Source organism: Cottoperca gobio, chromosome 14 (assembly GCF_900634415.1).
Source record: "Cottoperca gobio chromosome 14, fCotGob3.1, whole genome shotgun sequence".
In the NCBI taxonomy this organism is placed as follows: domain Eukaryota; kingdom Metazoa; phylum Chordata; class Actinopteri; order Perciformes; family Bovichtidae; genus Cottoperca; species Cottoperca gobio.
In genome coordinates this window covers 2,693,134-2,764,761 of record NC_041368.1, presented here as the reverse complement: position 1 = coordinate 2,764,761, position 71,628 = coordinate 2,693,134, and the positions used below count along the sequence as shown (strand labels likewise).

Below are 71,628 nucleotides of genomic sequence, written 5' to 3'. Positions count from 1 at the left end.
TTTGACAAAATTAGTTTTATGGTAATAGAAAAAAAACTTAGACTGCCATAGAATACACACTTTTTTTGTTATCAAATAAGAATAGTTTATAAAGAGGAGTTTCACTAAAACTACCTCCTCATAATATTAGTGTTTTACTTAATAAGTAGTATAATTCCTTAACATATTGCAGTCCTGATTTCTCTTGATTCCCAAGATCATTCCCCATAGTAACATGAACTGTGAGTCTGTCATGTATTATGTGCACAGTCCAGAACCCACCATTTTCATTACACAACATATACGGAATAACCGTGTATACAGTACTATATGACTAGTTCATGCAGACCATTTTTTTATAGACACAGGTTTCACTGCAAGAAAGAAAATAAACTTTGAAATAAGAATATTTCGTTTTATTAATGCACAGAGCAGTGTATAGCTTCTTGAAAGACAAAACTAAATTCCCTTTCACCTTTTATTTTGAAAATACCTTTAAAGTGAAATATAACAATAAAACAAATATCTAAATATCTATACCCCAACAATCACCATTAATGAAGGTTGCACACTAATAATGTTCATAAGAGCATTAAAATCAAGCCTAATAACTATTCTAAAACTTAATCTGGTTGGTCACCACTATGTTTGCATTAGACTTGTAAGTATTCAGCCTAGGAGCTGGTTTTGGTTGGTCTGACCATCACTGAGCTGCCGGTGAACAGCGTGGCATTGAACTCCATCATGAACTGGTTCTTTAGTCGGTGCTGGAAGTGGACATATCTCACCCCGGGCCCATAGCCAGAGAACACATGTGACACCTGCAGGCCAACACAGAGACATACAATGAAACATTTGATTAGAGGCAGATTATTTCCTGTCAGGGGACTCAGTCACTCACCTCCTTCCAGTTGTGTGAGTAAGTGCTGAGGTCCTCGCTGGGGTTGGCGATGTGCTCAGAGATCACTGTGCTTTTGTCTGCACCCAGTAACTTCACATGCAGCTGGTAGATGGACTCATGCAGCTGACTCTCCTCATACCTGACACAATGACAGATAGTTAATTCAAAGTCAACACACATACATATACATATATATATATATATATATATATATATATACATATACATATATATACACACATATATATATATATATATATATATATATATATATATATATATATATATATATATATATATATATATATATATATATATACATATACATATATATACACATATATATATATATATATATATATATATATACATATACATATATATACACATATATATATATATATATATATATATATATTTTCCAATAATAATTTCACAAGGTAAGGTAAATAAGGCTAATCATTTCCTTATTGGGTTTAAATTGAAGCCTTTTCTTGAAGGCAAATCCTATTCCTACTTAGAATTAGTACCAAATGGCAAAGCAAGTATAACATTTTTGGGAAATATTTAGACCTGTAAATAGCTGTAAATAATCCAAAACAGTGGATGGATATGGGTAATAATATATATAATTTATAATTAATTTATGAATAAAGTCAACTTTTCTATCATGGAAGAAAGATACCAAAGTTGTTAATTAGTCCTATTAGATTGTATACTATTTTGCTTTATTTATTATGAGCATTTGATTAATGTGTCAAAAGAGATTTGCACTTGAATGCAATGCTAAACTAGATAAATTAGTAAAAGCAATTCCAAATCATAACACTATTTTCTGCATATTATCCACACAAATACACAAGCTGAAAGCAAGACACGCCCAAACTATTCAGACATTTCATGAGGCAAACCTAAACGCCACATCATGTAGAATTGCACAGACTGTGAAACACACAGTACAGTGTCATCTACATGTGTACTAACCATGCTGATAAGAACACAGTGATAAGTAATCACATATAGGTGGGCGGTGGTGCTCATTAACCCACCAGTCTTGAATGACAATTTCAGGCTGAAAATCATCCAGCAGTTCTTCCCACAGTCCCTCTGCCTTCAGGTCCACAACCTGCTCCATGGAGAACCAGCTGAGGACATGAGAGCAGAAAAGAGTCACATTTACCACATGCTCTGTATTTGGGATAGACATTGTGTAAAGTTGTATCCTGATTTATATATATATATATATATATATATATATATATATATATATATATATATATATATATATATATATATATATATATATATATATGCCAGTTTTGTCTTTTGTAGGTGGACTATATGCTCACTGTTAATGGCTGTGATAACCAGCTGCATGGTTAACATGTGATATCCGGTAACACTCACCTGTATTGAGGCAGTGCACAGACCACAGCACCTGCTGGGATTCCACTTGTATCATAGGGGAGGACTTCCGTGCTCGTGGTCCAGCCACTGAAGTCGCCTATGCATTAAGGGAAACGTTTAGCTGATCCAAGACTTTACAAAACTTATTTCATTGCCTTTGTTTTCATTTGCAGCTACACATGCTGATCACTGTCTCTCACCATCAGGTTGAAATTGTGGAGGTCCACGTGTTGGCACTTCAGGCAGATCAGGTTCAGGTGGAGGGGTGTCCTTATTCAATCCTGTGTGGGAAATGGCTTTAATGGTACCACTCCTTCTGAAGCCAGTGTAATCCCACTGTAAATATGGCAAAGAATACATCTTTCTGACAGCCTAAGTCACTGGGTGTGACTGTGTGAAAAACACACACTTTACGTATTAGTCAGCAGCTCATAAAGCTCACGTCGGCATTCTGAGACACTTAAACTTCCAGTGTAGTTGTGTCTGATGTCACTGAAGAATCCAACTTTTCAACTTTTTTGTTTTACACAGGCGAACACAGTGGTCACTTGAGTTTACAAAAATTGACAATGTCCAATCCAATTACCTAGTTCCACTTATTCATTTAAATTATCTTTTGGTTTAATGTAATGTAAATGTGGTTAAACAGGTACAACAAATCTATTAAAAAAACAACTAAATAAATGTACAAAATAAAGCTATAATGAATGGTTTTTAGAATTGGTGAACATGCCTCCTAAAACATTATGTCATCACATCCTGGGCCACTTGCTTCTTATTTTGCTTCTCATGTAGACATTTTGAAATATTTGAAATATTTTCCATTTCCAAATATTTAAAAGACATTCTGAACATTCTGAAAAACGATGTCTTGTGATTTGGATAAATTGACCCTTTAAACTCAATTAACTCACCTTTTAAAAATTGAGGAACAGAGCTAACCAAACTTGAGTTAATACATTTATGACAACTCATTGTATAAATAAGCATGACTTCATGTTTTCAACTTTCTGACATTATTTGTTTCTATGGTTACCACTTTGACTCTCCATTTGTAAATAGATGTATTGTACTTATATTGATAATATCACAGACAGTTGGCTGATGTTTCCCTTTAGTGTGGGTATTTGAGAGCTACGGTTTCATTTAAGCTGACAAGGCATTTGAGGAAGTCTGCACTTTATTCCCTCAACTGTTATTAAAGATGAACAGTAGTCTGCCTGCTGACTACGAACAGCACTAATTACGTAATACATAATAATAATAAAACAGTGTGCATATTGAAATACACAGAAACCACTTCAGGATCAAACTTTGGAAACGATTGAAATGACTTTGAAACACCCACAGCCTGCTCCACTTACTGTCAGAAGGATGTACACTAACATCTGTAATACAGTTAGTAGCCTATTAACTATGATCCCTCGTCTGGATCAGTACTGTAAATAAAAACTCCCACAAAACAGCACGAGTCATGTTTGAACAGTGTTGTGGTACCGTGAGGCGCAGGGTTCTTCAGTAGGTTTCTCTCGAGCGGTTTGGCGTCACACACGGACTTCCAGTCCAGGCTGTCGGGCATCGGAGCGCCCTGCAGTCTCCACTCAGACTCACATCTCTTCTTCCATTCAGCGGCAGACATGGTGATCTTTCTCTGATTCATCCAGGAAGTGTGTGAGGAGCTTTATTTGAGTCTGTAGTCTACGCCACACCCCAGTGTTGCAATGTAAGCAAGGCAATGCACGCGGCTCCCTGGCCTCTTAAAGTCACAGTAGTTTAATGATTTATACACTGTTTCAATATTACTGAAGATCACACGGGCATTGATTGATTGGCACTTTACTCTTTTTACATATCTTTTTTTTTTTATTATAATAGTGTTATTAATCACTGTGTAAATGCTTTTAATTGCATCAATTAATGAATGAATAACCAAGTATTTCAGTTGCAGACTCCTCAGAACACACCTTTGAGCAATCCTTCACGTTTTACTGTAAACTTATCACTTATATACTACAGTGATATCAGTCAGCAGTGGCAGCCTGTCTGCTGCTCTTATTGTTTGGTTTCCAAGCACTCCATGGTGACAAGATTCTTGTGGAGGCACTATAGCTCTGACCTTTGCACTGCTTAGATGGATGTACTGTACGTTTACATTTAGGTGCACTCAAAATGCAAGCTTTATGTAATTAAATGTAAACGATTATTTTGATTCCTGGCAGGGAAGACATTTTAAACTTATTTTTTCCTGTTCTTTAGAAAGGTCAAAGGTCAAGGTAAATCTAAATTGATGTGAATTTTGTTATACATTTGAAATAGATATTACGTAATCAAAAGGTATGCATTATAAGAACTTGTGTTTTTATCTGAAACTAAAACAAGCAGACACTGATCAGGGTATACTTTAACACAGGATGATTCATCTCTGTTGTGTCTCATCAGTTACGTTAACTGTATTCATGTTCATGTTCATGTTTAGGTCAGGCTTTTGTTTAGTGTCATGTTAGTCTGTGATTGTCATGTGCACTTTGTGTAGTTAGATTCACTCATGTCTTGTCTCGTCGTGCACTTCCTGTTTTATTTTATACTTGCCTCTTGTCCCTCTTTCCAGATCCCTTTACTTCCTCACTTGGTGTGATTGTCTGCCTGTCCCTGAATGTTTCCACCTGTTCCCTCTCACCTCATGTTTAAATAAATTCACAAATGCAACAAATATATTCTAACTATATATAAAATTTATAAGCTGTGTTATCAAATACATTTTGCGGCTCCAGATACATTTTATTTGGTGGAAGAGGGGCAATATGGCTCTTTTGATAGTAAAGGTTGCCGACCCCTGGCCTAGAGAGTGATCTTTTGTTTAGTACTTTGTTTAATTCTTTGTTCTCCTCCTCGTGAGTGATTGTTTATTTTGATACTTTGATTGTTTATAAATCCTCCTTGTGAGCGCTATTGTTTAGTACTTTACTTTTCAGTAAAGTATTTTATGTTTTTACTTTACATCCGTCTCGGAGTCATGCTTTTGAGTTCACCAATCCTGTGACAGAGAGCTCTTTTCTATAGATTTCCACTAGGGGGGTGCATCCTGCATCCAGAATTATTGAATGTATGATGCATGCATTGTCCAGCTATGTCCTGTCCTCAGCTGGCGTGTTTGACATGTAGTTATTAAGGATGCTCTCCACCGCTGCTCAATAAAACCACAAAACCTACCCTGGAAATGTCACATTTTTCAATGACTTATTAGTACTGTAGCTGTAGAAAATCCTGCTACATATGTTTCTTTTAGGATTGTAAAGATAATGGACAGCCTCCATCAGCGTTTAACTGGTCTGACTGACTGTAAACGCTCTTACTAAGCCAGCCTTGTTTGGCATAACTTTCCAGTATAAAGAGCAGGGCCAACATACACATCAAATACTTTACAAATGTCTCCCCCTTGTGGATCCTAGCAGTATGTCTAACGGTGCAGTCAACTCAACGTCAAACTGCGGACAGTGCAGGTAGATGTATTGCCTGAGAAGGGTTAGAGGAGCAGAACAGATGGATGCATTAACTTGAAACACTAATGAATTTTGTATTTTCAGCATAAGAGCTTTTGTTGCAGCAGCTACGAATGAGACAAATGCAAGAATTACAACTACATTATAGTGTGTTATAAACAATTTATTAAATGTGTATATACTGCTTTTACATGCTACATGGAGGGACTTATACTAAAGTACCCCATCCAATACACTCTGATACTGCCAATGGGCTTTCTACACCTCAATACGAAGAGGGCCCGGCTCCCGCTCAACAAAGTCACGGCTGTTTGCTGTCGTGACTCTACAAGTTGGAACTAGCTCCTCACTGACATCAGTACAGACACTATATATACATCTTCCATCACAAACTGAAAACTGAGTTAAAAATAAATAAATAAACTCTGTCTCTTATTGTCTTTAAATGTAGCACTTAAAACAGTTTAGCATATTTGCTGATGTTTTATACTTGTTTGGGGTGTGTCCACAAGGTTGAATGTCCTTTCGCTTTGGATAAAAGTGTGAGGCATGATGTCTTAAAGGTTACATATAGTATATAAAAAATGTTGTTTCAACCCTGCAACAGCATTGAGAAATGTCCACTGCTGCCTCTCAAAGAATTATATAAATAAATAATATGAACTAAATAAATATAACGCCTGGCAATAAAAAAGTACTGTACATTTTAAAAATAAATGTATCAGCTACAGTCAGTGGCAGGTAAACAAATGACTGAAACACACCTGAGCTAACCTTTGTCCTTTTAATGATTTTTTTAATTGATGAAATATATTTTTTGAGCTTTGTTGTGAATAAAGAAATCAAAACAACTACCTACAGTTGACTTAATGGAGGTTGTGATGACACCTTCTATTAGTGTATGTTTTCCTAAGCTAACTCTGAAGCACATTTGACAGCTCAGAATGAATATATATATATATATATATATATATATATATATATATATATATACATATATATATATATATATATATATATATATATATATATATATATATATATATATATATATATATATATATATATATATATATAATATAAACCTATGTGGATTCTGTACATACTTTGACCACTGGTTCAAGGTCGTGCTTTATTGTCTTTATACAATAGAGGATTGCACAATGACCTGCAGCGGCAGCTCCCTCCACGCCCACAAAGAAAATGTATAAACAAATATTTTCTATTTAAAAAAAAAAAAATCAGAATACAATACAATTAAATAAGCAATAAAATAGAACCATAGAACACAACTTGTGTTTTCTTAAGTCTAGGGGGTTAATTTATAGTTCAGCTGCCGATGACAGAGAGGCAACAGGGGGCAGCAGACGCTGTGTCTGAAGAGTTGACTGCTGCAGGGCAACACACTCTACCATAGTAATATAGTTCCTGATTCATACATACTCTTAGAGTACAAAGCAGGGGTGTGTGTAATATATTTAAATGCAATGCCAAAATGTTGTCGTGAAAGTGTTTGTTCTTTGACTGAGGCCATAGGCTGTTCTGCAAAAGTAGGACAGCTCACTGTAAGATTATGTAACAGACATTCAGTAATATGATCGCATCTGCCAATTGTAAGACATCTGTTGCAATACGGACAAGTGTTTAAAAAAATTATAACGTGTTGATTTCCTAAACCCTCAGGATCAGTGGTAGCAGAGTCTGTTTTAATGTTTTTATTGCTCAAAGCCATTCAAATACAGGAATCAAGTAGCACCGTGTATAGAGACTGATCAATTTGTGTTTAAAATAACAACAACATAATAGCACCATTGCTTGGAAAAAAGTAACAGTTTGAGCTCTTCGGTGTAGACATGTAACTTCCCCACCTGCTTATGTCCGTATGCAGCTGACACACCCTTGAGTATTGTGTATTGTTGGTTTACTGACCACAGGACAGTGTTAGCAACAGCCTGTTAATTCTGCTGCCGCCTGCGATACAGGAGTATCCACGGTATTTAGTTGATGAAGAAGAATCCTAACAGTATTACTACTTTAACCATGGTTTAAAGGGACAGGCATTACCTCTTTAAGCTCTCCAAGCTTGTTTCCTTCAGTTAGAAAACTTGTTAGCTTAGCTTGGCTGCTTATGTCACCAAGTTCACACAGACAAATACATACGGAGTTCCTCAAGGCTCCATTATGGGCCAGAAATCTGGGTGTAGTCATGAACTCAGATGAAGACAATTACAAAGGCAGCCTAATATCACCTAAAGAACATGTCAAGGATTAAAGGACTTATGTCTCAGCAGGATTTGGAAAAACTTGTCCATGCATTTATCTTCAGTAGACTCGATTACTGTAACGGTGTTTTCACAGGTCTTACTAAAAAAATGATTTGACAGCTGCAGCTGATTCAGAACTCTGCTGCTCGAGTCCGCACTAACACCAAGAAGTGGACCACATCACTCCAGATCTAAAGTCTTTACACTGGTTTCCTGTCTGTCAAAGAATTGACTTCAAAATACTACTGCTGGTTTATAAAGCACTGAATGGTTTATTTCTGATCTTCTGCTACATTATGAACCATCCAGAACTCTCAGGTCGTCTGGGATGGGTCTGCTTTCTGTCCCCTGAGTCAAAACTAAACAAGGAGAAGCAGCGTTCAGCTTTTATGCTCCTTGTATCAACACAAACTCACAGAAAACTGCAGGTCCTCTGCAACTCTCAATTCTTTTCATTAAAGGCTGAAGACTTGTCTGTTTGCTTCCTTTTATTTAAATAATATTGCATAATTATTAATATCTTACACTGCACTGTAACTTATATTCTTGTATTTTATACCTGTCTTATTCTACTTTGGCTTGTTTTTATTTCCATTCTCTTGGCTTTTTAATGGCTGTTTTTAAAAGTAGGCTATTTAAATGTCATTTTATAGTTATGTCTAAATGGTTTTATTGCTTTTGTAAAGCAGTTTTTAAAATGTGCTATGTAAATATACTAGATTTGCCTTGGTTTGCCAAATAAAAAAAAGATTCTATTGAGTTGCATTATGGGAATTGTAGGATTCTGCTTTTTTGAAGTTTCACAAAAAATCAGGTGCCAGGACATATCGACCTCTGCTGCTTTGATTTTGACAATTTTTCTAAATGTGTCTTTCACAAGTCCCTGAACTTTATGAAAGTGCAAATCCAAAACTAATCCCTGGAATACCCCTTGAAATGTTAGGATACGTTAGGAAAAGTGCAAATATACAAACTTAAACCATCCAGTCAATTTCGCAATAAAAGTACAAAAGAATAAGTAAATGTGAAAGCAACCTTGTGTGGCACAAACTGAAGACAAACCTATAAAGGTGAAACCTATAGCCGACACTATATCCCCCCCCCCCAGGACTGTGGCACTGAGGCAGGTGTAGATGCACGTCACATTGCACAGTACAGTGCAATGACCCATGGTCACATACTGTACTCTGCCAGCCCTTTATTCAGTCAGATGCACTGACACATATTTTATACGCTTAAATAAATATTCTCCAACTAGAGCACATTGTGTTCGTGTGTTTGGGTCCATTTAATCCTATTGAAAGGGCCATACCTATTTACTTAGCAACAGCACATGACTCACTTGTTAATACAGTGTTGAAGGGACGCCACATCCCTCATCTCACTATACCAACTGCTTTAAAGAATAGACCAGTGTTTTTAATCTGATGCAAAGCTTTAACATGCATATTCATAATCATGATAAATAGTCTGGAAGTAAGGCAATTGTTCAACTTTTTTGTAAAAGAATAGTATAACATTTAGTTCTCCTGTTGTTTTTACTTATTAGACCACTGACTGAAATAATTTGTTGCAGCACAACAGCATTGCACTGACCACATTGGTTACATGTGCAGCTAGATTTTATAATATTTTTGCAAGGTATAATAAATGGGTTTCACTTTTGTGTAGCCAAAGCTAGGAGATGTCTGGTCAAATCTGAGATGGAGAGAACTGACTCGATGAAATTGAATCTGGGTACTGGGTGGGCGGAGACTCCTGTTTGACAGGGTGCAGATGGACCTGCAAGCCTGCTATAATTATAGCCTCCCCCTGGCCACACTAAGTACACGTGACGCTGGCGGCTTTAATTTCAATGGAGTGAGACCAACAAGCAACACTCCAACAGGACTGCAGCAAGCAAACCACACAAGCCTGCAAAACAAAGTTCAGCTTGCATAATATCCAATGCAGTCAATTTATATCTGCATAATCATCATTTAGATCTATTTCATAAAAAAATAAAATTGTGCCGTTAGCCAATGCTTTTAAGCTTTAGGCAGTCGATATAAGAAGTGTATTTTCTTATTTAAACTAAAACACATATATCTTCAAAATGAACGTTTAAGAACAAATATGTTCCCTTAAATGTGGTGGAACTGCATCTCCAGGCTAGGTGTTGAATGTGGGAGAGAAGCTTTAAATATAGTCTGCCATAAAGTTGTTATTTATAGAGCCTTACTTTGTAATTATATTTGGTTGCAAAGCACAAAATGTTACTTATCCAGTCATGTTTTATTACAATAGTTTCATAATGAGTTGACAAGTCTCACTACTCGTGGCTACTGAAATTATACATTTTCCCCATTTCTGACCAATGTGACATAATGTGCTCTCACCTAATACTCAGTGCAGCACTGGACACAGCTGCAGTTTGACACTGTGCTATTCTGACACAGGTCAGTGCAGTTGGTGTAGATTCCTTTCCAAATGTGAAGCTGTGCATGTTTCAAAGTGTACTGCAAGGCTACAAACTAACGCTTACTTCCAATGCCATACTCTGTGGGATAAAAAGAGAATAAGAAGAAATTGTTGAAATTCAACACTCTAAGGTTTCAGAAAATATAATGAAATGCACGCTGATTACAAATAATCCCTCAAAATAAAACAAAAACAAATCTAATGTAAAAAAAATCAAATAAAACTCCATCACCCACATCATGAAAGCACAATGGACCTGCCCTCAGTTGGAATGTGTTGAAGCTGTAATGAGTGAACATTTCAGTGGCCTGATGGAAGTTTCAGAGAACTTTCCAACATGAGCAGAAGGCACATCATCATGTCACTGTTGTAGACTGGCATTATTCAATTGCTCTGGGCGAAATGTCAGCAGCGAGCCCCTCTCTCTGGTGTCATATCTGCATGTGATACTACGTCTTTCTGGAGATAAAATGTTGGCGAAACCTATTCTGAGTCCTACTTACATTTGAGTAGATATAGACATTTGTTTTACATATTGACATTCCAATGCCAAATCCAGGCATCTCCGGTATGCTTCAACAATAAGCACCTGAGAAAAAAACAGTGTTGCGTGCTGTATGAGAACAAGGTGACAGATTGGTGCATGAAACCTGCACAGAGCAAGGTGACCTCCTTCCTGGAGGAGGACAGGCAGCAGACAGCTGTGTAACAGGAGACATGGTTTCAATTCAGGACAGTGCACCAGTGACCAGCCGTCACCTACACAGCTTACATCTCTAGACACAAGCGTAACAAAAGCAGAAGAAGAGGAAAGAGAAAATACAACAGGAGTAGGAGAGTATTAGAGAACATACATGTGTGAGGTCAGAAGGTCAGAAGTGTAGGCTTGAAGTATGTGGCAGGGTTGGGTTGGACGTTTGGGAAGGCGGGGCTGGTTGTAATGATACTGGGGACTGGAAGAAGCAGGTGTGAGCCAGTCAGCTGCCATCAGAGACGGGACATCCCACAGAAACACAGCTGCTGGTTGGGATGGCCTCCTTCTTGGACCAGTGCCTGTGAAAACGGCCCATTTTAATTGTTACTAAAGCTTAAGTATTTTAGCATTTTTCTTGTACTTGTAGTATGACAACAACAGTGATGTCATCACAAACTTTATCTCCAGTGTCAATAGATTTAGATTTGATGAGTTACTTTTACTTTGGGTGCAGGCCAACTAGAGTGGTGTTTCTGAAAAAGGTGGTTGAGGTTTAGCTTGTCTGGAAAATCTGGCAGATATGGATTCCCGTTTAACAAATCTGTTACTTTCTCTGGCTAAGACAGCCGGCTGTGGTGATTTTATTATAATAAGGCCAAGAGGTATACTTTTTAAACATACATATTTGAGTTGAATTCATTTGTAAAAGTGGAAAGTTAGTCTGAATGATGAAAAATAGGCATTTTGTTCTTTTATCGACTAATAGTAATTGAGGATTTTCTGTATTGTTAAGCACAATTAATGTTAAAACCTTTTTTTTTTGGATCAGGGATTGCCAGGCTTAGTTTGACTGGAAGCCATTAACCTAGACAAAAACAAAAAAGCCATGACAATACTGCAAACTCCATGAAATACAAATGTCTTTCAATACTTCATGACAAAACTGTGTTGAAGCAATTCATGAAGCAGCTGCTGAGTATAAGCATTGGTAACAGTGTGAGACATTTGACACAATATGGTATCAAAGAAGGAACGCTAATGAAGCTAATGTCAAAGACGGCATCATATTTCATCTTTAACATTCTATTCTACACTCAGTATTCCCTTCAGAGATTCAATGTCTGATAATTGCCATATTAATTAGAGCCGGACTGACTCAGTGGGGGTCAACATAGAGAGGGTGAACACAGCAACATTATCTGCACAATCTAATGCTATCCAATACAATAGCTGCACATTTTTTTATTTTGTTTTGATTCTGTGTACAAAAAGTCTATTCACATAACAGTATTGATTTCAAAATAACATTTGAAAGTTATTAAGAAACTTTAGCAGCAATCAAAATTACATTTCGATTTAGTCTGATCCTGAAAAGTCAAATTGCGCTCCCGAAAAGCAAGTGACAATTGTGACGACGCCTCGTGCTTCCCTTCTCTGCTCGCTCTCTTTTCTCCTCCCCTTTCAGGAAGAAACCAAGCAATGGAGTGGAGGTCGTCATTCCCTCTCTCTCTCCTTTCTTAGTTTTCAGAACATTGTTCACTTATCCATGCAACCACCAATTAATGATTTCACAGATTTTCCCATAATTTTAATTTATTTATGTCAATAGTTTCCATAAATAATCTTCCTCCTTTTTGTTTGAAACTGGAGCCAGTTCATTTGCCCAGACAAGCTGCTGCTGATGAATACAGTAGATCCATACTGTCCGTGGAGCAAAACTGACCATTCTTCCTTCAAAGGGTCATTACTCATCATCAAGGAAGAATCCATCAAATGGTAACCATTTAGGGTTGACACACTCTGTCAGTCCTCCGAACCAGATGTCAGTCAGCGTTAACTCTGACTCCCATCTGCTGGAGAAAATGTTTCTTGTTTCTCTGTTTCTACATGGCAGTCATTTGACTACAAAGTCTTTCCACCCGTCACGTCTCACACAAAGGCCCCTGATCTTCACGCCATGGTTGGCAAAAATTAAGCTCAGCTTTTTTCAGTTGCTTCAATTCCCCCCAACACCACCTCTCACCCACCCTTGTGACCCCCCCCTCCTCTCAGATACTCCCCCCGTCTGGTGTTATGTATTGGCCAAGGGTGGGTGAGGGAGGTGAGGGGGGAAAGGGGGGTGAGGGTACAGCTGCAGTGCCCATCTTGGATGTCTGAGATGTAAATGCGTCCCTTTCATAAACTGTTCAGTGCAGAGGATCTGGCCAATAAGGGCGCAGCAGGCACTAAAATGGACTAGCCAATGGCTGAGTCCCTGCCGGGTATATAAACAGGGAGTAAAGACCTCCAGCGTTGGGTGACCCTATTTTGGCTGTGTGAACAGAATCTGATCCCAAGGACTGTTACCTCTGTTCTTGTCTGCTGTGAAGGTAAATAAATATCTCCGAGATGATTTGTTTTTTAGAGTTAAAGAAGGAGGAGCAGATATTTGGAGACATGGCAATTTGGAGAACCAATCAAACAATCAGAAAGGAGGAAATAACTATTTTTTGGCTGCTTTTCTCTGTGATGAAGGGTTTTGGATTCAAAGTCAAAGAGGGTTGTTTGAATCCATATGATGCATTTTTGGAAAAAAGAGACCTACTGAGTATAAGAGGTCATTCAATTTGGTCAGTTTATTCTCAATGATGTTTTCAAATGAAAATACGTGTGAACATGATGTTTTTAACGTAGTGGGAGCTGCATCGCTGTGGTATTAACTTGTATCAATACATATATTTATGCACTCTGCAAATGGTTCCCTGGATGCTGATTTATGACGACAGGTGCTTCACAGATTAAGACATGCAACAGACTGAAGTCCAGTCATTCAAGTTTAGCCATTTAAGAGTAACATTTTGAGATGGCCTTTTGGGCTGCAACCTAGCAAGACAATTGTTTTTTAGCCAAGTGATAACTGCATCAAAAAAGTTTCAAAAAAAATTCAAATTTGGCTTATAACCAAAATGCTACAGATTGTATTTCATGTGATGTCACAAGTGCACCATTGCATGCGTCAGTCTGACAACAAATGACAAAAAGGTCACATGTATGGATAGTTAGAAGTAAATAGAGCATAGTGGAGTGGACTGAGGGGAAGCAGCTGCTCAGACTTCTGAGAGGAGTTCAGCATAGTGAGAACTTTCCGTGTTTGAATCGGCAGGTGCTACAAGTGTGATACAAAGAAGAGGTTTTCAAAAGCAAAGACTTCTTCATGTGTACTTATGTGTCAACATGTAAATTGGAGTACTGGGGTTGTGCATGTGCCAAGAGAATTAAAATACTTCTTGTACATGCTGAGTACATTTTTAAGAAATGGTATGCAGTCAGATGTGCTGATGCTAAAAATACCCAGCCAACACGCGCTCCTCCCCTCCTCTATTTCAATGGGAAATCTGAGCCGTCCAGAATTGAGTGACACTTGTTAGCAGGATTCCTCTGATTCAACCGAAACTCTGCAGCTGTCTTGAAGAATATTCCATACCTCCAAAGTTTTGCTTTTGTAGATGTTCAGATCACAGTGTCAGATTAGGATGAATTGACTTTTGATTATCCCAAGCCTCTAATCAAGTTCATTCATCCTGTGTCTCCCTATCTTTGCAGTGTTAGAAAGCAATCATGCCTTTCGGAAACACCCACAACAACTTCAAACTCAACTACAAAGTTGAGGATGAGTTCCCCGACCTGTCCAAGCACAACAACCACATGGCCAAGCTCCTGACCAAGGAAATGTATGGCAAGATAAGGGACAAGCAGACACCCAGTGGCTTCACCGTGGATGATGTCATCCAGACTGGTGTCGACAACCCCGGTGAGTCAAGACAGACCCTAACCCATTTAGACAAAGAACCATTTTTACAGACACATAACTCTTATAACTGAAACAAAACGGCATGCATGTTGAGCATTTCTATGTTTATCTGTGAATTACATAACCAAAATAAGTTCTCACACTTGTCTCACACTGTACAACATCTCTCATCTTCCCTCCCATCTTCTAACTACTGCTTTCCTATTCGCACCATGCCTTCAGGTCACCCCTTCATCATGACTGTTGGCTGCGTTGCTGGTGATGAGGAGTCCTACGAGGTCTTCAAGGATCTGTTTGACCCAGTCATCGCCGACCGTCATAATGGATACAAGCCCACTGACAAGCACAAGACCGACCTGAACTTTGAGAACCTGAAGGTGCAGTGCCTCAGTTTCAGCACTATAGTTCATTAAGTAAAGACTCTTAGAAACATAGAAATCACTAGAGCAAAATAAGACTCAATGGATAAGACTTTCAGATGATACACTGCATAGTTTCATTGATTTAAATAATTTCAACTAGACAAATAGGAACTAATCACCTGATGATGCCCAGTGCTTTGTGGCCTCCCTTTCACTTTGTAATCGGACGTGATCATTTTGTCATTAGGGTGGTGACGACCTGGACCCCAACTATGTTCTGTCCAGCCGTGTCCGTACTGGCCGCAGCATCAAGGGATTCACCCTTCCCCCCCACAACAGCCGTGGGGAGCGCAGAGGCATTGAGAAGCTGTCCGTTGAGGGTAAGTTATTATTAGTTTGAGTATGCAAAATATTGTCAGTAAGCTGTCAATAAGTACCCTTTCCCAAACAATGGGACACAGCAAAAGGAAAGTGCCATTTTAGGATAAGACAAGATACAGTGACCCAACAAGGGAAAACCCTCTTGTTCTGCTTGTTCATTTAATGCTAAATCAGTAAAACGTCATGTTAAGTGACAGAAGACACTCAACAAAAGCTCCCATAGCTTAGTATTTCCTGTCGAGATCGCTCGCAAAAGAACATTCAGTCTCCTAATTGTACATCTGTCTCTCCAGCTCTGACCAGCCTGGATGGCGAGTTCAAGGGAAAGTACTACCCCCTGAAGTCCATGACTGATGCCGAGCAGGAGCAGCTGATCAATGATCACTTCCTGTTTGACAAGCCCGTCTCTCCCCTGCTGACCTGCGCTGGCATGGCCCGTGACTGGCCCGACGGCAGAGGCATCATGTGAGTATGACCGATAGGCCAGCTGTGAAAACACTTTTCAAAACTCTCATTATGGATTAACGCTCATTATGTTTCTGCATCACCTGTGTGTTTTACTGTTTGCTGATCCTTTGCATCCATCTCCATGCAGGCACAACGACAACAAGACCTTCCTGGTCTGGGTGAACGAGGAGGATCACCTGCGTGTCATCTCCATGCAGAAGGGCGGCAACATGAGGGAGGTCTTCAAGCGTTTCTGTGTTGGCCTGCAGAAGGTAGAAACAAATAGAACAAGGTCAAAACAAGAGTGAAAGCAGAGTGGATCACTGCTGGATGTTCCTCTGACTCTTCCATTGTCTTATCTTCCAGATTGAGGAGATCTTCAAGAAGCACAACCACGGCTTCATGTGGAACGAGCATCTCGGCTACATCCTGACCTGCCCCTCCAACCTGGGTACTGGCCTGCGTGGAGGTGTCCACGTCAAGCTTGCCAAGCTGAGCACGCACGCCAAGTTTGATGAGATTCTCACCAGGCTGCGTCTGCAGAAGCGTGGCACAGGTACACATTTGATCCACTCTTTAGCTCGACATGCCCATTAAGATCTCCACTGAGATTTTTACAGCATTCTGAGTTGGAAGGTACGATGCGTAATCTCAATCTCATGTCTTGTCCTTTGTCCTCTTTAGGTGGTGTGGACACTGCCTCCGTGGGTGGTGTGTTCGACATCTCTAACGCCGATCGCCTGGGCTCCTCTGAGGTGTCACAGGTCCAGCTGGTGGTTGATGGTGTCAAGCTCATGGTTGAGATGGAGAAGAAGCTGGAAAAGGGAGAGGCCATTGACAGCATGATCCCTGCACAGAAGTAAACAGGGACAATCTGAAGTTTATCTCGTGACCATTCATGTGCAATCGAGCCAGCTGACAGGCGTGCAGAGGAAACAGCCGCTCACCAAGAGACTCTTGACTCTGCTCGCCTATTTCTTCCTTCCAGCTTTTTTTTTTTTTTCCTCAGCCCTTTGTCCTTTTTTCAAGTTCTTCTGTGTTGGTTGGTAACATCCTGGGATCAGCCTCCACTGAGCCGGGCTCGCCTGGCAGACGTGGTATCACCTACTTTTTCCTATAAAAAGTAATGATTATTGAAGCTGTTCATATTGCTCAATAAAAAAGTACCCCATGAAACAACTAAATGAATCATTTTGATATGTTGTGTTGCAGCATGAGAAACTGGAAATAACAATTAACAGAGTATAATCTTCACATATTAATACTCACTTTGTCAGATGATCAAAATCTATTACCAAATATTCAGATTGTGTCGCAACTATAACAAGATTCCAAAATGAAGAAAAGAAATGCCAACATCAGTGAATTTTATTAATCTTCAGCTCCATGTTCTCCTTATAAACCACAACCACTCAATCTAAGTTTACAGTTTGTTTCTGAAGGGAGGAATTAAACAGCAGAGCAGAGTAAAATTACTCATACAGGTCAAACTGTGTGTGTTCTTCAGTCTCTTTCTATTGCATATAACATTAACTGTTTCCAAAATCAGTTTTGAAATGACAGTGCATGTTAAATACTGAGCCCCCTGGGGTGTTAATACTGTACCATCCACCGTCTAAACCAGACCAGTGACACATTTTCTCTGAGCAGGTATACACATGTTTACTCAACAATCAGGTCAACAAAATCTTTTCAAGAATTTTTCACAGTAGATTCCACCTTAACACATTGTTTATCCATATTATACTAAGAGTTAGTTGTTTACACTAAGTTACTTGCTTTTTAGCCCGTCTCACTTCAATAATTTCCGCCGCGAGTCTTTGTAAAGAACCTGATTCATATTTGCGATCAGGAGACAGTGATGTGACATTTCTATGGCTTGAATGCAATTCAGGGCTTTCAACATTTTAGGGACTTAATGGGATCGGTGTAAATTCAAGTTAAAATAGAACCAAACTGCACAATTTATTCCCACTGTAAGCGTCCTTGCTGGATCTACAACTGAACATTTTTGTTTTTACATTGTACGTTGTGGTACATTTCAAGGCATGTCTAAATACTTGTAAGAACTCAGAAACCCATCTCGAGTGTACTGAACCTATCCTCTAGCAAACAAGGTGGAGTGTAACCACTGTATTTCACCAAAGCCTTCCTGTTTGTTTTTGTGAACGGGGGAAGGACCAGGCGCTACATTTAGCACCATTTTGTATTAATTCACGTCTAAAAACGATCGTGTCTGCATTTCACAAAGCTTTCAATCCTAGGTGTGCATGTTTATTTTTTTCCCCTAAAACCCGAACTCTGAAGTCATGCAGGATTGCAGGTTGGTTTTGTTCCCCATTGTCACTGACAGAATCTGTTTTAAACTAGAATTACTTCCCTTGCTCTAGCTATAAATAAACCTTGAGCTCTAAGATATATACTATATTCATATATTTTATATACAGCCATCAACTGACTGATATAAATCCTGTTTTTTTAAATGATATTATTCTAAAAAATAAATAAAGTACCTGTGCAAATATCCACAAATTGAAGTGTTTCACATTTAAGACATTGGCCCCCTCCAGTGGCTAGTTCTCTGTATTACCTGTACAGGTACACTGGAAGGAGCTGATTCAAGTCAAAGCAAAGTGCATTGAGGTCTATATTACCTAATGCTAATATACACCACAATGAGAAACGTCCAGGGAGAGGACAAGGACAGACTTCTGGTGTCCATATTGGTGTCTGCTTCTCACCCTGAGGAGGACCGGTCAACACCGTGTCCCCTGTTGGGCTTCATGAAACGGCACACTAACAGGACTGAGAAGATGTCATACATAGGTCTACAGTGTGAGATTGTGGATGATGGCCGAGTGTTTCCCCGCAAGAGAACGGGGTCTGAAACGAAGAGCTGAGGAAAGCCAAACGCTCAATGTGACGATAGAAAAAGGTCGGTGGTACATACGAAGGTGGTGGACAGCTAAGGTTGGTGTCCCAGTTAAATGTAGGGAGTTCAGGAGTTAATGATGGGTGGGAAATGGGGGTGGGGTAGGGGGTGTTTAGGGTCACCATGAGCAAAGCCACAACTGAGAGATAGTATTAACAGTAAATCAGCAGCCAAACAACATGATCTCTGTAGCCTACGTAAATATCACAGTACGTTATTCACTAAAAACAGGGAGGGAGGATAGAAAGTTCTCAGTTTTTCTGTCTCTCTTTTATTTTTTTTTACATTAAATATGCACTGTATGAAGGCGCTGAGAGTTGTTCACTTTAAAGGCAACTGGACTAACAAGAAGAAAATACTGCACTGCCTTCATCGTGCCTTTCCAGATTCAGAACACTCCCCCCCGATCCTCACAGCCCACAGACCAGTTTATAGACTGTGCCAGAAAAAGGAGAGGTTGGATATTTAGAAGTGCATGTTTCTCTGTGTGTGTAACGGTGAGTGTGTAATCTGAGAGGTTTCGCTGTTTGCTTTTGGTGTTTCCCATCAACATATTGAGAGGAGGACTGAGATGAGACCACATGGCACAGAATAGAACTAAAGAATTGCATTGCACTGAAAATAAACTAATCTTACAGTATCTCAGTTATTTTGTGGCGGGACAACTGACAGATTTGGCAAGGGCAAGTCCTGGACGACAAACCACATGTGTTTTAATCACCTTGAAAGATTGCAACAGTTGAGGATTCCTAGTTAGAAAGATATTCTCGAGTATGTCACGTCTTCAGTATTATGCTTTTCAAGAAAGGTAATGGGATGAAAAAGGGTGGGAGGTTGTAAAATCTAAATGCTTTGAACAACTCTAACTTGTTTTTAAACAAGTTTTGCTGACGATGACCAGCGCTGACAAACGATGAATCCAGCCAACCAGAGAGCAGCACGTGTGCATGTAGTCTTTGCATTCATTCTTTTAGAGCCAGCATAGAAAAAGTATTCTATGACAACGATGGCATGACAGTTAAAAAACGTATAATATTTAACCAGATCGGCTGTATTGAATTAATTTTGATATTGGTGAAGCAAGAATCTAACATGGAGAATGGCGTTAATGCACCAAAATATTCTCTTCTTGTATTCATAATCATTTTGCAAACCATGGGGTTTAGTTTCCTAATAAACATTATCTACATTTTTTTTATTTTTGCTAGTCCCATGCAGAGAAACTAATGTTTGAGAGGCAACAACTGAATCAGTTCATGAAGCGGAAAATGTCTCTGGCTTTTGCATTCCAAGTCAGCCTCTGATTGGCTGTTTTAAAGGCCTGTCAACCCCTCTCCCACTGACCTTAATCCAGTGCACTCGTCACTGCTGTATGTACACGAATCAAAGCACTGCAACCCTCTGTGGCTACTTGTGTGATCACTGAGTCGGACCATACCCACGTTTGTGCATGTTAGTGTCCCCAGGTGATGAGAAGTCAGCAGATAATCACGTCATTGGTAAGTGGAAAAAATGGTGCACGTAACTGTGACATATAAAAGAACAATTTAAAAAAAGGACTGGCTGGTCAATGACGTCCGGTACACAAGAGATGATGTTTTTCTGGAGTGGTGAAAGTGACAGTGGGTAAAAACAATGACCAGAGCAATAAATAACAAAATAAAGAGTCATTATGGCTAGAGTAGCAATAAAAAATATTCAACTAGATTCTGTCTGATCCAGGTCCAGTAGGAGCAATTGCTCAGTGAAGTTGGCTGAGCTGGGTGGGGTGACTGGGTGGAGGGGGGTGCCGCAGTCTTTGTGACTTTACAGGTCAGGTGTGCGTGTATCAGTGTGTGTGTGTGTGTGTGTGTGTGTGCAGGGGGGGTAGACATGACAGAGACAGAAGAAGAAGTCTTTTCTCTCGGGTCCAGCCCCTCGCCACTTCTCTGGTATTATTTTCTTCAATTATTTCCACCCCCCCCCCCTCCCTTTGCGCACACATCAACACTCACTCACACAAAAACACACACTCGTACTCAAACACATCCTCCGTTCAAAGTTCAAGGTCCTTAGAGATTTGGGTGGCAATGTCCCGAAAAGCTAGCGGTGTCCCCCAGAGTCGCGTGTAGCGCACCCCGTTAGAAGTCTCGGAGGTGCCCGTGGAAAGATGGCACACCTCGGCCTCGAAAGCAACGCGGCCCCCTGCCACGCCGTGGGTGCAGGAGAGCAGAAAGGGGCCGGCATGGTGGACCTGGCAGCCACATCCGAGTGCTGCCTCCCGCAGAGCCAGAACCACCTCCGCAGGGTCCCGCCGCCCACCGCCTCTCAGATCCCAGCCACGTCCGACGGCCCGGGGCTCGGACGCTTTTTGATACCCAGGTAGATGGCAACTAGGGAGAGGGGGAAGAATCAGAAACAGGTTTAGGCAGAGGACCGTGGCTGCTTCTATTAAAACGGAAATGAGCTATCACCTCTGTTCTAAGTGCTGTCAGTGCAGCTTGAACATGTGTACTGACCTTGTGACCGCAAATCTCCTGATTCCCTCAGATTCATTTGTGACCCTGTTGGACAAGCGGGCAGAGTAAGAGGTAAACCACCCGAGTACAATGAGCCTTCTGACCCCTAACTCTCAAATGAGATGGCATTCAGTAGTCGACATCATACAGTGAGAGCAAGCAAGCATCAACAAGCACATGATGTGCAGAATAATGTCTCCTCACCTTACAGGAATGCACTTTTCACTTTTCTCACAACTTTTATAGCATGCAGATATAAATGCAGTCCTTTCACTGTTAATCACTTCTGTTCATGGTACTACACATTCCCATCCATTCTTGCCAACAACACATGGAATAAATATTTAATGATTTTCAACCCATTAACCACAAATACAAAATGAAAACATAAAACACCATTTCTCAGGGCACATTTACACACAGGATCATAATGGATAGTTTAAGCCAGTCTTCGATGACAATGACACTGATCCAATTTTTTTTTAGTTAAAAACAAAGATCAACTTAATCTTCCTTGATTGCCATGCTTGTAACCATAGTGTGTGGGACCTTGACAGTATGAAGATGATTAACAAGTCATGCAGACAAGCAATAATTCATAGATAGAGGTATGAAGAAGTCAGGCAGACAGAGGGGGCAGCACAGGCAGATAAGAAAGAAGCCAGAGACATGGGAACTTACTAACTGTTTTTGATCCTTGTGGAAGAGTACAACCCGAGACTGATTTGTTTGAGCCCTGGCGCTTGGACGGGTCAAGGTTGACCCTGATGGCATGACAGGGGGAAAGCACAACAAGATAAAGATGGAGAGAAAGAGGGAAGACGGGGTAACAGCAGGGGGTGGGGTTGAAGGATAAGAGAGAATATAATTGAATCTCAGGGGAGCAAGTGGTGGAAAAGAGTGCAGCGCAGGAGCTGATTGGCAAGGATAAAGCTGAGGTTTGATAAGATTAGACATGTGTGATTATGACGACTGGGAGGGAGAGAGGAGCAGAGGATAATCCAGGGCCGCAGAAGGGATTTCCGAAAGGCCTGTGTGATTACAATGTTGTGATAAGCATGGATCCATATCCAGGCTGTGCTATAGCTGAAAGGAAGAACTTCATAACAACGCTACATGATTTCATAGCACATACATTTGATTTTCTTAGTTTGATTTAATGTGACTCTTGTAAGTCTCCTTACACTTTTCCCTATGACCATATAAGAACATTTGGAAACCATAAATAAAATAAAAGCTATGCAGAGTGGAGTGAGGAAGGAAGGATTGTAGCAACTGATGACAATAACTTCACAAATCTTGGTAGCTCTGCTATAATTCAAGCCATTACATCATATAATTTATGACATCTGCAGTTCTCTGAATAGTTTGACATTTAGGAAAATATACTTGTAGAGTTACATGAGAAGATTGATACCACTCTCAAATCTGTATGCTAAATATGAAGCTACAGCCAACAGACCATTAGCGTAGCTTAGCACAAAAACGTGAGACAAGCCAACCTGGCTTCGTCCAAAGATTTAAAGAATACACTAACCAACACTTTTCAATGTATCTTGTTTGTTTAATCAGTACAAAAACCAAAGTTAATTGTACATTTTTTATTTTCTTGTCAAACAAATAGATCTTTCGATATATATTGATTCTAAATATTTGAAACGGCTTCAATACTTGTTTTCAGCAGCACCGATACAGCGGCTTCTATGGGACAGCCAGGTGACAAACACAGCATATAAGAACAGACATTACCTCCGTTTGATTGCATGGTTTTGTTTTGTTTTTGTACTTGCACTTTATTGCCTTTTGAATTTGTGACAATCTCAGAGGCTTGTGAACATGTGCACTACCTAGTATTTAGTTTTCATGAAAGTAAAAAGGTTTGTTAATGTTTACTGCAGGCATTCTGCTGTTATCTGCTACTTGCCAAGGTATAGCCTTGGTATATTTATCTTTCAATAAAAACCTAAAATGTTGCATCAATATTTCCCTGTGGTATCGACAATGGTATTGAATAATGATATTTGTCAGTGATAAATTCCAGTATCGTGACAACACTACTTTAAGTATTGCAAGGCTTGCCTTTCCCCCAGGCTTCCAATGTTTATGCTAAGCTAAGCTAATAGTCTACTGGCTGTAGTTTCATATTTAATGCACAGACATGAGAGTTGTATCAATATTGTGATATGTTGCATGTGGGAGGCATCTACCTGCGAGTGAGTTTGGAGGTCAGCTTGGTGAAGAGGTTGGAGGTCGCCCTGGTGCGCGCGTGGGGCAGAGGGCTGGTGTCATGGTGGGACAAGGTGGGTGAAGTGGGTGGGGCTGAGTAGACCGGGGTCCCACGGTCCCTCAGCTGTCCCCCGTGAAAAGTGCTGCGAATGGTGGAGCCTCGGGTCAAACGGCATCGGTCCGAAGAGGAAGAGGAGGAGGCAGCTCCGGCGGCAGAAATGCTGAGAGTGGAGGGAGACGCTGCAGGCATGCGGTGGCCTAGGGTGCTGCAGAGAAGGAAAAGGACTAATTGTCTTAAGCTGGTACATTTAGCAATATATGGTTTTCAAAAATATATACATATACTTTGATTACATTTCTATACCTTTTGCTTATATGGTACAATTCATAATTTAATTGGAAAAAAGCCTGGTGAATAAAAGGCAGAACAGTTGTTCTTAGATTTCTTTTGGACTCTCCCCCGGTACTGGCTTCAGCAACAGAATCTGGCATATCTCCATACACCAATGTCTTTAAGCTATGTTAGCTTCTAGTGATTTACACCTCTGTCAGCTGAATGAAGGAAGAAATATGTTTAGTTTTGTTCTATTTCAGAGTTTTTCACACATCCTCCTAACAACAGAACAACTAAAGGTAACTGAGATCTCTTCACGTGAATATTGTTAGGCAAAACGAGTGGAGTTGCACCTATATTTTAAAGTTAATGTAGGATTTTAACCGTAATATTATTGCTTTATAGCAGATCTGTATGATGCTGGGTTGATAGTACATAGTTGCCTGCTTAATCTACCAATGAAATAAATGTATTGAAAAAGGGTTAAGCCTCCAACACAAAGGTGTACCTGTTGTCTTTGCCGTTCTGCAGGAGAGAGTGTCTGTCAGTGCCCGAGCGGTCAGTGCACACATATGTATTCCTGCGTGTCATGGCACTTCCAGGGATGTTATTCTACAGAGAGAGGAATAAGTTAAAAGGCGGATATTAAGATATTAAGAGTCACTTTGATATTCATTTGAACCATTTCCACTTCACAGTGTTACAGTATCACATTCAGTATACACAAGGACGATGTAAAGAAGGTGACACAAGCAGCAAACTGTCGACTCATTATTTGTGTTAAATTGTTATATATATAAATTAATTATATATAAATTATATATATACAAATTATATATATATTATATACATTATATATATATAAATATATATGTATATATAATGTATATATATATATATAATGTATATATATATATATTTACACACACGCACACACACACACACACACACACACACACACACACACACACACACACACACACATGTACTGTTAATGATGAATAATGGAAGTATGCATCTAAAGCAGTGGTCTTCACTATTTTTTACGTGAGAGCCACATTAATAGGACAAAGTCAATAGGAGAGTCACTTTTACCGCAAAGTATGAAAAGCTACATCCAGTCATAAAAAGCATGTCTGTTTACTAATCTGTCATCCCACCCAGAACATACAATATTCAATGCAGCCAACCAATACATTCAATAAAAGCAGGATTAGTTTAATACTGGGATGATGTTGTCAAACTCTGCAAACAATAATTCTGCTGAAGCCAAAAAGCAGTGTTTCACAATGTTTGAGTCTGAGAAGGTTTTTTTGCCCGAGCCAAAATCCATGCGATCTCAAAAGATGCCTCAGTTAATCGTTCAGATGTATTAGTTGTCCTGTGTATGAACCTTTGTTTTCCAGAAAGAGAAGAAGAAAGCTGCTCTATTTTTGTTTTACTAATTTCTCTTCCAGGTGCGTAAGTTTCGTAGAATTTTGGATTTTCCTCGTTTGTCACGCTTTGTTTCTGTCCAACTGGTGTGCAACTATTTTTTATAAGAAATCGATCCATTGTACGTCTGTAGAAACACGCACTAACTAGCATGAAATGGTGAAACGAGTCGACCGGAGCCAAGCTAACGCGAGTACGAAGTGCCAGGTTGGTCGTAGTATCCTCCAATTTAAATGTTCAAATTAAGCGATATAAATTATTTTTTTAGCAAATGTCCATATTCATAAGCATGCTTATGTTAACATATTTGTAATGAGTTTAAGTTTATTTATTTCTATACTAGCCCACCACGTATCTACCCGTCCAAGTGCACATTCGCCATTGTAGCGCTGATAGACCGCCAAAACTGGCAACTCCGCAGTGAGTCAGTGTTCAGCTGAGCAAGTTAAAATTTCTTGTTTCTAGTCTATATTTGCATCTTTTATCAATTATTATTATCACTTATTTGTATTATTTGTAGGCTAATAGAGCATACACTGTGTTTTAATGGGTTGTATGTAATAGCCCTGCTTGTTTTTAGTGTTTTTATGAAATCTGTGTTGACTCCATAATCATATCTATCACCCCTTTATTTAGCCCACTGCCACGCGAGCCACCAATTAAAGCTTGGTGAGCCGCAGGAGGCTCGCGAGCCGCGCAATGAGTAACACTGGTCTAATGGGACAAAGCCCAGATGAGTGTAAAGTTAGTCTGAAGTGTCTGTAACAGCCAACTGAGCCATATTGTATGATTTCAAAATGGAGGTTGTGCATACAATGGGAGGATGTCCAGATGAGTGTAAAGTGTCTATGAGAAGAAAATGAGAAAGCTTATAACAAACATCTGAAAAGCTCTGTGGGCCATTTGGATAGACTTTTGAGACGGTCCCTAACTTTAGTTCTTCAGTTTCCCATCTCCTGTCGAGTCATGCACAGTGCAGGTTTAAAACATCAGATTATGAGGTGAAAATAACAGCTGTATAACATCAGTCAAGATGTATTCAGAACCACACATCTAATATGGTGAAGACTGCTGACATTCATTTAAGGATGGACCTCACTGAATTTCTGAATAACAAAACGATCTACAGCTCTGTGTTTTTTGTTTACATTTGGACAACTCTGATGATGGAAAGTGCTGCTGCTTTGGCTACGTTGAGTTCCTGTTCACACTGTACTGACAACAATCAGATGGATTACATTGATACTGAATGCATGTCTACATGTGATGATTATGAGCCAAGATCAGAAATTAGAAGCACTGCCTTTTTCAATGATTTCTAAATGGATTTTTATCCTCTTCTTGAGGAGGAAATCTGTCACTTACCGTGGTGGCAGTCATGTCTTTGCGGCGGTCTGGGATATCAGACTTGTTGGGGTTGTTGGCACTGCTGACCATTGGGCTGGAGGGAGGGAGACTGTGGCTCCCCATCACGCTGCAACTGGCCTTACGTGAAGGCATTCGGCCCTCCCTCAGCTCACGGTCGCCCGTGCTGGTCGGGCTCCGTTTGGGGTGCATGACGGGCATGGAGGGCCCGCCTTTGTTGTGGAGGACAGCAGAGCACAGACACACAGAGACTCGTATAAGGAATATTCTGCATATGCATTGGGTATAAACCCGCCATACAGCTACTCACAGCCCTATTGGCCTTAGTTTAAACTCCATATTGCAAATGATCACTGGTTAAGTTTTTTATAACAACAAGAGAGAAAGTCTTTGAAATGTCTCTTTTCAGGTATGAAGACACAATCTGAATGTAGGGCCCAGATAGAGATCAATAATGAAGAAGTTAGAGAAGAGACTCACAGAAGTCGCTGTGTCGTCGCTGCCTGTGGTAGGTGGAGGCACTGCGCTGGGTCTTACTATGTGAAGAGGAGGTGGAGGAGGAAGAGGAGCCAGTGGCTGAAGAGTGCTTGTTGGTCCCGTTGGTGATGGGGCTGGGTCGTACTCTTGCCAGGGACAGGCTACTAGCTGTGCGAGCCTCACTGGCTTCCTATAACGTCACAGTAATATTGGATAGAAAGGTGTGAGAGAATGTCCCCCTGTATGGTGTGTGTATCACAGCGAGAAGGATGGAAGGGTGACTGAGTATACGGGATTGTAGTCTCCCCCAAAACAAAGTTTCAAATCGCACTTCCGATAAGAGGAAGGGTTTCAAGCCTCAATGCTTTTTGGGCACTGATTGAGATGTGACCGTCAATCATTGAATACTTCTTGTTTATTTATTCTTTAACCAGAAATTTGTTTTTTTTCCCTTTCATGATTTATCTTATCCTTGACCAACCCCCTCACCCAACCACCCTTCCATCCACCCCAAAGGTGAGTAAATGAATATATTAAAATAGATAATATATTACCAGAAATATAAATACTTTGTTTTCTCATGTACTCTCTACCCCAGCACCTCCCAAATGAGTGCATTGATCTAAACCTCTAAATCTTTATATGAACTGGAAGATTGACGGAGCCAAAGAGAAAGAGGGGTTTGCATTGAATTGCTTGCTACCTTTGGCTGTAGTACATCCAGATAGAAAGGTTAAGTTCAAGGTAAGAGATTCAATCACTTTAGAAATATGTCTGGACTGACATGACATGACATGAGATTCTGCTATCTGCATCAAGAACATATTAAATAATATCAATTATAGAAGTATTTTCTTCATTGCCAGTTGCTGTGGTTAGTATGTGAGCTACATATCTGATTAATAAATATGTGCTAGATCTATATGACTCACATCGCCTTTGCGGCCCAGTAGTAAGTAGGTAGCGGTGACTTCATTGTATTTCTGATTGAGCAGAGAGTCCTTGATTTCTTCTGAAGTGAAGCCCATCCCCACCATCACCTCTGAGGAACACACACACACACACACACACACACACACACACACACACACACACACACACACACACACACACACACACACACATTAAAGGTAAGAAAAGAGACATTGATACAAAACCTCTTGACTACATTGACCAGGTTTGTTCATGTGAACCAGCTGACCCACCTATGCGAGCCGGATCACTGTAATCTTCAACAGGTTCTATGTGGGGTTTCAGGTCATCCTCCTCATACCCTGAATTTATCCACTTGTCCTTCATGACTTGCTGTAGAAACAGAAACACAATTAGTTATGTCTAAATTGTACATGCGCTAAGTTACGCCTTATGTGCTGTGTGTTCTCACGTCTAGGGTGCAGCGTTTGGTGGGGTTGAGCACCAGGAATCGGCGAAGGATCCCCTCGCAGTCTGTGGACATATAGAAGGGCACGCGGTACTTTCCTCTCAGCACACGCTCCCTCAGCTCCTGTTGGCCACATCCATCACATGTTACACTTATAGCACATTTCAAATGTAAACCCAGCAGCCTTTAAGGTATTTATGACACAAATATGGTGAGAAGAGGCAACTTTTACATTGGGTATTGGACAGTAACAGCACGATGCATCACGACACACTTGGCATATTATTTGATGGAAGAGGAAATTCTGACTTCCCCACTCATTGTCACTACTTTATGTTTAGCTTGTAATTACAACATATCCAACACAATATCTCTGATAAGACGAGTCTGATGTCATGGTGTCTGGTCCCTCACTGCTGGCAGCATGCTGGGGTACGCTCACATGTGAGAGGGGTTAAACACACATTTGCCTCCATCCTCTGGGAGAGCTCTAGGGGGCCATTTATGGCCATCTGGGTACAACATTACAAGACAGTGGGGTAACTTAGGAATAGACATGAAATGGTTAAGTTATTCTGTACACATAAAATAATACTGTATGAAATCAGATGAGGAGAAAATACATTTTAAACACAACATTTAATTTGTTTTATCTTAAGGGTTTAGGGTAAAAAGTATTTTGAGGATGATGCCACATGAGTACAAGCGGGATCCTTGAGGTCATTTTCATCAGAACGTACTGTGACACACAAACACACACACACACACACACACACACACACACACACACACACACACACACACACACACACACACACACACACACACACACACACACACCAGTTGTTTCTGATCATGATAACTGGCTGGTTTTGACTTGAGCACATCACACAAGGGCCAACAGACATGACAATACTGCATCTCTTTTAACATACATCCCCACGAACATCACATCCTAACATCATCAGGGTATATTCAAAACACCAGACGCACATGAATGTCTTTAAAGAGCAATGTCTATGGAACACCTAACCTCCCAGTATGTGTACAGACAAACTGGACCAGATACATTATACAGTAGATTCAATGACATATACACTAAAATACTTCACAGATTCTGTATATATTCTCTGGTGACCAGCATTGCATTTGAATATATGTCTTGATACTAGTAATACCCTACAACTCAACTACCTTACACTCAGTCTGTGCAATCCATAACTTCTCCCTTTACATGGAAGTTTCACTCCAGCATTACATTATACTGTAGGTACGGCCCACAGGATGCTATCAATACCTTTCTTTTAGAAACTCTTTTACAGTAGCTCACTCTTTTGATTTTACTGTTTTGGTTCACGCTCTCATCAACTGCTGGTTTCCAGCCACATCAGGCAGCTGTTTTTAGTGAAAAGGCTCTGAAACTACACTACCTGCTCAGCAGCAGACAGCAGACAGACCGTTAGAGAGCAGCTGGTGAACACAGTGGAGCATTTAGCAGCTAAAGAGACAGAGATTTCCATCAGGTGTTAGAGATCAAAACAGAGCTAAAGGAGAATAACTGTAAATTAGTGTAAACTGAACTCATCACATGATCTTAGAGAACATTTAAAACAAAGCAAACCACTCAGTCCCAGATGATGCTTAACATAGTACACTTTAAACTACATGGGTTTCATGCAGTAGAATGGTTCCTCTGTTATAAAACACCTTATATTCATTGTGTATAAAGGAGAAGATATAGCAAAGCAGCAACACAGACTGGGATATCTGACATATTACAGTTTACAAACAGCAGCAGAGCGGTTACACGACTATTTTGTCTTATTGACACACACTGCAGGAAAGTCGGAATACTGAAAAGCCACAGTACAACCTTTACCACAAATTACTTCTGGGGTGCACTGACATTCAAGACAATAAAAACACATTACATCTTGACTAAATCAGATAACATTTCAATATATGTAATCTTGAGGAAACTCCTGGCCCTGCATGTACACAGACAGACAGACAGACAGACAGACAGACAGACAGACAGTCCCTCCTCACATCTACTTGCCTTCAGGTTCTGCCCGTCAAAGGGCAACGAGCCGCTGACCAGCGTGTAGAGGATGACTCCAAGACTCCAGACGTCCACCTCGGGGCCATCGTACTTCTTGCCTTGGAAAAGCTCAGGGGCAGCGTAGGGCGGCGAGCCACAGAACGTGTCCAACTTGTTGCCCAGCGTGAACTCGTTGCTGAAGCCAAAGTCGGCGATCTTGATGTTGGCGTCGGCATCCAGCAGAAGGTTCTCCGCCTGAGTCATACATGTATTAATGCAGAGGAGGAGGAGGAGGAGGAGGAGGAGGAGGAGGAGGCAAGGGTGGACAGCAGGAGGCAGAGAGGGCAGAAAAGGGACAGAGAACAACATGTTCGTGGAGGGAAGGGGGGGCAGGGAAGAAAAGAGTGGGATGGGGGAGAGGAATAAGAAAGTAGGATGACACAAGAATGGGAGAGCGTGAATGAGAGACAGATGGGGGGTTGTCCAACAACATAGCTACTGTACATGACTCATAGCGTACATATGTCACTGCGTGTGTTTAGGAATGTATATATTGTTAGAAGAAGAGCAGGCTCCGACTTCCTCCTACCTTTTCCAGATTCTGCACTCATCAGCGCTTTATTGTGTGACTAAAATGCTAGGCCCCTTTTCACAGACACAGATTAAGACTGGTGCCAGATTATAACTTTCTGTTCAGTGTAATCTGTCAATGGAATTTCTGAGCTTCTCACCTTCAAATCTCTGTGGACAATGTTCTTTGTGTGGCAGTAGTGGACAGCAGAAACAATCTGTGAACACGAAGAGACAGACAGAGTTGAAGTCCTGACAATTAAATGTGAGGATTGGTACAATGTGGACATCAATAGGCGATGATTTTGTACCTGTCGGAATTTAGCTCTGGCTTCAACCTCCTTCATTCTCCCATGAGACACGAGGTAGTCAAACACTTCACCTGTCAGCAGCAGAAACAGATCAGTCTGGTCGTAAAGCCAGAAGCATTATAGCCATACTATTATGTGATTACACTATATTGCTGATGTACGCAATCAATTTTAATCACATCAATTCAGTTATTATTATTTGAAAGGTACAAGTGCTGTCAAGGTGTCAACTTCAACATTATTTTCCTCAAGGTGAAATGTGTGTTGTAGCCACGGGAAACAGAGAATGCACACTAACTAAAGGAATCATTTAAGAAACACGCTTATTCACTGGCATGAGAAGATCTCAATTACTCTTACAACTTACCATTCACTGTGAAGCTGCAGCCAGTTAGTTTCGTTTAGCATAAAGACAGGAAACAGGGGGAAATAGCTGGCCTGGCTGTGTCTAAAGGTAATAAAATCCCCCAACAAGCACCTCTAAAGCTCTAATTAACACAAAGGTGGAAATGAAGGATTCGAATCAAATCGACTTTCTATTGTCACACAAACTTGGTCCATTCGGGGACTTGAACCGGCAACCCTATATCTTGTTTTATTTAAGTTAGGTAATGCATATTTGGAGGGAAGACATCACATTTTTCCTCTTAAAAATAAAAAGGTTGAATTTCATAAGCAATAAAGCGCACCCTTGCTCAACTCAATACACTCAGTGGATCTGCTGTTGCAGTTTTACTTGTTCTGGAACAATCACTATCTCATGTGTAGTATGGCTACAATGAGCTAATGTTAGCAAAGTCTAGGTGGATATTGCTGTGTAGCTGACATTACTATGTCTGTTTGCTGCCATGAGATTTACACAAGAGTGACATTTATTTTGAAATCAAAACCCAATGTGAGTGTGTGCATGAACTACTGTTACACCCTCATACAGTATATCATTAATCAGCGTATTCCAATTTGGCATCGGCCTTAGATTCACACCATCTTTTTCATTGTTGCCACATAAGCTTCCGCTCTGGACAGGAAATATTAGATAGAAATACATCTTTTCAATGAGTTAAAGCTTTCTGAATGAAGAAGATAATCGAAAGGACTGTACGAAGGTTACTGAGGTGGGGTGGGTAGAGTTGAATTATATATTTCACTTTGGACCCTACTGCAATATACTACCCACAATATCTCAAAACAATTTAATAAAAAACTAAAAAAGGTATTGAGAACTAAACAAAATGGTCTTAGTAACACTTTCTAATCTACAGAAGGTTTCTGGTTAAGTTTAGGCTTCTTTTATTTTATTTTTGCCCTCACTTTGAAATAACAAGACAAATTATTTAGTTTTTTTCAGAATATCTCACAAGGAAATGAAATAATGAAATAAAATATAAATGTGGGATGAGAAATAGATGAAAGGCCCTCCCCTCCTTTCCCTTTCAAAACAAAAAAGATATAACCAAACTCCTTGTCTGAGCACCCTCCCTCTCACTAGATGTTGTTTAAACACCACTATGTTTGAGTGGCTGCTGGATCAGGATCAACAGAGAGAACTGCTGTGTGATATCACGCCTAAATATACTGTATATGAAGATAGATAGATCATTTTGGTCTTCACACACATGCAGGCACCACTGCAGCTTGAAAGAAAGACACATTTGAAACTGCGTCTGTGACATTCTCCAAGGTCACAATGAGCAAACGATACGCTTTGTGCCAGAACACAGAACAACGGGATTGGTGACAAGAAACTGACACAAATAGAACATAAAAGAGACTAATAGAAGAAAAAATAAAAGGAGAGCAGCATTAGATGCAATGTGCGTCCATTACTCCTGACATTGTGTTTAAAGTCAGTTTAAACAGCATAGAGCTCGGTTATTTATGTTGTGGGTCCATACTACTATTAAGTTTGAATGTAGAACCGTACAACACAAAGAAATGCCTAGAATACGTGATGCCAAAACATAGCCATTATTCAAACAATTTGATGTATATATATATATATATATATATATATATATATCTTTTTCACACACAATGTTCACGCATCAACAGGAATTCCTAGTGCTCCACACAAGCCAAGATAGAGAGAGAGCCAGATCGTGGTGCTTTAGATTACGAATACAATTTACATTTAAATATACAGAACAACCTCAGAGCTGATTGAAAGGACATAATACTTTACTGGCATGAATTTAGCCCTCAGGAATAAATCATTAGGGCAATTCCCCATGACCCCCTCTCATAATAAAAAATACAGTTGACACAAAAAGTGACCTTCTTATATATATATATAAGAAGGTCACTTTTTGTGTCAACTGTATTTTTTATTATGAACAGTACAAGCCCTCAATTTTATTAATCCCCCAACTATAGAGGGAATAAAGCTGTAGATCTTAAAAGGAATACTGCAACATTTCTGATCTGTACTGTAAATATAGCCTGCTTTAGTTTTTTTGTTTTTGCTCTATCTTTACAATATATTTTGCATACAGACATAAGAGTGTTCTTCTCAACTAACTCTCTGCAAGAAAGCAAATAAGCGTATTTCCCAAACTTTTTTTCTGATATGGAGGAAAAAACCCTGATGTGTTTTTGCAATTTTACCCTTAGCCACTGTGTTTCTCCATGTATTTAAAAAGAGAAGCTAAATTGTAAAATGATCCAAATACTGATCACACACATAACAATTCCTGGTTGGGGCTGCATTTACAAAGTGCAGTTCCACCAAGTCTATAACCTTCTGCACCATTTGTACTTATTTCCTAGTATTACTAGTATTTCCTGGACGTGATGGTCGATGTACCCACCTCCACTGGCATACTCCATGATCAGGTAAAGGGTCTTATCAGTCTCAATCACCTCGAACAGCTGCACTGTAGCCCAAAACAGAATCAGATTCAAATCAAATATATATCAACACATCCTGCACACATTATAAATAATAGCACAGCAGCCTGTTTGTCTTAATACCAAGGAACCCGTTGCTAATGCTGTGGGGTCTCTGATCCATATGGCATTTCAGCTTTACAAAATCAAACCTCGTGACCTCTATATGAGGCCAGAGATGTCGCTCGCATCAGTTCGGTCAATGAATGCTCTGAAGCTTATTCAAAGCATTACACTTCCGTCTGGTCACACACATGGAAGCATTACACACGCATGGACGCACACTCAGACACACAAACATGAAGCCCATTGAGATGTAAGCATGTGCCTTACCTATGTTAGGGTGATTTAAGCCTTTCATTATTCGTACCTCCCGAAAGAGCTGAGAAGAAGAAACAGAATTTTAATGTCTTGATACTATTAGACATAAATAAATCTTGTGTTGCAGCCGCTGCCTTTGAGTGTTAACATTGCCGTAAAGTCTGTGCTTTAAAGTGTAGCAATGAGGGCATCATGTTCTTGGCAAGAAATACATTTACATTATAGAGAACCATGTATTTCCTAGGGGTTGAGGTGGAGTTACTCATGTTTTCTGCCTTGTGACTCTGTTTTTAGTTGCCATGGCATACTTTTGTATTTTATTTTCATTGTCTCAGTTTAAGTTGGTTGATCATTTTAACAGCTGAAATAGGAACCGTCACAACATTTGTAATGATTCATACCTAAGTTAAAACCAACCCACTGAATCCCAGATGTGGATCATCACCAAAATACCATAGCAAAAGAATCATCTGTCCAATAAATTTACCTGAAATAAGTTCATCATATTTATATTGTCAGAGGTACAGGAACTCCCCTGAAAACCTCCTCACCATTAAAAAACAAAACAAATGGCCCACACACAAATGTGATGAATCTGCAGCCAAAAATGGGGAACAGATATGTACACTTTGTTAGAGCCGAGGATTACATTTAAAAGTAGCTCCCCTTGTTTCATGTATATAACTCCTTCAACAAAAGGACAGGTCCTCAACTCCAGCTGGAAACAAAACGATGGTGTGACCAGCTTTTCTATCCTCTTTTCTCAATCATCCCCCTCTCCTGTTTTTCCGATGTGCCTCCATTCCCTCCTCCTTCATTCAATTCCTCTAGCAGTCTTCTCCTCTAGCTCCAACGTCACTGTTGCCATAGCGACCCAGGTATTAAGACCGGGCTCTCTCCCAGCTCCTCCAGCTGTGCTAGAGGGAATCTTGGGATACGTAGTGCTGAAGCGTCTCATCATCCAGGCGTCCCATTAATCCCCTGCTCGTCACGGCAGGGCTGAGCGGTCAGATCCGTCAAAACAATAAACAATCCCCCGGCAACATGTCCGACCCCAGTCATCGCTAATGACCGCAAATAAATAGCAATCATACGATAAAGCTAACAGGGATGGACACACATGCTCTGTGGCAATAAGGCTCCTGGCTGGCTTGAATTAACAATCTATTCTAGCAGATGAAAACAAATTGTATTAACCATACACTATTAATGAGTATGCTTTTAAAACGTGACTCAATCTCATTTGTAAATGACACATATTTGATTTTCAGGTGTCCTCCGACATCAGAGAGGCCAGTATAAAAGTCTCCTCTTGATGTTGACGGATGTTGAGGTTTGATATTTTCGTCTGTGATTTTACTTTCCTCTGCCTTTCTTCCTTACACTCTTTACCCCCCCCCCCCTATACAATACAATACATCTCCCTCTTTCCTCCTCCCCTCTACATACATTACCGTCCAGATTATGCTAATATGGGCTCTTTCATGACTTCAGTACTAAGGTATGTAAAGAAGCCCGCTATCATCACCGGCCAATTGTATAGTATTCTCTCCAATCAGTGGCCAATCCTTGGCCTCAATCCTGTCCTGAATGTTGCACCATTGTCTCTGACAGCAGCCAGTCCAGTACAAGAAAAGCACCAGGCAGGAAAATGGGATAACATACAAATTGGGATTAAAGTTCCTGCAAAGCATCAAATATTCTAGCCAGGTATGGTAGAGAAAATCTATTTTCTTTCATGATATAAGCACAAGAAATATGAAGAGTCAAAGTACCAGGATTACAGGAAGCCTGTGATCAAAGGGGCAACGGATGGCTATGGGAAAAGAAGACAATGAGAACTTGTACTAAAGCCTTGATAATACTGGAACAACCCAAGGTCATAGCTATCATTGCATTGTAAATACAGAGATTGAGGAAAAGATTATATTATAAAAAAGATAATAATAATCAAAAGGATTATCTTTAATCGCCATTTATTCTTCTTGGACATTTTTACAATGTTGTGACCAGTAAAGTCAAATATAGTAACAAGAGGGGACCACAACATTTCCAGTAGGATGTATGACATAACTAAAGGGGTCCTTTAGTTATATTCTTTCAGGGGGCCCAGAAATCCAGCTATGCCCCGGCTACTTTAATTATACATCTTGTACAGATTCAATGTTTTTTTTATCTATGTAGCAGAACATACAGACATCTTCCAGTCAAACTAAATCGCACACACACCACACGCATATAAAGAAGAATTTCTTTCATCCCTGATTTAATCCTTCTGGTCTGTTCCCTTCTTGCCCACAGGCAAAGTAGCTCATGCAGGCCGAGGGAGGTAAGGAGATAAGAGAGAGAGGGACACACTTATGGCTAAATAAAGGGAGGCACTTTGGCCCATATGTGCATTTAAGCAGCATTATGGCCAAATATGGGTTTATTGAATGTGTCTGCATCTCTCTGTGCTTTTATTCACATGTATTCCCTCCTCATGAGATACTTCTTAGCCTGACTGTGTGTGATGGAGATGTCCGAGCATGTGATCATCTCATGATCAACTAGTCTCTGTGTCAGTCATCTCGTGTCTGGATATCTACCGGCCCGGGTCTCCTGCTCCAGATGTCTACCATTCCAAATCCTGAATCCTAATCAAGTGTGTGTGTTCTGCCACTCTGAGGTTGCCCTTCATAGCTGGCAAAACCAAAGTGTCCAGAGTTCTTCCTTCATGCACTGACCTTCATGCACAACAAACCTTGAGTGTCCACCTTTCAGGCTCAACACGCAAATTGCTGAGCAGCAGGAAAAAAGGAGTCCAGTCCATCAAAAGCCCTCCTTGTGACACACAGCTCGGCTTTTCTAAAGACACCGCTCACAACTAAATTGCCACCAAGCCAACCATCACAGACTACAAAACAGCTGCAAAAGCATCATGATGTTCTTTGTTAACCACAGCAACGTGTGTTTGGGAAATAGAAATTAATAACACAAACACAAACAAAGGTTGGGTTGGGTGACCGTGTTTCCGACGTGATTCATCCCTCTCTCAGGGCAGGGATTAGCCTAGAGAGACTCTGGAGCAGAGGTCTCCTCTCGCTCCCATCCAGTCCCTAGCACCTGCCAAACAGCATCACATCCCACGTGCCCTCTCTCTATCAGCTGCTCTCTCATGCCTGCCCCCTCTGAGGAGGAAACAGCTGAGGATAAACCTGAACCTCTCCAAGTCCCCAACGGCATGTCGGTATTTTGTTGAATTACATAAATGTGACCAAATCATCCACATTTCTGATGCCTAGCTGCTGCTTATGGAGGCAGATAGTATTAGACAGAGGAGTGTTTCAGTTATGTACCTGAGGAAATGATGCATGAGTACAAAGAGGAAAAACTCACCTTTTGTAGGCTGGTTGGGTTCAACTGAGTTTTGTCAATGATTTTTATTGCAACCTGGAAGAGATGTCAAGCATGTTTTTGATGAGGAAAAGTAAACACATCAGCATGAACCTTTTCTTATAACAGCCTCTATTCATGATGCACAGAGGCCGTTCCTACTGATGTCAATAACTCCACTACCTACCCTAATGTACAGTATACACTTCCAGGTCAGGATAATACAAATAATATCCATGTTTTTGTTATGTAATGTATTTGTGTTCAATCAAGCCATCTATTATAAAGAGTTTTTACATCGTAACTAAAGGATTTATGACCAATGAATCATTTAGTAAAGCTTGAATCATAAGCTAATCATAATAACACATTTGGGTTGCCAGGTTGTAAATGCTCTCTTTTCCCAGTGTTCATTCTTTTATTCGGTAATAATGCAGATATACATTTGGTAATCCATGAAGAAGAAGGTAAGTGGTCATACGGTCCATTCAGTCAAAGTTTGTTTTGTTAAACAAGCAAGCATCCCAAAGTTCATTTTTAATGTTTATAACTGATCTATAAAGTGTTACTAAATTACTTATTAAACATTAACAGGCTACAACATATAAACCTTTTATGAAGTGGTAGCCATTAATGCAATTATTTAATTTCAGTTTCTCATTACAATTTCTCTGGTTACTTAAAGATGTCAGGATGTCTTGACAGAATACAAATCGATCCAAAAGTATGATGTCATTTGTCATTAAAATAAACATGTTGAGTAGAGAAATTGCTATTACAGGATATTAAATTAGGAGGTAGCATACTTCACTTCTTTAAAAATGTGTTGAAAACTATGATGTTGCAGATTCAATACTGAACAAAATCCCATTTTAATGACATCAGCAACATCACTTGACCATTGCCTTTCCTCACCCTGCAAGCATCATCCATAGTCTACCCATCCATCTCCTTTACCCCCCTCCCACCATGGACCCCAGCTGCCCCATGTCTCACCTCCTTGCCCGTCAGGATGTGGCGGGCCAGCTTGACCTTGGCAAAGTTTCCCTTGCCGATGGTCTTGAGCAGGCGGTAGTTGCCGATGTGTGGCTGCTCGTCGGAGCAGGAGGCGATGGAGTTCCTGCACCGGGCGCCCAGTGAGCGGCTGGACTGGCTGGTGGCCTTGTCTGAGCGGCTGGCCCCCAGCGACACATGCTGGAAGAAGGTAAAATGAGGGTTGAGTGGGAGGTGTTAAAGAGAGGAGAGATGGTTGGTGGGGGTGGTCCCTCAGTGTGAGGACACCAGTATCACATAGAGGCTGCCAAAGCAGCTCCAGGACTGCCTGTACCCTGATGGCCTCCAGCAGCTAAAAGATCTGAGTGATCTTATGAACTATGCCCCCCAAAGAATATGGAGACAATCTGCTGTTTATAGGCAGTAACTGAACTGTTTTAAGGCAAAAGTCCAGGTAACTCCCCGTCACACTGTGCCATCGCTCACATCGTGTATCGGTATTTGTGGAAGTCACTGAGCTATTTATTTAACAGATGAGTGTTTATCACTGACATAAAATGCACAGATAAACATATATAATCTATTGATTGTGTGTTTCATACACACAAAAAGGAGTGGTGCTGAGAGGAGCTACATGTAAATACATGGCCCTCATTTCTGGGTGAACAGCTGTTGTCCAGCACATGAAAATAGTGTTTCCATTTTGGGTTCAGCATCATCTTCTTTAGAGGTCTAATGTCTTCTGGAAGATGTCTTCATGTACAATGAGTATAAAGGTAATACTTTCAATCTGAAGTTGCCCTGTAGCATTCACATCCTTGTAAACAGTTAGCTGTGCTGCTGCATGTAACCACCTTGACTCTGGACCACAACGCATCAGAGCATCCAAAGCTTGAGTCACTGATCATTTTCATCAAGGAAGCAGAGCAGGTGACAAATGGAGGACAACAAATGTGCATTTACACAAACAAAGCGGGATGTATTACAGTATGAAGCAGCTTCTTGTCATGTGACAGACCAAGGAAAGATATAGAGGAGGACAGACAGAGAGTAGATGGTGGGGTGAGGAAAACAAAAGGCAATACCAGGAGATAGAGAAAGCAGGATATCAGATAGAAATGGGGAAGAAAAGAAGAGACAACTATTGAAAGGGGAATTAGTGGAGAGAGGAATATAGGATGAAAGAGTAAAAAGGGAGCAGATGCCGGCACAGTGGTCCCTGGCCCTGAGGCATCACACTTCCATCCCCCCAGCATGTCATCTTGCTCTCAGCGTCACACACGCACACAAACACACACACAACCAAGGAGCCTTAAGCCCCTCCTTCCCATGGTTTTATTCCTGTTCCTCATGCCCCACCTAGAGCCAATTTGGACCCTCTCTACCATATAGACACCGGCAAGTCCCAGGCAATAGCACTAGAGGCATACACAGTGAGCAGCGGAGTTCATTCATCCACCGACTGTAAGGCTCACAAGCCAGGTCTCACCTGTGCCAATATGGCGACACAACATTTCTAACAAGTTAATTCAGTCATCTGTCATCATCGCTTAATTGTAGAGTGATGACAGCAGATTGAGATCCATTGTAATGGAAGGAACGGCTTCTCATTAAACTTACACACTTATGTACATCCAGTTACACACTCACAAGCATACACACACACACACACACACACACACACACACACACACACACACACATACATACACACACACATCAACTGGCTTAACCATCCCTCTGTGCTGAGAGCTCTGCTGACAAACAGATGGGGAGTCTGGCCACTGTTTAGGGCAGAGAAATGCCATAATGCCAACCCTTCATGTCACCATTTTGATATAGATAGATGAATAGAATAGATAGACAGACAGACAGACAGACAGACAGACAGACAGACAGATAGATAGACAGGTAGATAGATAGACAGGTAGAGAGACAGACAGATAGACAGACAGGTAGAGAGACAGACAGATATATAGACAGGTAGATAGATAGACAGGTAGAGAGACAGACAGATAGACAGACAGGTAGAGAGACAGACAGATATATAGACAGGTAGATAGATAGACAGGTAGAGAGACAGACAGATAGACAGACAGGTAGATAGATAGACAGGTAGAGAGACAGACAGATAGACAGACAGGTAGAGAGACAGACAGATAGATAGACAGGTAGAGAGACAGACAGATAGATAGACAGGTATATAGCTAGACAGGAAGAGAGACAGACGGATATATAGATAGACAGGTAGATATATATATATATATACTGACAGTCAATTCATATGCAGACCCTTCTATATTCGGTCTGCCTCACATGAACAAATCTCCTTTGCTTCTGTCTTTATTAGAGGCCGCTACTGTTCTCCACTGTACTGAATGTATGGCGCTGTCTGACACCCACTGGCTCTGGGGTTGGGCGCTTTGTAGGCTGCGCAGCAATGGACTGCACATCATTTTACGCAGTAATCCCCTCGCTTCATACGAACAACAGATTTTCTCTATACATTTATTTTGGCCTTCTGTGCTCTCGTCCCACCCATCCGATTTCGTGGGAATATACACACGAACGAACGCACGCACGCACGCGCACACACACACACACACACACACACACACACACACAGAGGCAGCAGCAGCAAAGAGTATAATGTGACATCACTATCTCTCCACAGCCTTATAATAAGAGGTGACGGCTGGTTTTCAGGCTTTCTGCACATATCTGCTGAGTGTTATCATATGCGGATGGACTAATTCCGGGCTGTTAGCCTGCCATCAGCTCTTTCCCTGCGCAGACACTCAAGGTTAGCCCATTTTCAAACAGCCATGTTCTGCTAAAATATCCACATAATACCACCTCCAGAGTCCTTTCACCTAATAAGGGAAACAAACACCATGGCCCGCATCTACACTGAACACAAACCCCGTGAATGCCAAAACCAACATGAGATCTTGTTAGGGATGTACAATTTTTCTTATTCATTCACACCAACAGAGGCTAAAGGCTGTAATTGCACTTACATGGTCTCCAGTACTCCTGTCGTTTCCAGACGGTAATGCAGACCGAGAAGACATGTTGTTTTCTCTCTCCTCTTTCCCTGAGTAAGAATCACGGTGTGTTTGCGCGGGTGATATTTACAGGCTCCACAGACAGAATAACATCCGCAGATGCGACCCACCGTCCCAAATCAAACTGCCTCTTCTCCAACCGGCCGAGCCGCGGTCGAGAGGAGACCTCTGCCTATCATGGCAGCAATGGATATCTGGAGGGGGTGTCCTCAAACAAGCTGCATTTTCTCCATGCACTTTGCAAAAATATGGCCGATCAACGATGCAGCAAATGCAATGCAATGCAAATCCCGAGCATCGAATAAGTGCTAAAATGCTGTGATGTTTGGCCGGAGCCCAGCGTCTCTGTGGCGACTCTCCCCCCCCTGCATCATTTTGCCATATAAAACAAACACGGTTCCTTCTGGATGCGTGTCATCTCCGTTTGTCATAATACTGCAATACTAATCTTTCACTTTAACCCCACGACGCCAATGCTACCCGCTCCCCTTTGCAGCAGCTCGCAGGAAAACACAGTTTACGGTGCGGCGGGGGAAGAGGCCGAAATGTTCAGAAATCGGTATTCCCGGTCGGTGAGATGCGCACCATCGTCAAGTCAGGAAGAATATACAGAGGCAGGAGTTCCGGTCTCTGGTTTAGACGTAAAAGCCTGTACGAATGAACAATTCATTGTAATATGGGCTACACTCAGTTGTCACTGCATAAGGTTTAGCTAGCTTGGATGATCATTATAGAGGCTGCAGTTTGTGGTGCTGCGGATACTGCATTTAACTGACAAGTGTTTCTATTTTATATGAGGGTAGACTAAATAACAGAAACACTTCTCCTTATAAAATCAAAACATTGAAAAGTCTCACCTTTCAAATACAGACACATAGCACCACCAAAAGAAAGTGAAAATCAGAACAATAACATAAGCTGACAGTAAGAACAATGAATGAAGCCCAGGACAACAGTAGGACCATCAGTGGGAAGACCACTCTAATAATGTGTCTGCAAAAGTGAATTTAGTGATACACTACTGATTTAGGCCATCTGCTCTCCACATGCATGACCACCTGGCTTTTGGAACACTAAAGGCCTGTCGCCCATTTCATAATAATTCATGTCATATTTCTTTACATATGAAGAAGGAAAGAAATAAGTTCCACTGCATTGAAGACACGAGTAGCACATAAGTTATACCAAATTATAAGATCCGACCAATGTTGAATAAAACTTCAACACTAAAAACATCAAAGAGTTAAACAATACATTTTTAATAACATTTCTTAAAAGTGGACGGGTTTGCTCTTCTGTATATTTGTGTATTTAGTTATGTGTTCACTTATAAAGCATTGGATATAATTGTATTCTTTGTTGTTTTGTATTTTCCTGCTGTTTACTTTCAACTTGCTGTATATTCCTTCTGTTTTCTTACGTGTGTGGATGATGGATGGACGAACGGCCCAGTTCTTGAAGGCCACAAATGTTACACTTTTGTTTTGGAATCCAAATGTCTTCTCTTCCTGTCTGATCTGTCTAACCATATTTCCCTTGACGCAGCTGAGATGCGCCACATCAGAGATGCTTACAGGTCCAACACATCACAACCCACTGCCGGTTTTACCAGCGTAGATTTGTGCGTAAAATTAGCATAAACCCTCCAAAGATGGCCGAAGTACAGTGCCTCACCATCTAAATCTCTGTTTTATTTCAGTGTTTTCCGCTTTGATATGATGCGGTGTTCATAGCGGGTTGTGCATCAGTGTCTTGCACAGGGAGCGGATCACTCTTTACTTGGGTGCCAAGGTTCTTCTTTCAGATAAAGGAAATAATTTAAACAGACAGAGGTATCACTTCACATTAAACCCCTAAAACCCTGTGTGTGTGTGTGTGTGTGTGTGTGTGTGTGTGTGTGTGTAATGCAAATCAAATGTTGTCAACACTTGACTGAAAGATTGGAAAATTGGTTCATCCAGCCTTTTACATGTGGCTTTATATACTATCTTCTTCTCATCACACTGAAAACCTGCATGTACACACAACCAGCTGATGAGCCATTTAGGGGTCCCAAATATATGAGCAGCATTGCTTTTCACCCACTCTTCTTCTGCCCCTCAAACGTTAACATTTCCATGGATACTTTTGTCTCCACTCTGCCCATGATGTGCTGCCCTTTTGACTTCCAGAGGTCTCTGGGTTTGGCAAAGAGAAGAGACATAAAGACATCACATCAGTTGGTGTGTGTTGCTGTTATGGAGTGGTTGTAAGTAATCGGTCCCCATTGCGATAGCATATCACATTCCCACCGTGATGCTTGTGTATTCTGTGATACTGTTCATATTCTATACCTTTACACTATGTTATATATACAAGTTTCTAAACCAAATTCTTAACCACAGATCTATTTAGAATGTATGAATAGCCTATCTGACATTAATACATGGCTGGTTAATCCTTAATTAATGTTTCAGACAGCAGGCAGATTGTATTATTTAGGTTTTACAGTACTTGTTTATTTACCTAAGACATAACAGCCACAATGATTCAAATATATATTGCCGAAACTAAACATGCAAGAACATTCTGGAACTGAGGGGTTTATTATATAACCATTATAATTAATACATTATTATACATATATATATTATTATACACATTATTTTCAGCAACTTTTAACTGTCTACTGGCTCATCTTGGAAGACCAGATCAATGACCACTTTGACAGTAAGTCTTGCTGCCATAACCTCAGTCAGCTCAGGTATCTTTAAAGTCTTCTCACCCCCCAACCCCTGTTTTCATCTCTGTTGGTAAACTGGGAGTGATGGGTTTGAATTAGTTGATTTTGAGTTTATTTTGTAACATTGCAGGTTCTTGTGCTTGTACAATGTATTGCACCTGTACAAAAGTATAACGTTTAGAAATATTTATTTATTTTGGTCACTTTAGCTCATAAGACTCAAGAGTCATCAAATATCCGACTAAACAATGGCATTCAGGGTGTTTTTACTGCTGCTGTCAAATTTCAAAACGAATGAAATTTGACCTGAAAACATTCAGAGGCTTTGTGGTTGATGGCCTGTCATTTTTTCCAGTATGTATGTAAGTGATAGGAGACAAAGTTTACAGTCTTCATTCAAGTTTATCTAAAGCTAATGTTAGGCTTAAGCAGTGTGGGTTAGACAAATCAAGTGGATATCTTCCAAAATGACAGTCTTTTTAGTGTGAAATTCTCTCTTTGTGTTTCCCCAGACAGTGTTTCCTTTTTGAGTTGCAGCGGAGGGAGAGTAACACAAAGAGGGAATTTTCAAGTAAAAAGACTCACTCTAGAAGATTTATCTAGGTCGACTGTCTAAGACTGTAGAAGCCTAATATTAGCTTCAGATACACTTTGGATTACATTTTTACACAATGATTTGGTCCCCTATCACATACATTGGAAGCACATTAGGAAATGGTTATTTTAATGGCCATTTTGAACTAAATTAAGGACACCCATGTGGTTCTGGTTTGGCAACAGTCTAATTTGGTATGAAATCCAGTAAATTCTCTCTATCAGTGGCTCTATGGTGGCCATATTCATCATCCCCACCAAGAGCTTTCCAGCTTCACCTGGCCCTGTGAGCAGAAAGGGCTTCCCTGGACCACCAGGGCATTTCATCTCTGTTTGCTCCAACGCTGATTCTTTATTACGCACCATTGTAGAGGTGTGACTGATCACTCTCCCACAACTTCTCTCTGAGTTTCTGTCTGATGCTAAGTTATCTATCTATTATTATTTTTAGAAGGCAAAGGCCCTTGTTGAAGGTTACACCCAGACTGTAGATGCTGCTTGGCCTATCTTCACTCAGCATAAAGCATCTCTTTAGAACACCTACATTCCCCACCCATTCCCAAAAGAAGCCTGGTCTCTCATTTCCACTGACCCTCAGATGAATGTACTGTGATCTTCATAATGGTAGTGTAGTTCTACCAGGTGTTACGGCTTTGCCTCTTCCCAGCGGGCTCTCCTGTGTTTCCATTTGTTCTCCCTTCCTCATGTTTCCTCACTCCCCTGTCTGTGTTTGTTTGTCTGTGATGGTGTGGGAGTGGTTGTCCTTCCTGACTCAACTACCCGCACACTTGGCTGCAGTCAGCTCATCACCCTGTCTGCTTACTCACCTGCTTCCCGTCAAGTCATCAGTCTCCAGTATATAAACCGTGGCTCTTCAACTGTTCTTCGCCAGATCGTTGTACAACTTCAGTGGTATTAACGCAAGGTTCTGTGTTCCTTTGTGTGTTCTTGTATAATTCAACTATTTAACGTGGTTCTCTCGTGCTCCAGAATCATCACTCTCAGTCTCCTCTGCTCTATCTTGCCTAGTATTTTTTTCCGGATCCCGATCCCTGCACCTGGTTCGCAAATAAATATTGTCTTTTCCAAACAAATTCCACTGTCCGTGTCCTGCGTTTGGGTCCTCACCTCAGTGAGCGTAACACAAGGAAAATCCCTTCTTCCCTCTATCCTGACTTTCTTTAGCTATAGGAAGTAGCAGAGCCAGTGATGCAGCATGTTTTCTGGTTACAGCTTGAAGACCAGGGCCAACTGATGCTTGTCATCTAACTTCAACCACATACACCCAACACCTTGCTTGAGCAGAGTATGCCTACAATAACTCCTGGAGCTCCCCACCAGATTGTTTCTAAGGCTACGCCTGATTAGTCAAAAATAATATCCTTTGTCTTTTCCTAACCACTTGACTTCAATGGAAAACGTCACAAGGTCAAAGAAAGATGTGAAGGTAAATTCATAAATACTTAGGAAAAGACAACCGCAGTACTAAGAGAACCCTTCTGCACTTACACTCATGCAATAATGCGGATGCTATCGATGTGGGTCTGCCGAGGTGCTGCCCGCAAGGATTTTTTGGGTCGGCATTGTGTCCTTTCCTTTCATAAAAGATGGTCCAGTGTACCCAATGCCTGAGGGGATAAGAAAGAAAGAAAGCATTTTACCTTAGCATTTAGAGAATTCAATCAGCTCTTATCATGACCTAAGCAAAATAGACTATGCGACTGTAGCCTAAGTGTCTGATTGGGCTGTCTTCCCTGAGAACAGTAAGATAAGATGGAGAAGTGTAGGCGCCATCTGTCCTGAGTTTAATCTAACAGGTCTATTGACACACCACAGCTGCCCATATATTCCCAAAACTCCTGAGTTGTCCAAAATACATTGTTTGTTCAATGGTGACAATTGAGCAGAAACAATCTCAGCCTAGGAGGTGGTGTGTTCATCAATGAAGTTAGTCTTGCTAGCCCTCAGTCTAATTATTTGCACATAAATTTGGCACTTAATTCTGAAACTTTGCCTGGAAGCCCGTGATTATTGTCTGCTACTAGCCTACTTCAGGAAAGTTGTATTATCCAAAGTTTCCTTCTACCAATCAAAGTGGACCCAAGTGCTTAATACCTGGAAAGCAAGACTTTAACAACTCTGTTAGGCTGTACTTAAGCACAGCAGTGCTTTGAGCTAAATGCTAATGTCAACAGGCTAATATGCTAGGGCTAATCATTGCTTACTTAGTCCTTACTGTAGCAGCTGGGATTGAATTCCAGCCTCGGCCCTTTGCTGCAAGTCATCCTCTCTGTCTCCTCTGACTTACCTGTCTCTCTCTAAGCTGTCACAGCAAAGAAAGAAAAATGCCAAAAGTTATCCTAAAACAAAAACGAACAAAATAGCAATGAAAACATGCTGTTATGCTCACAGTGAAAAGGCTCACATGCTCATGTTTAATGTTCACCATCGTAGTTTAGCACGTTAGCATTCTAACACTAATAAGCACTAAATATAAAGTACAGCTGAGGTTGAGAGAATTAGACTTTCAGTAGTTTTTCTATACTGGAAAAAAAGGAAAATTTTGACCTAATGATAGAGCTAGATGAAATGAAAAGTTAAGGGATCACCAGTGAAGGGAAGTTATTACAAATCATTCTGAGGGGACCATGAATGTCTGCACCAGATTTCATGACAATCCATGCAATAGTTGCTGAGATATTTCACAATTCATAAATGTTGTCATTGTGGCACTAGGGGATCAACACAGTTAGGAGGATTTCTGAACCAAATTTTATGGCAATCCATTCCATAATTGTTGAGAAATCAAAAATCAGTCGGACAAAAGTGGTGGACCGACCGACTGAATTAACGACATTACCATTCCTGGAGCTCGCTAGCTAACGGAAATCCTACATTTCAATAAAGTACTCCAGCTCATTGTATATGTATAAACCAGTACTGAAAAATCCCTGACTCAACATGTTGGAGAGCTATGTGACCTTGAGCCATCAGGTCTATGAGTGATGAACACAAGTAAGAACAATGAGGTTGTTGAATGTGGGCCAACTTACAACTTGCAAACTTTGCTGCACTATATCTGCATTCCTAGTCTATTATTATCAATTCATATATTATGTAATTTTATCAAAATGTCTTGTCTCATTTAATTTTAATTTCATTTAATTTAGTTTTAAAATGTTATTCTAATTTATTTATTGGCCTTACAAAAATCCCTTTGAATTGCGTCTTTGTTTCAAAGGTGCTTTCCAAATAAAACTTTCCTTCTCAGTTTGATGAAGGTCTCAACAGTTTGGTCCTGTAATGCAACATAAAAGCCACCAGAGGGTGTCAATGTGTAACTGATGTCACTAACCATTGTTGTCTGGATTGGTGGAAATGTAAACAAAGTACATGCTATTGATCATTATGGATCATGTCATACATACAATATTTAAATACGTGCTTAAAAATATTACGTTACATTTACTTTGCATTCATCAAGCTGATACATTACTTTGTGCGCTCATTTGGTAGTGTAGTACAGTATGTTGCTACCTTGTTATGCTACACCTCCGCTTGACTGTAGGTGTCACCACCATATAAACTTAATGGCCTGGGATTGGTTGAGCCAGGAATGTGCCCCACTGCCTCACAGCTGGTTTCATGATGGACACCAGTCAATGCTTATGACCTGTTGTGTAACACAGACAGACAGCCCAGCCTGATAGTACAGATGCACTGATGGGTGTGAACAAGATGCGTAAGTTCATGTGTCGAAGGTCAAATGGACCAATTGTTAAGTGTGTGAGGGCAAGTTGAAAGCGCACCATCAGCAGAAGGGCAGAGAGGATGTGGAGTCATTAGGCTCAAACTTTAACCTTTTGCTGATGAATGATGGACGGGGGTCATGAAGGGGTGAGAGACGTTGCTGAAATTTCATGTTGCATTCAAAACCCATTTTGGTTGGTGGTCTTTCAAGCTCTTAAATCATTTGAACTCATCTGGACTGCAAGAAGAAAGCTGATGTTTCTATAGAATGGTGGTAACTATTGAACATGAGCTACAAGGAAAGAAATGTTATGTCTGAAACTAGTTATGAATATTACTCACTACATTAAATTGTTGTTAAAAAGTTGCATCATATGGCCGAAGATATTTATGTCTTTTCATGATTTATCAAACTGCTCAGAATTAACTTTCATACTGATGATGAGTTCAAAATCTAAATATTGTTGTTGGGAGTGTGACCATGTCACACATGTTCAATGAGGAACATCACATTACAGGCTGCCAAGTAATTACTGCAAAAATATCCAATATAGGATACATAGTTATTTCATTGTTATTCAGCCCTTGATATGGCTTCTTTGTGGCAGAAAATATACCACAGCCATGTAATATACAATGGTGACATTCAGCATGATGCCTACTGTTACATATTTTAAGTTAATTTGTTGCAACTGAGTATGTTTACATAGAGGTAATATAACATTTATCAAAGTAAAGGATACTTTTTCCACCATTGGACCAAAATTAAAAATAACTAATTACATTTTCCGAATAGGAATAAAAGTGAAGCATTTGACTTTATTTTTCACTTTTTCACAGGTTATAGTCCTTGGTAGCGTGACGGACACCTGCTAAACAGCCATTCTGTACATTATATACAAGTACCTTCAGTGTGTCAATGATTTCTTCTGCTACATTTATTTACTGTGCTGTTTGTCATGTCTTGTTTCATCATGTTTATTGTGCACCAAAAAGCAACTTAGTGGTAATTGGTATTGAACACAATAGACTGTAGGTCAGCATAACCTCCTAGCAATGTGGAAACAACACAGCCTCCAATCAAATCCATTAAAGTCAATCTTTGGCTCCGTGAGGCTTCTGGGCTACGGGTCACACTTGTGTATACCCTTTCTTTCACCTCCCTGAGGGATCAGATAAGTTCTCTTTTGGGGTCTAATGTTGAAACTTTGTCTAATGTTTACTCGAAATCCCACCTCAGATTTAGGTTTCCTGCAACACCTTTTCCTGATGGGGTACAGAACACAACCTGCTTACGTAAATAAGCTGAGGGAGAAGCCCAAGGAGCCAAAGGTGAGACCCTGTTGCAATATTTCACAAGAGGAACCATTGTTTAGCTCCAGACTTATTCCTTGCCATGCAAAGTAGTTTCCGCTCTTGCAAATGGTCTGAGCCAATAAATTTGTTGTTAGCTGTAGTAATAGGCAACTTGCTGGCAGGTAGGAAAGATTGAGACAAAACAACATGGGGGAGGCTTCTTCATTAATGCCGGAGCTGCTCTTAGTTGGATAAATGATGCAACACTTTGTTGTCATTAGGAAATTATTCAGGGACATTTTTAAGGGTAAGCAAGTCCTTGATTGATATGTTGATTGACTGATTCATGATTAATTTATTAATTTAAAAACATTTCCTAATGGTGTGATTGTAGTGCAGAACAGCACAACAAGACAGACTTCATTATCCAAACGTTTTCAATTTTCCACAGCTGCCACTTTTTCTGTCGGAGGCTGCTATGACCATGCTTGGGGTTACAACAACAGCAATTCTTCCCAGAGAGTAAAGGTGAGGCCTCTAGGACATGGACTTCCCTCACAAATACACAGCCTTTAAGGATGTCCGCTTGTCCACCCTGTTTTTCATGAAAAGATCTGACAGCACAGTCACTCACTGTCATCCCCACTCTCTCCTCTTTCTTTTGCCTCTCGTGTCAAACAGCCATGCTAGCAGCTCTGTGAGACTTTAGGCCTACTTAGGAACAGTGGGGCTTTTAGCTAAAAGCTAACATCACAATGATGACATGCTGATGCTAAGCAGGTATAAGTTGTCTTCTCCATGTTCAGTATCTTTATTGTGGGAATGTCATATGTTTTGCAGGAATTTGGTCATAAAGTGAAGGGACACTAAAGTATATCCTAAGGGGGACATGAATGTTTGCCTGTGCCATATTTCATTGTAATCCATCCAATAATTGTTGAGATATTTCACTCAAAACCACAAATGTCAACCTCATGGAGGCGTTCAATTGAAAGGAGAGTCTATAGAGGTTTTGGTCATGTCACAAAATGTCATGGTAATCCATCCACCATCCACAGACCTACAGACAGATCAACACTGCCCTCCCTAGAGCCATGCATGGCTAAAATAATCAAACTGATGGATTTTCTAAGATCCTAATTCACTTGGTTTGCTTCCTTTATGATGATCATCATCATCTGGAGATTTCCATCTTCTTATTTACCGCTGTATCATTGGTTGATTGGCGTTGATGCTGAGCGTCCTGCTGTAATGAGGCCAGGTCTGTGAGGCCAGGGGATGTGCTTGCATAAATACAGACATTCAAGACCAACAAAGTCTCCACCTGTTTTTTTCTCACTATTATATACACGTCCAAATAGTTTAAACAAAGGAAAACAAATAACTCCACAGGTTGGGATGTTTACAGTGTAAGTGGCATCAGGCCAGCGTAGACCTGAGCACAAATATTTATATATATGCATCCACCCAGGATAACTTTGAGCACAAATAGAACGTATCAACATTTAAAGAAATAAAGGCTTGTCTTGCTGATGCATTTTAAGAAAGAAAAATGATTAAGGTATTGTCAAAGTTTATTTTAGGTTGCAGTCCCTGCTTTGAACAAAGGTGACTTCCTCGATTCGTCTGTGGCCAAGGCCTGAGAATGATGATTCAATGTGACTGTTGACAGCGAAACAAACAGGTTGGCGTGTCTGTTCGGTCTGATCTGGAGTTTAGTAGGCACCGGCAGGCAGGGCCTTGCACCTCCTCATCGCTAAATAAAGATCCACTGGATGGATACACTCAGATAACATAAATCAGGATATCCCACCAGGAGTGACGAAGTGCACCATTGTTTTGGTTCAAGTGGGCAGCCATCCTGACAGACAGTGTATACTGGATATGGGAGAGGACAGGAGGTTTTGAGGGGTCATGTCGGAACGGGTCATTTAGGTGTGGTTGCATAATCACACATAAATGACCTGTTTTGTTGGCTGACAGGTCCACAACTCAACTAAAACCACCTCCACTAAGTGCAAAGACATGTAACTATATTTATTTTACTGCCAGCCATTTTCCAAAGTTTACCAAGTTCCAAAGCGTTAATTAACTTCCTCCCTTCCAAGCAGTTAGTTTCCATTTATTAACTCTGCCAGGCGTAAGCCTGGAGGACATGTTGCGTTCGCTTGTGAGTGTGTTTGTGTGCATCTGTATGCCCACGGCTAATCTCGCATACTACCGGACCCATCAAACTAATGTTTTTTGTGTACATTTATGACTGTATGCTCAAGGACCTGGATTTCTAAAAAAAACTATTTAATTGACTGTTTTATACCTTCACTGACTGCTGACTTAAAACAATGACTTAACGAAACGCATCTTCTCATGCTGTTACTACAGTTACAGCTAGTTAGCTGTCAGCTGCGGTATGCTTGGCTAACAGTGCTGACCGCTAACGGAGCTAATCTTTCTGTCTGTCTGTCCTTTGATATTCTTGACAACCGTTCATCTAATTAACTACACACTTGGTGGTCGTGTTGCTGAGGACCCAAGGAAGCGCAGTGAGATCCTAAGAGAAAGAGACCTATTTATTATTACTTTGTTATGTACAAACCATGTCGTGTATTGAGAGGAGACCCCTATCAACTAATACACTGCCAAACGGCATGCTGGGTACAGCTCGCTCTGTGTTGCTTGCTACAGTACATTCAAGAACAGATAAAGAAAGAGAGACTGGGGATCTACAGGATATATTTATTGGTGATTTTGGTAATTGGTAATTGGTAATTGACAACCTTTGATCCGACTGACTTTAGACTTGGCAGGTGTATTGCTCAGGACCCAGGGGAGGGAATTGTTGAGTGTTAAGGTATTTGGATGAGTGGTTCTCGAGAAAGCTGCCAGCAGCAATACAGGTGGCCGAGCAATCGGCTTGTTCTGAACAGCACTGCACTAGTGAATCAATAAAGTTGGGAACAGGAACTATTTAGAAAACTCGTCTGGTGGTGCATTCAAGGATGCTCTGACATCCAAGTGTCGAGAGTTTTCTGCTGTAAAATATTGCAATCTTGTTATATGCTGTTAGACATTCAAACCAAACAGACAATCAACAAACAAACATAAATATAGTAAAAGGAACATTTTAATTTGGTTGTTTCCTAAATTTAAAGGATGCTGTTTGACAGTCACATCTCATTGTACTTGTGTGCATCAGCATGGAGAGTTGTCAAGGCACACTGTATCTGCAAGTGAGTAAAATAAATAAGCATATCCAGGTTCTTTTGAGCGGCACTAATGTTCCCTATTGGAGGTGAAGAGCGCTAAATGGCTGATATCTTTTTTATAAAAATGGTTATTAGCCAAATATTTAATTGAGCTGGCATATGAGAACCATGGCCTGAGTTATGGGCAGAGATGTATTGACTGAAGCAAATTGAAAAGAAACATTGGAGCGAACTCGTCTAGACTAAACAAGCCCCAGTGCTCAGATCTGACCTGAGACAAGTGCCCCTCTCAGCCACAACACCTTATAATTGAGTAGTTTTACATATACGGAGCACTGCATGAGAAGCAAACAACAGAAAAGAGAGGAACTACAAAAAGTGCATGACAGTGTGAACAAAGACTGGGTTAGGCTTGCTTCCGAAAACAAACAGTGAATACAGCCAGATGGATTTTCCATTGCAGAGCTGTGTTAATGAGAGGAAGCAGGGGAGTGCTTCCCAGGGATTGCATTGTGATACTGTGGACCGTTCCACTTTCAACAGCTTGATTGAGGGAAACCTCCAAGAGTTTGGCTCTCCTCAGTCAGAGATGGCAATCCCTGCCTGAAATACCTGGAAAACAGCGATTTAACATCCGGCTTCAGACTGCTATATGAAAGGACGTCTGATAATGCTCTCAGATATACATATGACTCAAAAAGCCACACTGCCAAATTTAACATTCAGTTGATGCCAACTTCACTTAATGTTCTTCCTGTTCTGTCCCACAAATTCGTGGAACTTGTTAAAAATAAAAACAAGTGCACGGTGCAGTCCTGGGTCAGAGATCTGAGATCTATTGTCGGTAACGGGTAAACAGTTTGAAGAAATATTTAAAGACGTTTGAAACTTTTTTTCAGACATATGAGTCTTTGCCTTGTGATGCATTCACAAGTTTGCATGCTGGTTACATTTAACCATATATCAAACACATTTCATAAAGAGGAAGTTGCTGCAGGACTGAACACGTTGCAGGATGGACAGTCGGAAACATTTGACGTGTGATTGCAACAAAGCAGTGAGCAGTTCTTGTTAATATATCTGGAGCAAAACAGATAAACAGGCAGTCCACTTTAATGTGATTCCAACCTAATATGTAACTTGTGAAATCAATGCAAATCCAACAGCATATACACTTTAAATTGCATTGGAACTCTAACAGATTACAATTGTAACCATTAACCAGAATCAGAATCAGAAATCCTTTAATTGTCCCACGACGGGGAAATTTACATTGTTACAACAAAGAGAGTACACAATTAAATAGAATAGAAATACAGTAACAGTAATATAATATAAGTACAGTCGCACATGACAGTGTAATTGCAAAAGTTATAAAAGAGAATATTGCACTTGAGAGCAATTTGACAGCAAAAGTTATAAAAAGTGAATAAAAAAAGTGAATAAAAAGTGAATATTGCACAGGCATTGATAGTTGCAGTGTTGGAATAGACTTTTCTTGGTGTGGTGGTCTACCAGGGGCCGTGGTGATTGTACAGTCTGACCGCTGCAGGAAGAAAGGAAGAAATAACTAGTTGCTTGTTAGAATGCATAATAGTAGCATATTGGCTATTTATTAGTTATTATAAAGCACTTATTAATGGCTTCTGCATGACCATATTCTACAACTACTAGGCCGTTAACTAAGAGTTTTCCCTCAATAACCTCCTAATTACTGCTTATTGATGGTAAATAAGGAAGTTGCTTTTCTCATTTTGGGCATTATAAAGGTGGTAGTAGCACAAGAATAGTCATTGTCTCTTAATTACACTTAAGAAATATGGTCTACTCATACGTAACAAAACACCAAACTGCAAGTGTTAATAGAGTCCAAATAACTTTAAATTAAGTCTCTCTCGGAATATGTTCCCCATTCTAAAGTGAGTTCTGGGATGTTACAGTTAGAGTTATTGACAGGACTGAATGTGTCGGGTGCCCTGAAGCTCACCTGGTGGACCAGCAGATAACACACCAAGGCTCAGTCCTTACCGCAGCGGCCCAGGTTTGAATCCGACCTGCATGCCTTTGCTCTCTCTCACCCTGTCATGTCCTTCAGCTAATAAAGGCAGAAAACTTAAAAAAAAAAAAAAAAAGTTATTTTAATAATCTTTTTCACAATGAGATGCTCAAACACCTCACCAGACTTTATAATGATTTTCAGATAAACATGTGTCAGTGTGTCCAGCCATCAACAACTCCAACAACCTGACAACAGACCTGAGTAGTCATTTCTACATTTCGATAGAGCAAGCTGGCCACTAAAAAACTTGCAGAAGTCAGTGTGCAGACCGATCCCTACTGAGGCAGGCTGACTTTGTTTTGACAAGTAAACGAGGAGCTCAGATATGGAAATGCTCCGAGGCTGCTTCACCTTCACTCTGAACAGTAGAGGGGAAGTTCCCTCCTAGTACATAACGTAAACTTGGCTCCAATAAAAGCATCCGTTGGCACCTTGGTGGACAACAGGAAATCTTTGTTTATCGAAAAACATCCCGTTGTTGGCCTCGGGGTGCATGACCCCTCATGCTGTACAGCGGTAGAGCGTCATATAGGAGCCGTTGTGGAGCCCCATATTTCAAGATCTCAGTTTAGTGAACAAAGCTGCCATATCCTTAAGATAAACAATGAAGGCATGAAGTATGTGTGTATATGCAGTTCTGCGTCAGAACTAGGCCCTCGTCTGTTTGTCAAAGGGCCTTTTGGTATGTATTGTTTAACATAAGTGTAGACTTATTGTCTGACACTCCCATGTTCAGGGGCCACAACACCTAAAGTTAGAAGAAGGCAAAATAAGACAATTCATTGTACAGTAACATATCCATTCTAATAGCTGGAAGTTGACATAACTGTCACAGTATGCAGACAAAACCTGATGTACAGAACACAACGACAGAGCTGCTGAATCGGTTTAGTCGACCCAGTCAATGGGTTTTTATTATGTTTCCAGCAACAGATCCATTTCATTCACAGTGAGAGTTCAACACATTTCTATTTCCATACACTAGATCCTTACATACATGTGGGCTATATACCAGAGAATGGGTATATGGTTTGGTAAATGCATGTTAAACATCCTAGATCTATTGCATGGCAGTTGTTTCTACAATGATGTGGGGGATAAAGGGCTGAGAAAGACTGAAGAGGTTACATTTTGAGGATATTTGATACCACTTGTTTACTTCTGTAGATGTGATGATCAACATAAACAAAAGCTAGAATTCATGGTGATTATTATGATGTGCAGTCTGTTTCACATTTCCATTAACAATGTACATCTGGAGATGGAGAAAAGTCAGTGAGCGTGTACAGTACGAGCAGTACCTGAGGTCAAGTTTTGGGTAACAATATTTGTTACATTCAGTTTCTGGTCAAGGTGCATGTACATCTCATCACTACCTTCACAGTATGTCTGTGACTGCTCTCCTAACACAAACACCAACAGCTAGTCTTCTCTGTGTAGTTTATTTATGTCTTCCATATTATTGGCAGGTTGAGGTGTTTTTGCATTTCTGCCACTTGTCCTGCGGTTTCGCCGGGGACGGTGCTCTGAGAACCAGTTGGAGACGGTGATGGCGAGACGGAGGAGGCCCAGGCTGATGCAGTGCACCTCTGAGGTGATGGGGATGTCAGAAAACAGGGCGTGGTCCCTGCACATGAAGGCATTGCTGCATTCAAAGTCTTTGACAATGTTGAGAATCTCCTGGCGCTCTGCCTGTCGCATCATCCCTCTTATATTCAGCAGGGTGGAGACGTGCTTCTTCCTGTAGGGAGGAAGGATACAGGGAGGAAAGGGGGTAGACGGGTGTTAATGGAAATTGGGTCTGTTTGGTGTCGTCAAAGACTGTCATGACTTTAAGCAACAGTCACATCTCTCTTAGTCACAGCATCTGTTTCTGGGAAGGAGCAGAACATTTGGTGCTACCTTCTAAAAAGGCACATTTCACAAGGGCTTTATATTTGACAAAGCAAAGTGTCATCAAGGGATTTGTTGATCCAAAAGCTGTTTTTCTTAATGTCTAATAACTAATCTACAAAGCATGTCAGTTGGCATTGAAGTACATATTTGGATAAGGAGGAGAGATGTGTGTTTGAAGGATTGACTTGTATGCCCATGTGTAAGCACAGTCACGTGTATGAATGGACTCTGCTGCAGTTAAATGAAGCACCCAGAAAACTCAAGAAAGGCTGGCAGCCTTTGATCTCCTAAAATACCAGCAGGGGATGCCATACAGTAAACAAAAGGGTTGAGTCAAGCAGTGAGTTAGCATGTCTCCAGGTCTGAACTACTGTGTTTTGCTCTCCTCTTCCACACCTCTCCCTCTTCCAAGTGTGGCACCAGTCTGTCTCCTGCAGGGTGGCAGGAACAGGAAGTACTCGGCAGCAGCTTCCTGTCTGCTCCGTGGAGGGTTATGCGTCACACGCGGTCGTAGGTTGCCAACCGTCACCTGAGTCTTAATCTGTGCACAAACAGCCCCCCCCCCCCCCCCCCCTGAGGCCTCTCAGCCTCATCCATTCTCAAAACAGACCCGCTCTCCTCTCCAAAAATAGCAAAGTTAATGTAGGTATGTTTCCGTGCTCCTTTTCCTTGTTATGATCCTTTGTGACAAAAAACTAAACAAAACAAAAAACATACATAGTCCTACTTTTTGTCTTGCTTTGGCTAAGAGCCCAAAACAGCACTGAATGTGTAGCAATAAGCATAAAAAAATATAGTACCTTCGGGGTTACAGTAGAGAGAATATCTGTTTTTATAGACGCTTCCTGTTTGCAATAGAAATGTTCCAACACTGTTAATTTATTAAAGCCCTCACCGTATATCTGGAAACTCTTTCACCAGGACAGCAACTTCCATCTGGATGGAGGGAGTGTCCTCCAGGAGAATGATGTCAGCCAGGTGGCAGATGATGCTGTCTAACCAGGATGAACTTGATTCCTGAAGCACAGAGTAGACAAAGAGCGTAGCAACAATTTAATTATTGTGCAACAACAAGTATTTATTACCATAAGAAAACCCTTTTGGAAATTTGGTCAACTAAATGTAAAGTTCACTGTGTTTGTAATCGCTGTTCATCCAAATGACTTATCCTTTCGATTAAGCATGTGTGTTTTTAAGAATAATCAAACCTTCAGAGGAAACACAGATTACAAGGCAACATTCAGGTGATTTACTATGTGAATAACAAAACTCCACCTCTGTTATTCTAGGTCAGGTTTTTCACACTCAGGAAAAAGAAAGCAGAATTCTTTGGCTTGGCATTCACTAAAAATAAAGACGTCTTTTTTAGACAGCCATTAACCCCCCCTTAGTTTCCACAGACACTTCATCCCGCTCCTCAGTGAAAAAGGCCATCAAGGCCATCCCAGAGCCACATCAAAGCCGGCCAGCTGACAGGAACAGGAAGTTCCTTCTGAACACAGCAGCTTCCTGTTGTCAGCCGAGGTGACGGACACTTGTTTGAACTCGCATACAGAAAGAGGGCAAATGCCACGCTGTCAGGCCTAGTTGTTTTACACCCTCTTCCCTCCTCTGGCAAGTGCTAACGTAAGCCCGGTCCATCCATCTCCATCTCACTGACGGCAGCCATTTTTTAGAGCTCACTCCTGTATCAACAGTCTGAGTTATTCATGACCTAGGAAGTTTGAGGGGTCAGGCTTCATTTACAGCCACCAGACTCTGCATTCCCGGCGCCAGCTCTGCTCAGTGTTTTTAATAATCAGCATATTGGAATTATTTATAATGCTCACGGTCTCCTGAAAAGCAATGGGTTTCAGTCTCCTTCCATAAGGTACTAACTGTACTTTGCCACACTAAAGAGTTCATTGCAGTTTAAATAAAACTTTAATGACATTGTCTGATTCATTTAAAAATAGAATGTTTTGTGTGAAGTACAGACTTACCAGATCCTTAAAGAGTCCTTTCAGCTGTTTGGCCTCATCTTGCAGACGGAAAGCCATCCTCTTTCTCATCTTGGAGGACGTGCAGATGACCCGTCCCCGCATGATGGCACGGACATACTCCACCAGCACCCGCCGGTGCACCTCTCCCACCAGGGTCTGTCAGTCATTCAGAAAATGAATCACTGACATATAACCTTCAAGCAAATGCTGTAGAGTACTTCCAAATGTTAAACACCACCTCTAATTAATCAAACAAATGTAACCTGATAAGGCGGAGAGTCCATCCTTCTGAACTTCTTGAAGTGTTGTTTAATGCTGGCTTCGATGGCCTCAAAGGCCTCTGTGTTGTTCAGCCATTTTCTCTTTATCAGTTTGTCAAAGAAAGGCTGCAACAACAACACACATGTTCTGATTAACAGAGAACGCAAACAAAGTACTACATTTCAGATGTCACGTTATTATCAAATAGATTACTTTTTACTGCACAATATTAAACTGATGTCTGTAGTTACTTGGTAGATTGAGATTTTACAAACAAAACATGATTATCATATAAAATATGAATCATTAATTAAATGACATAATTGTGTTTCAAGGAAGTAAGCTACATTTATGGGATTCTTTTCAAATGTATCACCCTACAGTTAAAGGTACAGTAGACATATTTCCTGGCCATGATGGTAGTCTTGTTAAAGACAAACAAGCTTTAAAGACTGCAATGAGACTTTCTTATGACTTACTCACCCTGATGTGCTCAAACAGTCTGTCAGTCAGCACCCTCACTGACTGGTTGATGATCCTGTCCAGGGAGGAGTTGGCTCTCTGCGCAGGCTCCTCGCTGCCTTGTGGGTCACACTGCCTGCAGCGCTCCACTAAGGATCTACACGAAGACATTAATATGGACTTTCAGCAAATTACTGCAGAAAATGAAGTTTGTCAGTTGAATAATTAATATTTTGTCTACCTGAGAGGAGGGCAGCAGTTGACCACAGATATGGTCCTGGAAACATATCCGTCCCCTCGGTCTCCAAATTCTGCCTGAGTATCATGGAACATCTCCACCTTCCTCTGGAAACTGCACACAGATGTTTTATGAAAACATGCTAATACAATCTATAAATCCTATCCTGTAGAAATATTAACTTTACTATATTATATTATTTTATTTTCATTTACTGAAAATCACACAACTCTTTTTATTAATTACAATTTTGAGATTTTTTTTTAACGGTTTGCCTGACTTCATGCCACTGATAACATATACTTACTTGTAGAGAAAGTCAGCCAGTCCAACAAGACTACAGCGAGCCACTCTTGCCCCGAGAAACTGGTTCACAGATGTAGATCTGTCCAAGTCCACCTTCAACCTCTGGAATAGTGAAAGACACGAGCGATAAAACTGCTGTATCTTAGGCTAAAAATAATTGACAAAAAAAATTCACAGTGAAAATGACATGTGACAATGTACCTGGATGACTGAACGTGCTAGGTGGGACTGATACTCCTCTATGTGCAGAGTCTGGGCCCATCGGCTCTCCTCTTCATCCAGAACCTGAATCAACTCTAGTGTCACCTTCTCCTGAAAATCACAACGTAAAATTAAACTGTGTATCCAGATTTTATAAAGAACAGCTGTGTGAAAAGAACATTTCTTACCCTGATGATGCTGATGCAGTCTTGTTCCAGCTTCTCCACTGTGTCTTGAGGCAAGATGGGCTCCAGTGAAGCATAGTTGATGGGTGTGGCTGTCCCGATGGTTCCTAGGACATCCCTGGTAGAAAATTAGAAACCATTACTAAACCAGTCCAGTTTCCAGGTTTTTAACAGTTTGATATACCATTATTGAATAGTGAGGTTCACTGCCCTACCTGTTGTAGATGTTGTAGAACCAGTCCAGTAAAGAGTAGACGTCTGTGATCTGCAGTGGGCCTCTGGTGATGGTCCGAAGACGTTTGGCCACGGCTCGATGGTAGCTGTCCACATACACCTGGAAGGCAGCAAACTCTTCTGGGTAAATGGATACAGCATTCCTCCTTGCTGCATCCAGGTCATCCACCATCCGACTCCTCAGGCGCTCCAGGTATGAGGCCAGCTGGCCTGCCTGGGTATCTACCTGATGTGGCAGGCTCCAGTCTGCGGCCTCCGCCACAGCCTGCCTCCACTTCATCTTAAGTCTTCGAGGACGCTGGTTGGGCTGGATCTGGAGGCCCTCTTGCTCTGGCTTGGTTACCTCCCTCAGGGCCCAGGTAGCATCAGCATGCTCCTCCTGTTGGATCACCAGCACCACCAGCCCAAGGTTTGGACCAGCGCTGGGTTGGCGGAGGGATTCCCGCACAACATCCCACATCTCCTGCTGCAGAGCCTCATACAGGAGCTCCACATCCTTAACCTTCCGCCGGCCTGAGTCCAGTGTTGCATTGGAGCAAAGGGAGTCATCAAAGGATAAGGATGATAAGGTATTCATGCCAGGAGGGGTGCTGGGACAAAGGCTAGGAGTAAGGATGGAAGTAGTCGGGGTTGTAAGGAGAGACAGCAGCTTACACTCTCGTTCCAGCTCCTGCATGTGTGTGTCAGCCAGGAGAAGGTCCCTGTGGTTGACCAACTGTAGGATCTCCAGTACTGTGCGGAGCAAGAAGAGAAAAAGGCAGCTATGTTTATTTGCCAAAGTCGCAAAAATAAGGGCTGACCAACAAACTGGGAAAGGGTATAACTGTTTTCATGGTTATTGAGTGGTGTGCGTGTGCCTGACTGACAAACAGGGTTATTTGTTGCTCATTCTGCACACTCTTCTATTCCTATAGGTTCCCTGTGGAGTCTGTGAACAGTAGTTTGGTTGAACTTCTATCTAAAGGACCCTGGAGTAGGAGGAAGTGCAGTCATTTCCTGGTTTCACAGTCTAGTGGTGATTGAACCCAGTGACTCAGGGGTCTGGGGACCTCTCAGCCTCATCAGAGAGTTGTCTAGGATTGTGGGAAGTACTGCTGAAGCTTGACCAGGAAGAGCAACATTCTCTAATCTAAAGGAAAGACAGATTCTTCTAGATTACTTGATGTGTTTTTTGTTTTGTTTTCTGGACATGGACTTTTTACACCTGATCCTTCTCTGATTGTTACCTGAGAGAGGCTCTCTGGTTTTGACCACTGGCTCCTCCTCTTCTGTTTCCTCCTCAGCCTCTTGGGATGCCTTGTCTGACATGGACTCCCTCTTCAGCTTGCCCAGACTGACCATCCTGAGGAAGGAGGGCTGCCTGGAAGCCTCCGCCTCGCTGTCTGTGCTCAGGTTTCCGCAGGGCAGGCTTTCTCTGCGCTCCTCCTTACGTCGACCTGTAAGGCTACACAGTATCCACAGCAGCAACAAATAACATGAATGACTGCTACCGAAAACACCTAAAACTTAGAAAAACTTAGAAATAAGATAAACTATCAGAATGCGTTACTTGCATTTACAGTAATGTATGAAAGGAATGACATTCATGAGACTGTGTGTATTGTACTCTACAGTATGGCCTCGTCGCAGCTATGTTTGGAATGCCACATATTCACACATCTGTTAAACTGTGAGCATGACTGCCTCAGTTAAATATAGTCCCTTTGAGTAAGCACAGCAAGTACTCAACATGTCGGTGAAAAACAAAAGAGGTTCCGGAGAGCAACAAGTTGCTATAGCATATCACATAACTCCTCAGGAAATAAGCAAACTATATGGTATTATATCACCGGTCAGCAACAGAAACAAGGGGTTTTCCATCTTTCACCCTCTTCTCTCGGACTGAGGCTAATTCATCACACTATAACAACTGTGTTGTTGCACTACCGTTCAAAAAGGCCTTGACTCTCTTATTTATTTTACAGTTTTTCTGTGATAGTAACATTACTGCATTACAAGGGTCCTTTTGATTTCAATTGATTTCTGTCGGTGTTATGGGATGTTATTTGTTGTTCATTTTTTTATAGTCTTTTGCTGTTGAATCCTTAAAATGTGCTTTTGTATGTATGTAATGTATGCAACATTTATTTCGGTCTTTATTACAAGCCTTTTCTACCGTTTTATTATCCTCCATCAGAGGATATAAATGCTTCTGAAAGGCTTTCTACAGCATAATGTAAAAAGGCATTTCATTTTTTACTTCTTAATCTTAAACAATCCTTTGGTTCTTTGTGTTTATAGAATAAATATAGCAATAATATTCTAATCATAATCTTTTTTACGATTTTCATGTTACTGTTTGCACTCCACAAGAATGTCATCCCCAGCTGCTAAAGCACCTAACATGTGCTTCTCTTTATATCAGAACTCATTTCTTCACAATTCAGTGACACACAACAGCTAAAATCTTTTAAGGTTCAACTCTTCTTCCTTCCCACCCCTCCTCACCGGAGCAGGGTCATAATTCCTTCGGAGCCCCTGCGTAGTCCTTTCCTTTTCTCCCTCTCTGGTGGGAGACTGTTTGAGTTTCCAGGGCTATAGTGAGAAGAGTTGTTCCCCCATACATTGCGTCCTGATATGCGCAGCCCCTTCCCCAGTTTTCCAAGGGTTTTGAGAGGCGACACTCCACAGATACGCTCCAGGGTCCCCTTTAAGGGCTTCCCTTTAGGATTCCCTGCCCCGTGCCTTTCTGCGTTCACCTCGTTTTCCTCCTCCTCCCCATCACGGGTGGACCTGAGCTGCAGGTTACCCCTAACCTCTCCCATGATGAGGCCCATGTCACCATCATTCCTCTCATCCTCATACAGGTCCACATCCTCAAAGGGGTTTAAGTTCTTGTTTAGATCCTTCAGATCGTTCAGCTCCTTCAGATCATTCAAGTCCCGGACATCCAAGTCCAGCCGGGGAAGGATCAGTTCACCGTTCACTCTGGGGAACTCCTGGCAGCTCTTGGACCTTCCTGGGAGCTTCTTCAGAATGGGCATGATTGCGCTAGAGATTTGACCAAACTGCAAAACAAGGACAATGTCATAATGTTCAGTTATAAAAAGGTCAAATATATGAGTAACTGATTATCAACTTCAGAATGAATTGCTTGCTCAGACACTATCTGGTCATTTAAATACACGACCCATAGGAATCCTGTATGGCAACACATACACCACAGAGCTGTATTAAGAAGGATATCTTACAAAATACCTTTTAAAACCCTGTACAAAAGACACGACTCCATCCTTTCAGTGCATAGGAAAGCTGTTTCTGCTGCTACACCAGCCATCAGACAGTTTATATAACTGGAAGCAAAAACATCCGTTCACAGGCTGGTTATGCAAATAACACTTCACTAAGCAAATAAGAAAATGTGTACTCATCATATTGCTTCCTATTCACATGTGGAAGCACAGTCTTTCATAAATATTATAATAGTTAATAAAATAATAATGAACAGTTTGTTGGTTGTAACTAAATCCAACTAACGTTGTGTGCAAAAAGGTATTCCAGCCAAAGCTAATATGAGTCTGAGTTAGACAAATCAAGTGATCATCTTACTATGAATCTCTCTCTGCGAGGAAACACTGAAACACAAAGATGGACTTTGTACTGAAAACACTGATGATTGTAAACTCAAACAGAAGTCTCACATTAGCTTCAAATGTAACTTAAAAGGCATTTTTAAAGATAGATTAAAAAAATCAAATCAATTAACATTGGTGTTTGACATTTGTCGTCACCCAATGCAGAATTAAAGCCTTTTAAACACTTATTCCTACATATTATCCAAAGATAATTTGTACTATACTTGTACATGTTTAAACAAAATTCATATAATAATGCCTCAACAATTCTATTTTGAAATAATATGATCCAATATGTAAACCTTCAAATAATTAGTGTGTGGAAATGTAAATGTGCACATTTAAATCTCTTTAGAGTTCAGCACATCTGGATTTATCTTGGAAGTGAAAAATATGAATTTTATCGGAATGAATTAACCTTCCTAATAGTTCATTCTAATAATCCACATCCATTTTCTTTGTCCGCAACCGGGTTGTGTTCTTCTCTCAGCACTTTGTTCGTTTATATATTTATCTTAGTGTCACTCACTCTGTCAAGCGTCTTTGAGTTGCAAGAAAAGCGCTATACAAGTCTAATGTATTATTATTATTATTATTATTAGTTATGTATACACACACACCTGGAAGCTCGCTTGTCTAACCACAGTCGTCTGCTGCTGCCGCTTCAGTGTAGAGAGTGGGGATAACAGTCTAGCTGGCCTCTGTACTGAAACCATGGAGACAATTAACGTCTTGGCACTTGCATTTATAAGTCGCCATGTGGAGAGAAATAAATATATCCATGACAAATAGAAGAGACAAAAAATGTGTTGGAATTGTATTTTTCAAAAGATCTGTGATGTGGACATGTCTCAGACCTCTAAAGTTCATGTCCACAGATTTCTGGTGTGGTGATACTTTGTCCTTGTATACTGTATATCTTTGTTAATACACAATTCATTTTGTGACAGTCATGAGAGCAAACTCAGCATCAGCTGGACATCCTTTCAGTGCTGTATAAGGGTGAAGAAAGCTTATACTATGCTTTCCGTAGTTTTCTCAGCTTTTATGAAGTTTGCCTTTGTGACAGTTTGTCATTTTTAAAATGTTTTTTCTATGTTTGAACATAGCCTTAAACTAATCCTCTACTTAGTGTTTATCAGATATCTGAAGAGTGATGGACAGGAGGACTATTGATGGCTGTAAAGGTTTTTTTTCAAGCAAAACATTTTCTTGAGAGAACAAAAGGTGATATAAAGAAAGTTAACATCACGAAGGGCTATTTGTCATTAAAAAATAATTCAGCCCTTATTATGTTCAAATACATAATCATTTTTGTGAACTAAAGTCAAACCAGGATGGTGAGAATCTCCCTCAACTGTGATTTTGGTCACTATAACATGTAAGTGTGATTTCTTCAGTTACACGATCAATCACTGAGCAACACAAACAACCTGTTTTTCAAATTCTATCAGTGACAATAACTGTTTCAAAAACCCAACAAATGTCGAGGCATCAATTTGTGTACGGGTAAAATAGACTGGAAGAAAAATGTCCAAACACGTCATAACTGAGTAATAACTTCTGCAGAGTACTATCATTTGAATACTATCAGAAGGGTAACTGTCGGCATAAATGAACAAAACAGTTCTCTCCATGTTCCCAAATGAAAATGAAAGCATCCAAATCCAAACTGAAACGCTGTCTGTGAATGCAGAGAATGAGACTTACCTGATGAGATTGCCTTGCAGTGTTTCAGTACAATGTCATCCTGGAGTGTGCGGGCTGTGCGGGCTGCCAGGCTGTGGAGAGTGTGTGTGTGTGACTGATGAGTGTGAGAGCGTGTCCGAAAGTACTCGGTGACTCAAGAGAGCAATGTGGCTGCCTGTGGTTTCCTGACAGCCTCTATTGTGGTGGAAGGTGATATGTTTTCCTGAGGAAAGGCCCGTCCCGTCCTTTCTCCCCCTCCCGTGCCACAAACCCTACACCCCCCCGCACCCTGGGGACCGTTCTAATTACACTAATTGCATTAACTATACTGTAGGATAGAGTAAGACAAATCATTCCCCTTCAGTGTTTTATGTTTTTATTAGATCTACACACCCTATCTGTCTGTGTGTTCCATGTCTGTGTGTGTGTGTGTGTGTGTGTGTGTGTGTGTGTGTGTGTGTGTGTGTGTGTGTGTGTGTGTGTGTGTGTTCATTGTGCCCTGACTGATTTCTGCTAGAGGTAGAATAGGAACTATGATGATGATTCAGTGTCCGTGGCCTTGAGTCTAAATCCCATTCGTACATCAGCACTGTCATCTTCCTCAGCGGAACACTTTAAGTGGACTAATCTGAGCTAAAATGACAATCAACACTGGTGCTGCTGCTATATTGTCTTTTCTCTTATACAGAGCTTCAAGGTCACTGTAGCCATGGCAGAGCTCTAACGTGACACAAAGAACTGAACAGTAACAGCTGAAGGATATATGAGAGGAATGTGTGTGTGTGTGTGTGTGTGTGTGTGTGTGTGTGTGTGTGTGTGTGTGTGTGTGTGTGTGTGTGTGTGTGTGCGTGTGTGTGTGTGTGTGTGTGTGTGTGTGTGTGCAAATCATGCAGTGTTGTATTGTGCTTATTATTTTTTTAAATAACCAACATGTCAAAAAAGTAAGAGCCCCTATAGTAAAACATTTCCCAAACAGATCTTTGCTCAGTGTGGCCCCCCTGCCACCTACTGTACAGTCTGGTGTAGGACAAGAGGTGGTCCCACTCCTGCACTCCTGACTGTTCAGACATGACCACAATGAAGGGATTGGACTTTTTAATCATTGAAGTTATTAAACATCTTTCCAATCCGCCTCATCATGTGTGTCATTCAATCTTTGGGCTTCTGTAAAGCCTTCAGCTCCACCCCTTAACATCATGTAGTCCAACAGGACGTGTACCGGTATGTTAGGCTGCATTTCTTCATGCTTCTTTACTCGATGTGTGGTCACTAGCCGTAACCAATGTGAATACCATGCATGTAGGCTACAAGGAATTAGCAGTTTATAAGGGGCACCTACAATCTAATGTAAGCAGGGTCAGTGTGTATGAAACATTTGGTCTTAAGTATGTCAAAGAATTATATAACTTTAGAAGAATAAGTGCTAAAAATAAATGTCCCATAGTTAACAGCTGCATATTTTCCATATTTTGAAAATAAATCATGTTAAATTGGTAAAAGATGCAAAGTCCATCCACTATCCACTCCTACACAACATGAAACAGTTCATGACATAATGGATTCAGCATGAATCATACTGTAATGACAGACGTGTGTGTGTGAGTATCTCGCCAACCCTCAGACAGATCTACTTCACGCTTGGCGTGTGTGTTGTTGAGGAACTGAGGGAGTGCAGTGCCCCGCGTGAAGTTATTTGGGCCTTTAGTTTTCTGAAAATGTGGCCCTGGTCTCTGGTGTCGGACAGTCTGAAATTCAACTTCCTTCCAAAACTTTCATCAAACCTGGAGCGACACATTTAATGGGGCATTGACTTTATTGAGGCCATAAAATGTTAATGGCAGCTTTTGCACTGATGATGCATCACTGTAGCGTTGCTTCCGTAAACATGCGCATAGACTCATTTCGAAACCCAAGAAGCAGCGGCACGAGCAAATCCCAAACTGGTACTGCACTAGTACAATACAATGCTGACTCATGTCAGTGGGATTCTCCCAGTGTTCACAATGTTCACGTCTTAAAACAATAGTCAGGTCCCCATATGAACATTCAAACAGTTTGCTTGCTTTTATCATTCTTGCTGTTCATACAATTATTACAAGATACTTCCCTAATGCTCTTCTACTGTAGGTGAAGAGTGGTTTGTCTAACTCAGACCACTGAAGCCTCTTGTTAACTTCAGATAAACTTTAGAATATATCTATACACAGAATATATGTGTATGTTGTATTTAATGGCATATGAGTATTGTTGTAGACTTTAAAAAATGTACAATTATCCTTCAACCACATAATAAAATATGCAAGGTGTATTATATAATCTATTGGCTCACTAACTCTGATTCTGTTGAGTTTGAAACACAATGAATAACTAAATAAAGAAATTACATAATAAAAGTATTTTAAATAAGTAAACTTGTCATTTTTACTTACATAGTTAATTCCTTATTAATTCAACATGTAGTTGATTCACATATATAACAGTTTAGGGGCCTCACAGATAATCAAGACTTTAAATGTTTTTACGTCCTTCTTTATCCCACAAAGAATTGATATTGTCAACATAAACTTAATCATATTTAAGCTTTCCTCTTGCATGATACAATATATATAAGTATGCAAGCATTAAATAGAACAAATGACGGGCATGTTTGCATATTGGTTATTGTCAGCATTGCTGCAGAGATAGTTATGACCTGCAACAAAGGTGCCGGCTGGAATGAAACAGGGCTATTATATGGTGTGTGTTCTAACCAGTCAGCTACAGGGGCCCTGGTCGTCTCAAGACAAGATGATGAGTGTATGAAGCTGTGACTGATGTGATGCAGCGATAACGGCTCATCTTTGGAGGTCTGCCATTGGCTGTTACAGTGCTTAAGGAGGGCATTGTGGGTAGACATGATTGTGGTCCTTATTTTCCAACACTGAGGAGTCACTCTGGTCAGCAGAAGAATCACAATTTACATTTAGCTTTTTACACACAGTCACACTTAATAATAATAATAATAATAATAATAATAATAATAATAATAATAATAATAATAATAATAATAATAATAATAATAATAATAATAATAAGTAATAATTAAAAGTTTAGGGCCGTTCTTCAGACCATTTGTTAGAAGTTTATACATACAAACCCAGATGTTACATGTAATCACCTACTTGGGGTCCTTCTGGGGTGAGAAGGGTTAAGTGTGGGTTGTGGGTAAAACATGTTTGCTTGTATTTCTATTGCTTGTGATTGCCATGTACTGTTAGTATGCCATTCGCCTGCATGTATTGATTTATGTTCCTTCGTCTCTCCTGCACAAGTTGTGTACAAACATCGTAAATGGACAGTATGTATTGGTGATGCGGAATCATTGGTGTGATTGTGTACTGTAACGTAAAGAGACATGATAGTGACCCGTGTCCCACTCTGTTATAAGATACAAAACAACATTGATTGAAAAATTAAGAAACACCTTTAGATATGTCCCAGTCCAATAACAGCCTGAAGAATGGCCAACACATTGAATTATCACCTCTCAGTGTAACAAACTGAACATTGGAAGATACAATGACAACATGATTTTTGTCTGAGCTGTTTAATTGGATGGCATGAACTCGTACAGTACAGAGTGTGTCAGTGTCCTTTTCAAACAGATAATCCACATATTGTATTGACCTGGAAAACACACACTATAGTACATTAAACATGCACCCACAGTGAAAGAAATGTTTTATTAAGAATTCCTGCAAAGGACTAGTGTCTCTTTGCAGAATCAACATTTAGCAAATGCACTGACAAAACTGCAAATTTAGTAAAAAATACATCTCAAAAACAGAAGGGATGAATGAAATATTATAATATTAAAAGATAATATATTATATATATAATATAACAATATTAAAAAGCAACAGTGTGTAAGCAATGCAACAGGAATATGTTCCGTGTGATATCACACTGTCCTGTAATCATGACAATAAATAACATTTCTGACCATTTAATCTAACTCTATATAGGTCATATATGTCTATAGTGTTATCTGATGTATTTTAAAATGAGGAGTTATATTCTGTTTTTGTTGCTTTCCTTCAAACACTTTCATCAGACATTTGATCAGTGAGGGCCAGAAACTGTTGCATCCAACTGTGTGTACATGGAGATAATAGCAGGAAGATAATGACAGCGTTTCAAGCCACAGCTTTTGATGCTGCAAATAAAAGGTATTTTGTGAATACTGTGAGTGGAAAAACATATATTTCTAAGATGTATTTCTTCCTGTTACATAACTGACTCGTGCTCAATGGCATCTCTGGAGTGAAGCGTCTGCACTCAGATTATCTTTAGTTTATTTCTGTTTCATGCTAATTATCCACCAATTAAATATGTCAAAGATAGTTGTACGAGATATTACGTCTTAATTAGTGAGTTTTAAGGTAGGTTTTTGCTACTTTGCGTTCCATGGGTCAACAAAACTGCCCTTTAGTTGCAGTGTCCTGGTTGAGGGGGCCTCAGAGAGTCTGGTTTGGGCCTTGGGTGTGGTGGGAGTGT

General features: G+C 40.6%; 5 protein-coding genes across 9 annotated transcripts in view; 1 reads left to right on the top strand and 4 right to left on the bottom strand.

The window, feature by feature from the left end:
* Positions 1 to 373: 373 nt before the first annotated feature.
* Positions 374 to 3,986, bottom strand: nccrp1 (P1, F-box associated domain containing). Its single transcript, XM_029448243.1, has 6 exons — positions 3,785 to 3,986; positions 2,488 to 2,568; positions 2,288 to 2,384; positions 1,930 to 2,025; positions 881 to 1,019; positions 374 to 800 (listed from the first exon to the last, which is right to left on the bottom strand). The coding sequence occupies exons 1-6, from the start codon at positions 3,945 to 3,947 to the stop codon at positions 654 to 656; spliced, it is 723 nt and encodes a 240-aa protein (XP_029304103.1). The 5' UTR covers positions 3,948 to 3,986; the 3' UTR covers positions 374 to 653.
* A 9,430-nt stretch (positions 3,987 to 13,416) lies between these two features.
* Positions 13,417 to 17,369, top strand: ckma (creatine kinase, muscle a). Its single transcript, XM_029448928.1, has 8 exons — positions 13,417 to 13,574; positions 14,788 to 14,995; positions 15,218 to 15,372; positions 15,605 to 15,737; positions 16,032 to 16,203; positions 16,334 to 16,457; positions 16,552 to 16,741; positions 16,870 to 17,369. Exons 2-8 carry the CDS (start codon positions 14,803 to 14,805, stop codon positions 17,046 to 17,048), a joined length of 1,146 nt encoding a protein of 381 aa, XP_029304788.1. The 5' UTR covers positions 13,417 to 13,574; positions 14,788 to 14,802; the 3' UTR covers positions 17,049 to 17,369.
* A 988-nt stretch (positions 17,370 to 18,357) lies between these two features.
* mark4a (MAP/microtubule affinity-regulating kinase 4a) lies at positions 18,358 to 42,944 on the bottom strand. Of its 4 annotated transcripts, none has more exons than XM_029448927.1 (18): positions 42,350 to 42,944; positions 39,333 to 39,530; positions 38,340 to 38,393; positions 34,974 to 35,022; positions 34,562 to 34,627; positions 31,755 to 31,825; positions 31,605 to 31,661; positions 30,892 to 31,128; positions 28,836 to 28,955; positions 28,657 to 28,756; positions 28,384 to 28,493; positions 27,455 to 27,641; positions 26,975 to 27,186; positions 24,684 to 24,787; positions 23,823 to 24,107; positions 22,297 to 22,379; positions 21,616 to 21,660; positions 21,288 to 21,489 (listed from the first exon to the last, which is right to left on the bottom strand). In XM_029448927.1, the coding sequence occupies exons 1-18, from the start codon at positions 42,401 to 42,403 to the stop codon at positions 21,425 to 21,427; spliced, it is 2,097 nt and encodes a 698-aa protein (XP_029304787.1). In that variant the 5' UTR covers positions 42,404 to 42,944; the 3' UTR covers positions 21,288 to 21,424. The 4 variants fall into 4 exon arrangements, with proteins under 4 accessions (XP_029304784.1, XP_029304785.1, XP_029304787.1 ...); XM_029448926.1 differs by having other exon boundaries at positions 26,975 to 27,201; positions 42,350 to 42,943; XM_029448924.1 differs by lacking the exon at positions 22,297 to 22,379 and having other exon boundaries at positions 18,358 to 21,489; positions 26,975 to 27,201.
* Positions 42,945 to 56,938: 13,994 nt separating this feature from the next.
* exoc3l2a (exocyst complex component 3-like 2a) lies at positions 56,939 to 67,251 on the bottom strand. 2 transcript variants are annotated; one of them, XM_029448378.1, is made up of 13 exons: positions 67,114 to 67,251; positions 64,277 to 64,836; positions 63,016 to 63,233; positions 61,771 to 62,521; positions 61,559 to 61,673; positions 61,371 to 61,481; positions 61,171 to 61,271; positions 60,867 to 60,977; positions 60,647 to 60,782; positions 60,166 to 60,288; positions 59,903 to 60,058; positions 58,816 to 58,937; positions 56,939 to 57,765 (listed from the first exon to the last, which is right to left on the bottom strand). In XM_029448378.1, exons 2-13 carry the CDS (start codon positions 64,810 to 64,812, stop codon positions 57,447 to 57,449), a joined length of 2,799 nt encoding a protein of 932 aa, XP_029304238.1. In that variant the 5' UTR covers positions 64,813 to 64,836; positions 67,114 to 67,251; the 3' UTR covers positions 56,939 to 57,446. The 2 variants fall into 2 exon arrangements, with proteins under 2 accessions (XP_029304238.1, XP_029304239.1); XM_029448379.1 differs by lacking the exon at positions 67,114 to 67,251 and adding an exon at positions 66,024 to 66,092.
* Positions 67,252 to 70,662: 3,411 nt separating this feature from the next.
* ppp1r14aa (protein phosphatase 1, regulatory (inhibitor) subunit 14Aa) overlaps positions 70,663 to 71,628 on the bottom strand; it is a 5,973-nt gene continuing 5,007 nt past the window's right edge. The window contains exon 4 of the mRNA XM_029448921.1: positions 70,663 to 71,628. This exon is cut by the window's right edge and continues 137 nt beyond it. Within this exon, the coding sequence (XP_029304781.1) occupies positions 71,589 to 71,628 (40 nt within the window). The 3' untranslated portion in view covers positions 70,663 to 71,588.

Coding starts and splice junctions, on each gene's coding strand:
- nccrp1 (XM_029448243.1), bottom strand. CDS start 3,947: ATGAATCAGAGAAAGATCACCATGTCTGCCGCTGAATGGAAGAAGAGA. Junction 2,385..2,487: donor TCCACAATTTCAACCTGATG/GTGAGAGACAGT, acceptor CTTAATGCATAG/GCGACTTCAGTGGCTGGACC. Junction 801..880: donor ACTCACACAACTGGAAGGAG/GTGAGTGACTGA, acceptor GTTGGCCTGCAG/GTGTCACATGTGTTCTCTGG.
- ckma (XM_029448928.1), top strand. CDS start 14,803: ATGCCTTTCGGAAACACCCACAACAACTTCAAACTCAACTACAAAGTT. Junction 14,996..15,217: donor GACTGGTGTCGACAACCCCG/GTGAGTCAAGAC, acceptor CCATGCCTTCAG/GTCACCCCTTCATCATGACT. Junction 15,373..15,604: donor TGAACTTTGAGAACCTGAAG/GTGCAGTGCCTC, acceptor TTTTGTCATTAG/GGTGGTGACGACCTGGACCC.
- mark4a (XM_029448924.1), bottom strand. CDS start 42,403: ATGTCTTCTCGGTCTGCATTACCGTCTGGAAACGACAGGAGTACTGGA. Junction 39,531..42,349: donor ACAGGAGTACTGGAGACCAT/GTAAGTGCAATT, acceptor ACCTTCTTCCAG/CATGTGTCGCTGGGGGCCAG. Junction 28,494..28,656: donor CAGTGATCCGGCTCGCATAG/GTGGGTCAGCTG, acceptor TGTGTTCCTCAG/AGGTGATGGTGGGGATGGGC.
- exoc3l2a (XM_029448378.1), bottom strand. CDS start 64,812: ATGCCCATTCTGAAGAAGCTCCCAGGAAGGTCCAAGAGCTGCCAGGAG. Junction 63,234..64,276: donor GGAATTATGACCCTGCTCCG/GTGAGGAGGGGT, acceptor GATACTGTGTAG/CCTTACAGGTCGACGTAAGG. Junction 60,783..60,866: donor AACTGCTGCCCTCCTCTCAG/GTAGACAAAATA, acceptor GTCTTCGTGTAG/ATCCTTAGTGGAGCGCTGCA.